The 52,320-nt window shown below is 58.2% G+C and overlaps 1 protein-coding gene across 7 annotated transcripts; it reads left to right on the forward strand.

Moving 5' to 3' along the window:
• Positions 1–534: 534 nt before the first annotated feature.
• Positions 535–44,566, forward strand: ATP13A3 (ATPase 13A3). 7 transcript variants are annotated; one of them, XM_077347954.1, is made up of 34 exons: positions 693–740; positions 781–846; positions 10,086–10,177; positions 11,716–11,889; positions 12,143–12,322; positions 12,604–12,674; positions 12,778–12,858; positions 14,091–14,160; positions 15,242–15,376; positions 16,202–16,274; positions 18,377–18,508; positions 18,696–18,875; positions 21,095–21,252; positions 21,761–21,949; positions 24,551–24,612; positions 25,461–25,611; positions 26,718–26,834; positions 27,822–27,839; positions 27,950–28,103; positions 28,176–28,296; positions 31,958–32,082; positions 33,407–33,585; positions 34,097–34,219; positions 34,835–34,914; positions 36,697–36,739; positions 36,843–36,952; positions 37,631–37,727; positions 38,018–38,090; positions 38,513–38,690; positions 39,274–39,464; positions 40,015–40,103; positions 40,476–40,556; positions 41,268–41,498; positions 42,688–44,566. In XM_077347954.1, exons 3-34 carry the CDS (start codon positions 10,130–10,132, stop codon positions 42,883–42,885), a joined length of 3,912 nt encoding a protein of 1,303 aa, XP_077204069.1. In that variant the 5' UTR covers positions 693–740; positions 781–846; positions 10,086–10,129; the 3' UTR covers positions 42,886–44,566. The 7 variants fall into 7 exon arrangements, 6 of the variants coding, with proteins under 6 accessions (XP_077204068.1, XP_077204067.1, XP_077204069.1 ...); XM_077347956.1 differs by having other exon boundaries at positions 796–846; XM_077347952.1 differs by having other exon boundaries at positions 537–846; positions 41,409–41,498.
• The last annotated feature ends 7,754 nt before the right edge of the window (positions 44,567–52,320 follow it).

A 52,320-nucleotide genomic window follows, 5' to 3' on the forward strand; every position in this document is an offset into this window, starting at 1 on the left:
CGTTTGAGAGACAAGGAGGCTGATTCTGGGAGGATTCACGGGGGGGGGGGGGTGGCAGGGGCCAGGGGATGAGCGCGAGGCTTGCACAGGGCAGGGGGCTGGACTAGATGACCCTGGCCACTCCGTGAACCGGCCCCAAACCCCACTCGCCTTTCCAGCCCCCGAGTCAGGGCCTGGCCTACTAAGCCCCCCCTCCCCTCCCGCCCAGGCGCGTCTCCCATCCTGTCGTGATGCGCAGGGGCCTCCCCACCCGGGGACGGGGCAAGACGCGCGTCACTTTGCGGATCCACTTTGTTCCCCTGCGGCCAGTGCCCCTCCCGCCTGCCCAAGCGCCCTCCTGGGGGGGGTCGGCTCTCTCCCTGCCCATGCCATAGCCCCCCCCTCCCTTCCTTCCTTGGGGGGCCAGGCCGCTCCTCTCCAGAGGGAGGGTCATGTTGCGTGTCCGGCTTCCGCCGGATCAGGGCCCCCGGGGGGTGGGGGGGTCCGGCATGGCCCCTCCCCCTCCGTCGCGCGGCCTCGACGTCACTTCCTGTGGGGCGCGGGCGGGGCGGCGCGGAGCGTGCGGGGACCCCAGGGCAGGGGCCCGCCTCCGCCGCCGCCGCAGGACCCGCAGGGCGGAGGGAGGGAGGGAGGGAGAGGCGAGGAGGGGAGGGCCGCCCCCCCCCCGACCCCGCCCCGCCTTCCCCCTCCCCCCCTCGCGGGGGCCACGTGCGCCCAGAGCGCCGGAGCCGGACTGCCTCGCCCTGCCCTGCCCTGCCCTGCCCTGCCCTGCCCTGCCCTGCCCTGCCCTGCCCTGCCCTGCCCTGCCCTGCCCTGCCCTGCGGGGGCGTCGTTGCCGGCGGACAGGTAGGCTCCTAACAACCTTCTACCTGGGGCCCCCTTGGCGGCCCCTGCCCTGCTGCTGAGCGCCCGGCCTCGCCCCGTCCCGGCCCGCTTCGGGGTCGCCGCTGCCGCCCGCCCTCCCGCCCGCCTGGTCCTCGGGCGAGCCAGAAGCCTCGTGGGCGCGGGGAAAACCCACTTCCTCCCTTACAGGCATCGCAGCAGCAGCAGCAGCGGGGCCCCCAAAGCGCCCCTGGGCCCGTGGCGCTGGATGCTCAGGCCCGCGGATGGGAGGCAGGCAAGCCTGGGCCCGGGGCCGGGAGGAAAGCAGGCCTCGCCCCTTCGGCTCACTCCGTCGTGGAATTGGCGCCCTGACGCGGAGGAGAGGAGAGCTGGCGAAAAGGGCCAAGGGCTTCCCGGAAGTGCTGCCAGCTGCCCTCCTTTGCAGCGGCACTTCTGAGGGCAGCGGCCTCTGCTCTGCCCCACAGTGGCTCAGCGGGGACTCCAGCAGAGGCCATGCCCCTCACCTGGGTGAGCCAGGGACCCTTCTGCATGCCCAGCAGGTGCCCGGCCCTCAGCTTGAGGAGTGTTTGGGTCCTGGCTCACTCAAAGGCCGCCTTTCCCAGCCGTGTTCTCCTGCCACTGTCCCACGCTGCCTGCGTTGGCACCCCCTTGTTCTCTGGGGCCATGCGCCCGTTAAGTGTGGTGGGCTTGTTAGCAGCACTTCACTGGCTGGGTGTTGCGAGGCCTTGCCCGGCTCCCCTCACAGAAGGCAGCATCAGGAGCAGAGGATCTGCTGTGCCCACGGCATGCAGCAAGGGGCCCTCCCAGTCTGGGCTGTGGGCCTGGGGGCAGGCAACGCTGACCAGAGCTACCGGGAATTCTGGGACTGGTGGGCAGGACAAGTGCCGCTGGACTGTGAGACTTCTGGGAGTTGCCCAGTGCCGGCTCGAAGGAAAGAGCACACACTGGGGGGGGGGGGGGTTCACGCAGCCAGAGCTCAATTCAGTGGGACACCAGTCCCTGCCCCCTCCCCCAATATGTGCCAGGCACTGGGGGTTTGTGGAGGCACTTCAGACGGTGGCTGCTCGGCTGCTGTTGGGTGGGCCATGTGCTGTGAATCATGTCCAGACAGGGGCAGGGTGGGGTGGCCTCACTCTTCCTTTGTCATCTAGTTGGGCTGAGTGGTCGGTCCCTCCATAAAGGCAGCACCAGTTTTCTGGGACAGAATGTCGTTCTGCACGGAGGCCAGTGCATGAGGTGCGACCCACTTGCTGGGATCAGGCCAGTCTGGCGGGTGGGTCAGAGTGCCCGGCTTCCACGTCTGTCCTGCTGAGCAGAATGCAGCCTCATGCCTTGAAGTCTGTGAAAACATTACACTCTATCAGGAATGCCCTTTTTCCAAATGTAAATACATTTTGGTAAGATACAATGGTCTTCCTGAAGCTGAAATTCTGGAACAAAAGCCTACATTCTACCAGAAAGCCCAAGATGGGAAGCGATAAGAGGGGCATTGAGCAGAGAGCTTTGTTAGACACTAGCAGGGAGACGTGTAAAATTTCCAGGTATTCATGAAGCCATATGATGTCACGCTTCTTGGAAGGGGGCAGTTAGTGGGGTAAAGCGTCGAGTTTGTCAGCCATTCTGCAACTTGCCGCTTGTCCCCAGAGAAATGCTTAAAAGGGGCTTGTCTGGACTGAGGGCAGCAGGATGCGCTAACGGGGGAGGTGCTGCAGGATGCGCTGCAGTGAGGCTTTGCAGGGAGGTCTCTGCAGCTGAATCGTTGCAACTCGTGCCTTCTTCATGGACTCGCTCATTCCCACTGCTTGGTGTAGTGGTTGGTGCAGTGGTTAGGGGCGCAGCCTTCTAGTCTGGCAAGCTGGGTTTGATTCTGCGTTCCCCCACATGCAGCCAGCTGAGTGATCTTGGGTCAGTCGCAGCACTGATAAAGCTGTTCTGACCGAGCAGGAATGTCAGGGCTCTCTCACAGGGTGTCTGTTGTGGGGAGAGGAAAGGGAAGCAATTGGAAGCCGCTTGGAGACTCCTTCGGGTAGAGAAAAGCAGCAGATAAGAACCACTCCTGCGCTGCTGCTGCATGCGGGAACAGTAGCATGTACACAGGACTTACATGAACTTCATGCACCTGTCTGCTGAGGCTTGCTGAGAGACATGGCAGTAAAATCCTGGATTGGCACCACGAGGCCAATGTCTCGGTCTCATGGCAGCCTGGCACCTGGGATTTGTGGCACCCTGGAATGCATGCCACCCTCCTGGGGTCGCTGAGCATGTTGGAAGAAGGATGCACAAACCGCCTGAGGTAGCTGTCCTCCGGTGGGGGGTGGGGGCCATCGTATTGTCATCCATTGTGAGTGCAGCAGAGTTGGAGCCCGTCTCTGTTCTCCTGAGCTCCATCAGGCTGCAAAGGCTCCTTCCACTCTCCTGGGCTGGGCATAAGCATCTCTGGACAACTGGCGGGGAGTGGGGAGGGGGTGTGCTCCACGTGGCTTGCCATCAACCAGAGTGACTGCCCGTGTCCTGGACAGCCAAAGCGCCATTGCATCCCCTGGATGCAGAACGTGTCTGAGACACCTCCACTGGCCCTTGGCTTCCTCTGGCGCGTAGACTGGCCCCTTTTCGCTCCCACGGACCCGGCTGGCGACGGAGCTCTGCGGATGCACCTTCGCTGTGAGGGTCTGGAGGATGGCTATGTGGAGAGTTTGCAGAGGTCCTTGCGGTCATCAGGGTGGTGACCTGGCCAGGCGTCATGTGTGAACCGTGTGTCATCTCGCATCTGTGTGTGAGGATGGTTTTTGTGTGTGTGTGTGTGTTGGGGGTTGTAGCAGAGGGTTCTGTGAGCATGTTAAATGCGGTGCCAGGTATTATAAGGAAAGGGATCGGGAAGAGTATACGTCTCTCGCACAGCTTCTGTTTGGAAATACAGTTCTGTTCACCCTCTCTCAAAGGGGATGTGGTGGAGCTAGACAAAGTACAGGAGAGAGCAGCCAAAATAATTAAGAGGCCGAGGCACATTTAAAGTCTGAGACTTTGCTCTAGAAAGAGATGACTGGGAGGGGGGGGCACACACCATAGAGGCTTATAGAATTCTACGAGTTGACAGAGAGAACTTTCCTCTTAAGATGCCAGAACTGGAGGACTCCAGGGAAGTTGGTGGGCAGTAGACTGAAGATGGACAAAAGGAAATACTTCTGCACACACACTAATTAAACTCTGGAGGTTGCTGCCACAGGAGACAGTGATGGCCACAGGTGCCTGGAAGGCTTTAAAATGGGACTGGAAAGATGCCCAGAGGAGAGGTCTTTTGGGGGCTCCCAAAGGCAGGCAGGCAGGCAGGAGTGCCCGTGGAGGGCCGTGGCCAGAGGGACCAGCCGGCCCCTGTGTGAGATGGGATGCTGGACCAAGATTCTTGTACAAAGAGAAGAACCCGAGACATTTGGCGGCATTTTAATGGAGTGTGTTTTCAAGAGTGTCACCTTCGGGCTGTGTCCCAAAGGGATATGTGAAATTATTAGGAAGCTGCCATGGAAGGTAGGTGCTCTCGGGTTATGAGATGGCCCTGGGAACGCAGGAGCCTTTTTCTCCCTGGGAGGGGTTTGGAGGGTCCCCTGGGGGGAATCTTTTTGGTAGAGTCATAGCAGTGGGGAGGGAGAGTGTTTGCATTTCTGCTCACACTGGTGGTCCTTTGGGAGGCTAAAGAGTTTTGATGCATCAGATCAATTGGGGATAGAAAGAGGCTGCTGAGAAGTTCCTGTTTCTTTCAAGGCATCCCATCAGGAGGGGGAGATAATATTACAAGGGGGGAGTTAAGTCAACCTGCTGCTCCACAAAGGGAGGAATTGCAAAGCCCCCCCTCCCCTGGACTGTGACACAGGCAATGCGCAGTAACTCTGTGCAGCACATTTCTGCCCTTCTGATGGCACGACAATGCATTTTGTGACTTGAGCTGTAGTCCCTGGCATGGCTCACTCCCTAGAGTGATCTCTTTATTGCCTTTGGGACTATGGATGTCTAGTCTATCTGACACATTTATTTTCTAGCCAGTCTTTTAGCTGCTGAAATTCTTGGGAATGTTGTGTGTCTGTAATTCGACATGAGATCAAGGAACGGGTGGCTCTGCGTAGGGCCCGGTTGCAACTAGGCTGTGTCGCCTGCCGTGCCTTTGGCCTGCTGTCCGGACCAGAGAGACCTGTGCGGGTGTCAGAGCTGGGGTGAATGGGGCAGAACCTGACACTTTGACAGGCGGCTAGGAAAACGGCGCCTGGCGCATGTCTTGTGGGATGGGGTGGGGGTGTCTGCTGTGTATGTGGGGTTGTTTGAAACCGAAACAAAGATCAGGACTGTCCCCAACCCATTGCAACTGGGTCTGGTTGAGAGGAGAAACCATCAAGGGGGGAGAACGAAGGGCAAGACACCATGCCCCCCCCCCCACCCACAGGGCCTGGAATCTCCTGGGAGGCCCAGAAGCTTAGGCCAGTGCTGGCTGGCTTGCCACTGGCCCCCCTCCCCCCCTCCACTGATCTTGCTTGGGGTCAGGAGTCTCCCCCCATGTTTGTGTGTTGCTGCCATTGTTGTTGCCGTTGTCGGCTTCGGAGCACCAAGCCGCCTATTGTGCCAGTGAGGAAGGGTTGGGTCGTCTATGTAGATAACATCGGGGCTTCTGCAGGGGTGTGTGTTGGGGGGCCATTTGTCCACCCTGAATGGAGGGAGCTGCAGCCACATCCCCCCTCCCACCCCCACCCCCTTCAAGCTGGCAATTGTGTGTCTCTGTGTTTAAATGTGCTACACAAGCTGTGCCGAATGCTCTTTTGATTAGGCAGTTTCCTTCTGAGTCTCCTTTTCGCCAAAGGGCTTAGACCAGATCATTCCTTAGCCGGGTTTCCCTGGCAGAGAGGAGGCTGGCCAAGGCTTCCTGGGCACTGCAAGTCCCGGAGATGAAAGCCTCATCTGAGGATGGCTGTAGGGAGCCTGCGGCGGGTAAGATGCTCTCTTGGGGCTAGCCAGAGCCCTTCTCAGAACAGGTGATGTTTACGTGGGGAGCCAGCTAGGTGCACTGGTTAGGAGTGTGGACTAATCCCATGAGCTGGGCATGATTCTGCGCTCCTGGGTGACCTTGGGCTCACCAAAGCACTGATAAAGCTGTTCTGACTGAGCAGGAATATCGGGGCTCTCTCAGCCTCACCCACCTCAAAGAGTGTCTGTTGTGGGGAGAGGAAAGGGGAGGAGATTGGGAGTTATTTTGAGACTCCTTTGGTTAGAGAAAAGCGCCATGTAAGAACCAACTCTTCTTCAGTAATCTCAGGGCTCTCTCAGCCTCTCCTCCCTCACGGGGTGCCTGTTGTGGGGAGAGGAAAGGGAAGGCAAATGGAAGCCACGTTGAGACTCCTTCAGGGAGAGAAAAGCGGCATCTAATAACCAACTGTTCTTCTTCAGTAATCTCAGGGCTCTCTCAGCCTCTCCTCCCTCATGGAGTGTCTGTTGTGGGGAGAGGAAAGGAAAGGGGACTGTAAATCGCTTTGAGACTCCTTCAGGTAGAAGAGACAAGCGGCATCTAAGAACCAACTCTTCTTCTTCTGTTCTGTAATCTCAGGGCTTTCTCAGCCTTGCTTCCCTCGCAGGGTGTCCATTGTGGGGAGAGGAAAGGGAAGGAGAATGGAAGTCGCTTTGAGACTCCTTCAGGGAGAGAAAAGCGGCATCTAAGAACCAACTCTTCTTCTTCTTCTTCAGTAATCTCAGGGCTCTCTCAGCCTCCCCTCCCTCACAGGGTGTCTGTTGTGGGGAGAGGAAAGGGAAGGCAAATGGAAGCCGCTTTGAGCCTCCTTCGGGTAGAGAAAAGCATCCTATAAGAACCAACTCTTCTTCTTCTTCTTCAGTAATCTCAGGGCTCCCTCAGCCTCCCCTCCCTCACAGGGTGTCTGCTGTGGGGAGAGGAAAGGGAAGGCAAATGGAAGCCGCGTTGAGACTCCTTTGAGTAGAGAAAAGCGACATCTAAAAACCAACTCTTCTTCTTCTCCAGTAATCTCAGGGCTCCCTCAGCCTCCCCTCCCTCACGGGGTATCTGTTGTAGGGAGAGGAAAGGGAAGGCGACTGTAAACCGCTTGGAGACTCCTTCAGGGAGAGAAAAGCGGCATCTAAGAACCAACTCTGTGTGTCACGTGCCTCAGGCATGCAGGGCACAGAGGGGGTTCACAGGGACGTGTCCCTGGGTAGAATCAGTTGGTTTGCTGAGCAGAGCGGGGGTCTGCTGCCCTCCCTTCCTTTCTTTTCCTCCTTGGAGATGCAGAGAAGAGACCTTTATGCTGGCCAGCCGGAATTCAGAAGAGCTGCCAAGAGGGGTTGCTTTTGGGATATATTTTTTTTTAAGCCTGCCTTGTGGTTGGCTTTTGCCATCGTCAAAGTGACAGCAAAGCTATCCTTGTTGTTCTTGCTGTTCTGGCAACTCTGCCTTGCAGTGAGATGATGGGCGAGATGTGTGTGTGTGTGTGTGTGTGTGTGTGTGTGCACTTAAAAGTGGTATGTTCCCCCCCCCCGAGGATGGCAGTCGTTTTAGGGGTGGATTACAGCATTATTTATAGATCTCTCATCTGATTAAAGAAATCTTAGTAGGTTAATCGGGGGATCAATTAAGTCTGTATGATTTTGCATGTGACCCAAGTGGATCTCCCTTCCCCCCCAGAGGATACCAGGATGTTCCACAGAAGTGACTCTTTTGTCTGTGGATTTTCAAATTTATATAAATATGAATGTAATTTATTTTGTGTTGCCTAGCCCATGTAATCAAGGGGGAGGTTGGTACTGGCCCAGCTCAGCAAAACTCATTATTTACTATTATATATGTGAAGAAGGGAGCTGTGGTTCCCGAAAGCTCTTTCCCTGCCACAAATATTGTGAGTTCTCCACATGCAGCCACCTGAGTGACCTCGGGGTCTTCACAGAGTTTTTCTATCAACTTTCTCAGCCCCACCTCCCCCACAGGGTGTCTGTTGTGGGGAGAGGAAAGGGAAGGCGATTGGAAGCCCCTTTGAGACACCTTCAGGTAGAGAAAAGCGGCATCTAATAACCAACTCTTCTTCTTCAGTAATATCCGGGCTCTCTCAGCCTCCCCTCCCTCACAGGGTGTCTGTGGTGGGGAGAGGAAAGGGAAGGCAATTGGAAGCTGCTTTGAGACTCCTTCGGGTAGAGAAAAGAGGCATCTAAGAACCAACTCTTCTTCAGTAGTATCAGAGCTGTCTCAGCCTCACCCACCTCACAGGGTGTCTGTTGTGGGGAGCGGAAGGGAAGGCAATTGTAAGCCGCTTTGAGATTCCTTCAGGTAGAGAAAAGCTGCATCTAAAAACCAACTCCTCTTCTTCAGTCATATCAGGGCTGTCTCAGCCTCACCCACCTCACAGGGTGGGTGTTGTGGGGAAAGTAAAGGGAAGGCAACTGTTAGCTGCTTTCAGACTCCTTCGGGTAGAGAAAAGCAGCATCTAAGAACCAACTCTTCTTCTTCAGTAATCTCAGGGCTCTCTCAGCCTCCCCTCCCTCACAGGGTTTCTGTTGTGAGGAGAGGAAAGGGAAGGTGACTGTAAGCCGCTTTGAGCCTCCTTCAGTTAGAGAAAAGTGGCATATAAGAACCAACTCTTCTTCTTCTTCAGTAATCTCAGGGCTCTCTCAGCCTCCCCTCCCACAGGGTGTCTGTTGTGAGGAGAGGAAAAGGAAGGCGACTGGAAGCCGCTTTAAGACACCTCCAGGGAGATAAAAGCGGCATCTAAGAACCAACTCTTCTTCTTCTTCTTCAGTAATACCAGGGCTCTCTCAGCCTCACCCACCTCACAGGGTCTCTGTTGTGGGGAGAGGAAAGGGAAGGCGACTCTAAGCCGCTTGGAGACCCCTTCTGGCAGTGAAAAGTGGGGTGGAAAAACCTACTCTTCTTCTTCTCATGCTTATGCTCATCAAAGGTGGCAGATTGAGGCCTCCATGTGCAGAGGCTGAAGGCTCATGCCGGCTGCTGTGGTCCTTGGGGCCACTTGGTGGGTTTGGGGAGGCTGTCCAGCAGGTCGCTCGGTGATGCTAGGCTGGATGGCCCTCGGTCTTCCCTTTCCGTTCTTTGTGGGGCGAGGAGCCCGCAGGGAGGGAGAGGGCCATGCCGTGGGCTCTGTGGAATGTGTGGGAGCTGGGTGATTTTCTCTCTGTCCGGCTGGACGTGGGACTTTCTTACAAGGGCACCCAGAGCCTTTGATGTGCTTGGGTAATGGCCTCATTTGGCCTAGAGGGGCACTTCCTGCTGCCGTCCCCCGGAAAGCCTTTCATAAATTGAGGGCAGAATATTTGAGGGAGATGCCCCAGTTCGCCTTGGTGACAGTTGGGTGATCTAATCTTCTGTGCAGTGCCGCGTGAGGCTTTGATCCATGTGTAACGCCTGGCTGGAGATCAGTCCGCTGCTGCCCCACATTTGGAGCCAGGGCGATGGCTGCTCCCCCTCCTAGAAATGCCATTTTGAAGTTTAAAGTTGGCCCCCGGCCTCAGCCAGAGGTTCCAAGGAAGGCATCCCGTGGCAGCAGGGCGTGCGTCTGCATGCTCTTCTCTCTGGAGAGGCCCTTGGGGCGGCTTAAGAGGGCCGGGGTCAGGCCTTTGAGGCAGGACAAGGACGCTCTGGGGAGGCGGGGGGGGGGGCGGGTCCCTCCACTGAGCTTGAAACTCAATTGGGCTTAATCCTCTTGCTTTCCATGCTTCATGCGAAGATTGGACGTGGTCTGGGGCAGAGGCCTGTTTTCCTTATTCCTTGACCTGCATGCTGATGGTGGCTTATCTGAAGGGGGGGTTCCTGCCGCAACCCACCCTCCTGTATTAGCCAGAGGGAGTGCAGAAGCGCCGCCCTGCCTTCTTCCCAGCGGTGTGGGGTCTCTGGTGGCATCGGCAGGTGCTCCCTGTGAAGATTCAAAGCTTAGGAGCCAGGGTCTTGGGGCAGGGGGTCCGAATGATGGGGAAGGAGGTTCCACTTCAGTCCTACGAAGCCTTCTCTGATGGGGAGGGCTGTTCGTAGATGGAAGCTGCTGCCTGGGAGAGGGGTGGGGCCCCCTTCGTTGGAAGTTTTTAGGAGGAGATTGGATGCGCCCCTGTCGGGAGTGGGTGATTTTTAAGTCCCCAAGGGGGGTGGGTTTGGACTGTATGGCCCTTTGGGATCTCTTTCAGCCTGGTGTGATTCCGATTCTGACATCTTGGGCCAGCGTCCCCCTGACTGTCTCCTTCCCCTTCCTTTCCCAATGCAGGTCTCCTTGAGTCCGGAGCTGAGAACTCCTGTGTCTCGAGGAACATGGAGAACGAGGAGAAGCTGATCAACAAAGGCGAGGAAGAGGAGATGGTAATGGGGGCTTCTCTCTGCTGAGCTGATGGGCCTGCCTTCCCAGCAGGGCTTGTGGTCATCCTCAGGGCCGGTCTCTGGGTGGAAACAGCAGGGCAATGTCTGGGCACATGTGGAACTGAAGGGATGTGGCACAGAGTGCTCCTTGCTGTGGAGACAGGAGTGGATCGGGCTCCCTTCTGGCAAGCAAGCCACTGGCCTCTCACGCACCAAACCGTGCTATGTAGACGTAGGATCATAGAGTTGGAAGGGAGCTCCAGGGGAATGCAGGAAATTCACAACGGCCTGCCCACCCTCAGTGACCCCAATTTCATGCCCCAGTGATCCCCCCTCCACCAACCATCTCCAGAATCCAGCCTGGCCTGGAGGGAATTCCCCTTCCATCCCACTGTGGCAATCAGTAATTCCCTGGGTCTGCCAGGAAGGGCCACAAGAGACAAACCCTGGCACCTCCCTTCCTGCCCACCCACTCACCGTCTGCTTAAGTTAACGAAATCAGCATTCTGCCAGATGACTCTCTGCTTAAAAACTCCCAAAGGAGAACCTACCACCTCCCGAGGAAGCCTGTTCCACTCAGGAACCACTAACTGTCAGGGACTTCTTCCGGATTCTTAGCTGAAAATTCTTTGGACATGGCAGCCTTTTAAATACTTGAAGATGGTTATCAGATCCCCTCTCAGTCGTCTCCTCTCTAGGCTAAACAGACCAAGCTCCCCCAACCTTTCCTCCTACGTCTTGGTCTCCATGCCCCTCACCATCTTTGTTGCCCTCCTCTGGACACGCTCCAGTTTCTTTCTTCCAATGGCCGTTGTGCTTCTTGGAGACCAGAAAAAGCAGAGAAGCAACAGAACACACTAATGGCTGGATTAATAAGGTCACCTTATTAAGTTTTGGAGTCAGTTGAGCCTTAGCAGCCATTTGGAGTTCCAGCTTGCTTCATTTCTGAAGGAGGCTATTGCCGAAATACGAAAATTGTGTGCATTTTCCAGCCATTTTGGTTTTGCCAGAAATTTTGTATTCATTAGTAAGGTTTTTTGAGAAAAACTCTAAATTTTTGCTATGACCAGCCGGTGCCTGCTTTCACCGGAGTGGCTGTGCTGTGGTGGCTTTGCGACCCAACCCCCGTGGCTCTGCGTGTGCGTGGTTGTGGCAGCAGGAGCTGTTGGCTGACTGGCAGCTCCTGCTCTCTTCCAGCCTCTTGGCCTTGCTGTTCTAGTCCAGGGCCTTCTTCTGGCCAGCGGTTTTCCGTGGCCATGGCCAGTCACAGGCTGTCTGCAAGAGGGAAACAGACCTTCCCTCGGAGAGGGGCCTGGGGACACCAGCTGTTCCTGCACCAGCGTCTCTCTGGAGGCACCTGCCTGGGAGCCCCCCTGGCCTGCCTGGGGTTTGGGTGTCCGGTTTAAGCAGCCCTAAGTTTCAAGGGAGCCCCTGCTGGTGGGCGGGGCCAGGCTGAAGAAGAGCTGCTGGGGCCGGTGGGTTTTCTCTGCCTCTTGTGGGACGCCAGAGTCCCTGATGGGGCTCCCGGACATTTCCCACAGGAGATCTACGGCTACAACCTTTGTCGCTGGAAGCTGGCCTTAGTGGCTGGCGGGGGGCTCTGCACGGGGGGTCTCCTCCTCCTCCTCCTCTACTGGATGCCCGAGTGGCGGGTGAAGGTGACGTGCACCAGGGCCTCGCTCCGAGGCTGCCAAGTGGTACTGCTGAGGACCACGGTAAGCCCCGGCCCTCCTTGGGACCACCCCTTCTTCCCATGGGTGGGCCTCCAGCTCCTGAAGGCTGTGGGGCTGGAGTGTCCTGCCTGGCTCTGGTTGGAGAAAGGCTACCTTGGCCAGTAGCAATTTGGGCTGCTTTTCCTTTCGACCGGGCTCTGGAAGAGGGCAGGGTGGAAAGATAGGGATTGGTTCCTTGTGGCCATCATGCAGCTGTCAACTTGGAAAGCCCTTTTCCTCCCTTTTGTTTGCCCAGGACGAATTCCACAGCTGGTTTTGTGCAAAGGTTCGCGTTGTGCTTTCTGTGGGGTGCAGCCCACTGCAGATGCCGGCATTTGTGGCTGAGAAGCTGACCAACGGTGCCAGTGACCATTTGTGTCTGGAGGCCTCTGCAGAGAGGAAGCGGAAGAGTCTCTCCCAAGGCCACCTGCAGGAGGTACCCCCTGCTTGGCAGAACGGCTCTCTTGGCCTCCACCACGGAGTTGCAGCCGTGTGAACCGTGCAGGGCCGTTAGCGGGGGCTGGCTGCTTTCCACTCGGGGGGGCGGGCAGGCAGGGGGGTCCCTTGGGGAAAGGCAGTGGGGATTCTGCTCTGTAAGGAGTGGGATCCCGGGCAGAGTTGCGCTGGCAGAACGCTGCTGGGACCCGCTGCCGCAGGGCATCTCTTGAGAGCAGCAAGGGCCACCTGGAAAACAAGCGGCCCTTCTCTGCCTTCCAGGTCCGGCATTTCACCCACCACAGCGTGAAATACTTCTGGGACGAGGGGCTGCAGAACTTCAGCCGCATAAAGTAAGGTGCTGCGAGGCTCCCTCGAGGTGCGGGGTTTCATGGAAGCAGTCTCTTCCATGTCTCGGGGCCCCTCTTCTCACCTGGCCGTCTCCTTTTGCTTCAGGGGCCTGGACGAGTCCGTACCCTCGGCCTCCATTCACACCGAGCACAGCGCAGGGCTGACCAAGGGGATACGCGAGTACAGGTACCCCCGCGGGCCATGGTGTGTGTGTCTGTGGGGTGGAGTGGTACACACCCAAGGCAGTGTGTGTGTGTGTGTGTGTGTGTGTGTGTGTGTGTGTGTGTGTGTGTGGAGACCCCCCACCCCCCGGGTGGGCGTGGCTGGGGGAGGTAGAGGCTCTGCTCTGACAAGGAACTTTCCTCATCTGAGTCTGGGTGCCAAAACCCACATCTGAGCGGGGACTCCTCCTGAGAGCTTGCGTTCTCCTTAGGGCCTGGCAGGATAGGAGGGCTGCAGGATAGGAGGGCACCCACCACAACCCCACCCTCTTTTGTACATCAGAAACACCGCCTCCTGCACTTTGTCCCAATCTGTGCCTGCCAGGGCCAGATGAGACCACCTTTATTGGGGCAGCCTGGGCTTCCCAAGGTCTGCTGGGGGCATCCAGCCACTCTCCCTTCCAGGACAGCTTTGCTTCCCAGGCAGCTGCAGCAGCATTTCACCCACCACAGCGGAGCCCCCGGCATAGGCGACTGGAAGCCGCTTTGAGACTCCTTCGGGTAGAGAAAAGCGGCATATAAGAACCAATTCTTCTTCTTCTTCTTCAGTAATATCAGGGCTGCCTCAGCCTCCCATCCCTCACAGGGTGTCTGTTGTGGGGAGAGGAAAGGGAAGGCAACTGGAAGCCGCTTTGAGACTCCTCCTGGTAGAGAAAAGCGGCATATAACTCTTCTTCTGCATGCTGCCCCTGGGCAAAGTTGGGCGTGGTCTCTGTTGGACAGGGACGGAATCTTAGCAGGGAACCCCCCCTGCCCCACTGGCTTGAGTCTGACGCTGCCCCGGTCATCCCTTAGCCCAGGAGGGCCCTTCCTTTTCTCCTACCAAGCTTGGGGCTGAGCTGTGCTGAGTCATGAGGCTGGGTTTTGTGACTTGGGGAACAGTCCCCAGGGCCTCTGGGTTCATTTGAACCCAAATTCTGTATAATGATGGTGGTGGTGGTGTTGTTTCTTTGCTCCCCCCCAGTTCTCCTCCCCATCTTCATTGTGGTCACATGAGCACCGGGCTCCTGGCTCCCCCCTCCCTCACAACGCATCCTTCATCTCATACCTCCTCGCCTTCTCCGCCTGCCACCAGAGCCATGGGGAAGGACAGCACATAAACAAGAAAAAGAATTCTTTCTTGCTGTTTTAGTGTAGAAAGGCGACTCTGCATCAACAGGCCGAGTTTTCAACACTTTTTTATCATGTCTAATGCAGGAGATTATTCTACGGAGTCAACGAAATAGCTGTCAAAGTGCCTTCTGTTTTTAAACTTTTGATTAAAGAGGTAAGAATGAACCATGTTGTTGTTTGGGGGTGGGGGGTGGAGAACTGTGCCACATCTGTGCCCCTTTCTGCTCTGGGGGCAGAGGGTTCCCTTCCTGGCACACAATGAGTTGTCTGCTTTTAAAAAATGTCAGTCATCTAAGGTCCTGCGAGTCTCCAGAGGCAGCCCGGAGAGTAGGATGAAAGTACTGGACCCTTCTGCTTTGGGCTGATCCTGCATTGAACAGGGGGTTAGACTAGATGACCTCTATGAACACCCCAACATTAGGATGCTGTGATTTTTCTGGGTGGGGTTGCACTCCCCCTAAAGGAGCTGGCTTGTAGCTTGGGGTGCTGCTGGACCCAGGCCTCTTCCCGGAGAAGCAGGTGGGAGCTGTGTCCATGAGTGCCTTTCCCCACCGTTGGCTACAGCCCACCTTGGTTAGGAAAGACCTGTCCAATGCAGTTTATGCCCTGGTAACATCTGTATTAGATTACTGCAATGCATTTTTTGTGGGGCTACCCCTGAAGACTGTCCGGAAGTTACACAGCACGCGACAGCCAGAGTCATGTGGAGCATCTCACTTCAGCCGTTGCTGGCTCCTGCCTCATTTTCTCTGGGTTCAGTTCAAGGGCCTGGAAAGCGCTGAGCCGTTTTCAGGCCAGCCTTTCCCCACGCAGGCTGCCCACCTCATCCCAGGCTTTGGCTCCCAGCACCGCCATTGGGGGCTTGAGGCGTGGCGGTCTGAGAAGAGGCCTTCTCAGTTGTGGCACCAAAACGTAGGGACTCCCTGCCCAGGGAGATCTGCTTTTTATTTCTCTCCTGCATGCTCTAATAGCAGTTACTGACGCTCCTCTGGCACTGTTTGTTTTGTATTTTTAAAATATCTTGTCATTTTAAATGCTTTTAATTGTTCCGGTGTTTTTAGTACTCCACACCGAGCCTGACCGGAGAGGGCAGCCTATAAGCAAACAGGCCAATAGAGGACCATGGCCTCAGGGGCCCCGCTTGGGTGGAGAGGCTGCCTGGGGAGGTGTTTCTAAGTGACTCTGAGAGCTTCCTGCAAAGGGTCCCACTTGCGGTGCTTCTTCTCCCCTCCCAGGTGCTCAACCCGTTTTACATCTTCCAGCTGTTCAGTGTGATCCTGTGGAGCACGGACGAGTACTACTACTACGCCCTGGCCATCGTCCTCATGTCCCTGGTGTCCATTGCCAGCTCCCTGTGCACCATCCGTAAGGTAGGGCTGCCGGGGGGCCTGGAGGTTCCGCAGGGGGGCTGGCTGCCCTCTTGCGCCTTGTTGCGTGTGGATCCAGCCCCCCTCCCCCGCTCCCCGTGCAGACCTCCGTGCTGGAGGAGGTCAGCCATGCGCTTGCTTCTTCCCCAGTGTGGCTGCTGCTCTGCTGTAAGGCTGCTGGCACTGGCACAGAGCAGCGGTTCCACTTTCCTGCAGGATTCTGCTCCTGGCCTGGGGGCAGCTGGCATGTCTTTCAGGCAGCCCAGTCCGAGGGGCACCTTTGCATGCTGCTGGCTGCTTAGGGCCTCCTCCTGCCCTCCCGGAGACTCTTGGGCAGCAGCTGCCAGCACAGGAGAAGATGCTGCGGAGGGGGTGGGTGGGTGGGTGGGTGGGGGTGTTGAGCTTTCCTCCAAAGTGTGCTCTCAGCAGCTGCTAGAGCCTTGACTGGACTGACTGGGAGAGAGCAGAGAGAGTTCCTCACCTCCCTCTCTGGGCTCCCTGGCCCCGTCTCCCTGGGAAGGGCCTTGTCCAGGACAAAACCCGGTCCCAAGCCCCACAGCCCCAGGGGTGCCTCTTTCTCCTTCCAGGCCTCCGGGGGGGCTTCCCAGGCAGAGGGAATGGGAGCAGGGCTGGCGGCAGGTGTCTTGGCTCCCCTCAGGCTGTGCCTAGGTCATCAGCCCTCGTTCGCCTGCCCTTGGGCCCCGTGAGTCCGAGAGAGAGCGGTCAATGCTGCTAGTGATGACACAGATGCTTGGGGAGGGGGCTTCTGGGTAGGGGGCCTGCCCTGGCCCTCCTTCCGCCTGAGTCGTTGTCTCCTTCTCTCTGCAGCAGTACAGGATGCTCCACGACATGGTGGCGGCACACAACCTCATGAGGGTGTCGGTCAGCACTGCGGATGGAGGTAGTGGGCTGGAGCGCCTGGGGCTTCCCCGGGGACCCTGGCTCTGAGGGAAGGGGCAGGCTGGGCTTGTTCACACGCTGGATGGGCTCCCATGAGAGGCCCAGCGGGCCCACTGTTCTGGTGGCCCTTCTGCTACTCCCAGGGGGAGCTGCCCTATGGTCTCCTCTGCCCGTGACCCAAAGTCAGAGGACCCAAAGTCCTTCCGCCTCTTCCTACCCAAGGGGGCTGGCTGGCTCCCTTCTGTGCCTCTTCTGGTGTGCCCCCCTCCTGCCCTCCCTCTTTCGGGGAGCACTTCAGACGGCTCTCTTTACCCGAAGTGGACAAATTGCTAGGTTCGGTTAGGGCGACCACTTGCCCCCTTGACCCCTGTCTGTCTTGGCTCCTCAGGGTGGCCAGGGGATAGGAGGCCAGCTCAGGGACATTGTCTCTCCCTGGAGTCCGGGGAATTCCCTGAGCAGCTGAAGAGGGCAGTGGTTCACCCTCTCCTGAAAAGATCTACGCTGGACCCGTGGGACCCCGCCAGCTACTGCCCAGTATCGCATCTGGCGTTCCTGGGCAAGGTGGTTGAAAGGGCCGCGGCAGACCAGCTCCTGGCATTCTTGGAGAAAACTTCGGCACTCGATCCATATCAGTCTGGCTTTCGACCTCGCCACGGGGTGGAGACGGTGTTGGTCGCCCTGTTGGATGACCTCCGTCGCCAGCTAGATAGGGGCGGGGCGGCAGTGCTGGTTCTTCTGGACCTGTCGGCTGCTTTCGACATCGTGGACCACGAGCTGTTGGTCCACCGCCTTTCTGGCACGGGGATACGGGGCACAGCGTTACGCTGGATACGGTCCTTTCTCCAGGACCGGACCCAGAGGGTAGCAGTGGGGGGATGAGCTCTCACACTCCTACAGACTCCCTTGCGGAGTCCCTCAGAGTGCAGTTCTCTCCCCCACACTGTTCAACATCTTCATGCGCCCTCTGGCCCAGCTGGTACGGAGTTTTGGGCTGGGTTGTCACCAGTACGCTGATGACACCCAGCTCTATCTCCTCATGGACGGAGGTCCTGTGGCTGGGACATAGGGGGCAGGACCAGGAAGCGCGCTTACCCACCCTGGCAGGGACGCAACTCACCATCACGTCCCAGGCCAGGAACTTGGGTGTGACCATTGACGCCTCCCTGACTTTGGAGACGCAGGTCAAAAAAGTAGCGGGCCAGGCGTTTTTCTACCTTCGCCAGGCCCGACTACTAGCGCCCTACCTGTCCCCCAAACACTTAGCCACAGTGATCCATGCAACGGTCACCTCCAGAATAGATTTCTGTAACTCGCTCTACGCAGGCCTACCCTTGTCCCTGACCCGGAAACTACAGCTGGTGCAAAATGCAGCTGCCAGGGTCCACACTGGCACATCTTGGAGGGCCCACATCCAGCCAGTGCTGAGGCAGCTGCACTGGTTGCCAATTGCTGCCCGGATCCGGTTCAAGGTTCTGGTTCTAACCTTCAAGGCTTTACGCCAGTTGGGACCCACATACCTGAGGGAGCGCCTATCGCCCTATGCCCCCCGCAGGGCCTTGCGCTCTGCGGGTGAAAATCTGTTGGTCGTTCCCAGCCCTAGGGAAGCACGCCTGGGCTCGACCAGGGCCAGGGCCTTTTCAGTCCTGGCCCCCACCTGGTGGAATGAGCTCCCGGGAGAGCTGCGGGCCCAGCGGGATCTTTCAACGTTTCGCAGGGCCTGCAAGACGGAGCTCTTCCGCCAGGTCTATGGTTGAGGCCGGGGCTGGTAAGATAGATCTACACCCCCCCCCCCCCCCCGGGATTTGGGACCTGAAGTGAACATCATCAGGACCTCCTCTCCACCCGCCAGTAGTGGGAGGGGGGGAAGTTGAGTTGCCTATCTCCGCCATGTCGGTAATGTTTTATGTCTTTTAATGGGGTTTTAATGGGGATTTTAAGACACTGTAACCCGCCACGAGCCGTAAGGGAGTGGCGGGAAACAACAACAACAACAACAACAACAATAAGCCATGTGCAGTGACTTGCAGCCATGGGGGCTGGCTTGTGTAGGGGAGGGCATGCCGGCCTGCGCTGCTTATTCCTCCCTGCCTTCCCAACCTGCAGGCACAGAAGAGATCCTGTCTGTGGACCTGGTGCCAGGGGACGTCATCCTGGTCCCTTTGAACGGGATGATCATGCCGTGCGATGCAGTGCTGGTCAGTGGCACCTGCATCGTCAACGAAAGCATGCTGACAGGTAGGGCTACTGGCTCCCCTTGGCCCGGCCCAGAGCTGGCTGGGAAGGGCCCCTGCTGAGGCAGGCTGCGGTTGACGCTGCATGCGTGGGGAAAGGCCCTCCCCCCCCGCCCCGGGTTCCTAGAAAGCAGCTGCCCTCCTCTGTGTCTCGGCCCGAGTCCTGGCAGCCACTGTTCCTGCTGTCCCAGGCGAAAGTGTTCCCGTCACCAAGACCAACCTGCCCCACCCTGCTGGAGGCCCCAGAGCCATGGAGGCCGAAGCGCCCGGGCCCGAAGGACAAAAGCGGCACACCCTCTTCTGCGGCACCTCCGTCATCCAGACCCGCTTCTACTCGGCAGAGCGGGTCAAGGCTGTGGTGGTTCGGACAGGTCAGTGGGGGGCCCTGCCGGGGAAGGGGGAGGAGGAGTTCTCCGGGAGGGGTGTCCTGGCGGGGGCGAGAGCTCAGGAGGGGGTTGTTGCACGTTTCCCCTCCGTGTCCTGAGAACAACTGCATAGGTGGATTACCAAGAGCGACAGTGACCGCCTTGTGGGTGCTTGTGCTTAGGAGGTCCTTCCTGAAATCCCACCCTCTGACTAGTGGGTCAGGAAACTCCCCCCTCCCCAGCTCCTTCCTGGACACAGCAGCAGAGTGACAAGATTCCAGCTGGACAGCAGCCGTGTTTCCTTGCATCTCGTGGCCCCGGAAAGGCCAGCAGATTCTTTGTCTCTAAAGTGTGGGGCAGCCCCTCGGCATGCTTGCCAGGGGAGAAGAAGTTCACCGCTTGTCTTGGCGGTGGGGTCCTAGCTGGGCCTTGTGATGCCCTGGCAGCACCTCCTAATGCCAGCCGTGCCTCCCCATAGACCAGCTAGGCCAGTTGTTTGTGGCCAAAGGAGCCGAGGAGTCCGTGGCCTTCGGTCAGATGCTCTCTACAGGTGTGAAGTCAGCCGAGGGAAGTTAGGGAGATGGGCCTCCGCCTCGTCCTGCCATTACCAGTGGTCTGGGTGCTTCTCTGGTAGCCATGTGAGCTTTGCATAGAAATGCCACCTGCCTTGCTTTTTTTGGGGGGGGGGGCTAGACCCTAGGTGTCACCTCCCTCCACCCGGTGCTTGCCCGCCCGCCTGTCCTTTCTTGGTGTCATCTTTTAATAACTGAGTCTCTGCAGTGCCGACCAGAAGGAAACAGGGGGTTCCCAACGGTGTCCTTATTGCCAAGAGCTGACTGTGCAATGTGTGGGGTTTCTTTGGCTTTCTCATGGAATCCTAGAGTCGGGAGGGACCTCCTGGGTCATCTAGTCCAGCCTCCTGCCCAATGCAGGAACTCACAACCCTGTCGGTCCTCCACTGTCACCTGCCACCTCCTTCAGCGTTCTGTTGGTTGTGTGTGTTTGGATCGGGCAGTGAGGAAATCGTAGGGCCATGCCAGTCACACTGCCAAGATCTTGTACACACCGAGAAGAAAGCCTGAAGGACTAACAGTTCCCCCTGAAGAGCCCAGTGGCGAAATGCCCCCTTTGTAGGCCATTTCAAAATGAAGTAGGACTTTTAGTTCTCTTTCCCTCTGAGCTTGGAGAGACTGGAGGGACAGCATTCAGCCACTTGCTCATCTTCATTTGAATACAGGTTGGCCTAGCCAGCAAACAGGCATGTGGGTTGGGGGGGGGGGAATTTCTTCCCAGAATTACCTCAGGCATGAAGCTTCCTGTGGAGAGGGGTGGGACTTCTTGTGCCCAGCAGGAGCCGAGATAGTCCAGGTGGAAAGGGGACAGGGAGGTTATATCTCCGGCTGACCACAGGAAGTGAGGAGTCTTTCGCCTGCTGACCATCAAAGAAGGAGGTTGCTCTGATTTGAGAAAGCTGAGCAGACATCTTGGACCATGTGGCTGCCAAGTGAGCTGTGAACTTGCAATAGGAACTTGTAACCTCTTAAGACAGGCACATTCTCTGTATTTAACATCAGATAGGGTATGCTTTAGCAGAGGGAGAGAAGGATTGCTTTTACCCAGTTTCTTTTTACTCTATTGCTTAACTCTGTGCTGTGCTAAAGATATGCTTATAAGCCTTGTTCCTTTAATAATAAGTCCTTTATAAATTTGAAGCTGGCAGTAATTCTTTCACCCGCATAGAGCTCCTCTGTCTTTGAAATGCTAGCCTAGAGCATGGGGAAGACCCAGGGTCAGCGGGGGTGGGGGGGGGGAGCCTGGCAAGCAACTACTATTTTGGGGTATGTGTGGGTACCCTGCAGTACATTGTCCCCATGGTGCTCACGTGCTGGGCAGGGGGGGACTCAGAGGTGAGGTCTCAGAAGTGCAAGGGGCAGCTGGGAGTCCTGGTCCTCTCGCAGCGAGCTACCCAGAGACTGGATCCTTTGGGTCTAGAAGGGTCTCTCCTCTTTGCTAAGGGAGCCCATCCTCCTTCGGTGCCTTTGAAGCTTAATCCTCTTACAGGTGGACTTTCCCAAGCAGCTTTGCACAGCTGTGTGTATGTGTGTTTCTGCCCTATCGCTCCACTGTCTGTTTTCTATCCTGGTCCTGTTTGGGGTGGTGGGAGTGTCTCTGCATGAAAGTCCTGCTCCTCGGTGTTCTCTGAAGGTCTCTTTTGGTCCTTGCAGGTTTCAGCACCTCCAAAGGGCAACTGGTCCGTTCCATCTTGTACCCAAAGCCGACTGACTTCAAGCTCTATAGGGAGGCCTACTTGTTTTTGCTCTTCCTTGTCGCGGTGGCCGGGGTTGGATTTCTGTACACGGTTGTCAACAGCATCCTCCATGAGGTATTCCTTTCTTCCCTGACCCATCTTGGGTCAAGCCCAAGATGCTGTCGATGGCAGCCACTTCTCACGAAGAGTGTTGTCCCATTCCCTCCATGGCCCTGGTGCAGCTCTGCAGGCAGGAGTGCTGGCTGGCTGGTTGCAAAGCCTTTGGAGCCACAGTTCCTAAGGCTCATGGGCACAGGTCAGGGAAGAGCCCATATGCTTAGTGGGCAGAAGGCCCCAGGTTCAGTCCCCGGCATCTCCACGCAGAAGGACCAGGAGCAGGCCACTGTCTGAGACCCTGGAGAGCGACTGCCAGCCAGAGATGACGGTGCTGACCTCGGTGGGCCCAGGGGTCTGATTCAGCGTCAGGCAGCTTTGTGTAAATGGCCCCCCTCCCGTCACGGCCAGAACCGTGGGCCAGCCTCTCCTTAGACCTTGGGCGGGCATTCTGGGTTGAGCCCCGCCTGTGCGCTGCCTCTGCTGCAGCAGCCTGGTCTTCCTCCTCCTCCTCCTCCTCCTCTTCCAGGTCCCTGCGAGCATCATCATCATCGAATCTCTCGACATCATCACCATCACGGTGCCGCCTGCCCTGCCGGCTGCCATGACTGCTGGGATTGTGTATGCGCAGCGGCGGCTGAAGAGGGTGGGCATCTTCTGCATCAGCCCCCAGCGGATCAACATCTGCGGCCAGCTGAATCTCGTCTGCTTTGACAAGGTCCGGCCTGCTGTCCCCAACCCCCCCCCCCCGTCTTTTTCCTGGGATCGAGCAGAGCTGAAAGCAGACCAAAGATGCCTCACGGGCATGGGAAGTGTGGCCATCACATTCTCTCCTCATTGCCCTGCCTGTCCTGCTAGCCTCTGGGGGAAAGGATTCATTAGAACACCTGAAAAGCAGCCAATATGATCCTTTAGGTTTGCTTGCTGTCAGCATGTCTGTTGATCTCAGTGCAGTTAAAGTTCCGGGGAGCAGAGCCAGGGATTTATGGAAAGGCCTGAGGACCATGTGGTGTCTAGACCCCCCAGCCCCACTGCCCAGCCCCCAAAAATGGGTCCCCCCTTGGTGTTGGCTCTATAAAATCCCCCATCTGTATTGTGGGATCGGGGCCTCTGAGCAGCAAGGTCTGTCTTTCCCATCGCCCTCTCTGTGTGGCCACTGTAGCTCTTAATTGTTAATGTCTTCAAGCAAAGGTTGGATACACACTTTTCTTGGATGCTTTAGGATGCTTAGGGCTGATCCTGCGTTGAGCAGGGGGAAGGAGCAGTATGGCCCCTTCCAACTCTATGAGTTTATGAAACCAGCATGCTTCCGAACACTCTAAAACTTTCACCATGACAGGGAGAAGCAGGTAACAAATAAACTAAAAAGCAACAGCTGTGACTATTTTGAACTCAGAAATCTCAACCTTTGGTCACTTTCTCTAAAAACGCCTTCCAGCAGCAGTCCCCCCAGCTGAGCTCTTGACCTGGCCCCCGACTGGCCTGACTCCCCTTGGCTTGGCAACTGGGCTGTCCTGGTGGCCGTGGTTCCGTGGAGGCTGCAGTTTGCTCTTGTGGTTTGAGCTGAGCTTGGCCTCCGAATCCCTGCCCCCCCCCCCCGTAGGATTCTTCTCCAGAGCTTGGCTACGCCTCAGGTTTTGTAGTGCAGCTCCCCTAGGGACCTTTTGGACAGGATGGTTGATCAGCTCCTCTGGGGAAGAGGGACAGCTCCTCTCAGCTGTGGGTGTGGCCTGCCAGAATTGGACTGTAGGCACTTCTTTGAGAAGGCGGGATTGCCTCGCTCACAGGGACAGCATTTGTGGCACCGCAGAGGCCCATCCTGCTCCCTCGTGCAGGAGGCGGGCGAGGGTCCCACACTCATGTCCAGAGTGAAACGGCTTTGAAGGGTATTGCCCACAGGGAAGGAATAGGAGGAGGCAGGCCTGGACCTTGAGGCTTTCCCGTTCAGCGCAAAACTAAGGAACCCCTGAATGGTTGGTGCCTGCTTATCTTTAGAGCTGCCACAGTCAGGAGAGGTTTTTGCAATGGGATCACTGCCCCCCCCCAGTGCATGTGTAGCATTTCATGTCCCCCCACCCCCCCCCCCCCGTGCTTTGAGTTATAACTGACCCCAATACCATTTTAATGAAACTTCCGGCTTAATTTCTACAGTGGGAGGGGCAAACGCTGAGCTGCCATAGAATAATCCATGCTTTGTTAGGGTGAAAATGCACGGGGTTCGAGTGGTGCAGGCCTGAGGGGAAAGTTTGTGCTGTGCTCAATTACCCTTTCAGTCTTGGCTGCAGCCCCAGAGGGAAGAGAGGACATTTCTGGGTGGGCTGAACTGTCATCGGCTGCACCAGTCAAGCTCGGAGCACTCCCATCGTCCTGTTGAATGCCAGGGAGTACGGAAGGGGCTGGCTGTGGCCCGGCACCTAGAAGAGCAGAATCCTAGAGTCGGAAGGGATCTCCAGGGTCATCTAGTCCACCCCCTGCACAAGTCAGGGACTGACCCCTACTAGGCCTCTGTTCCTTGGGAAAGCCCATTGCTTTGCTTCCTCTTGCTGGAGAGCAGCTCTCCCTGGAAGGGAACAAACACACCCCAGCATGGCTGTTGGTCCCCGGCCCCCCCCCCCCTCTGCAGTTCCAGTGTGCCAGATCCGAGGGAGAGGCCTGCCCTGTGCCACCAGCTGCCTCCTGCAAGGGGCAAGAAGAGTCCGAAAGGGCTCTCCTATGGCCAGTGACCAAACTGCCCTCCTGCCAGGCCTGCGGCCATGTCCTCCTTCATGGGATTTGGGGGGGGGGGACAGGTACCTCCCGCGTTCTGGCTTCCCTGCATGTCTTGGTATTTCTGGGTGGCAGCTGTGACCAGGCCGACTGTGGTGGGAAGGGGGCAGGAAGAGAAGCCCCCGCCTCTTGCCTGGGCATATTTTGCCCTGCTGGCACCCAGGGAGGGGATTCTGCTCAGCCTGGCTCTCACACCCTGGCCAAGTGGAGGAGAGAGCAAGCATTGTGTGCCCCACTCCTTGTCTCGGTCTGCCCTTGTCCTGCTGGGCTCTTGAGCACCCCAGGCCATGAGGAGGGCACCTCCGCTCCCCATGCCTTTATTGCTGCCGCAGGGGGAGCCTCCCCCCCCCCCAGCTGTCCTCTTCTTTTTCAAGGGGGGAGGGGAAGATTCAGCACTTGTGGGGTGCTTCTGCCTCCCAGCTTGGGCTCAGTCCTCCTGGCTCTTGGCAGCCCCGGCTGGGCCAGCAGCAGAGTGCAGGGGAGGGTGGGCCCCAGGGACCCGGGAGAGGACTCTTCTTACAAACTCTGCTTTCCTGCCTCCCTCCCCTGGCAGACAGGCACTCTCACGGAGGACGGCCTCGATCTTTGGGGAATCCAGAGAGTGGAAAGCGCTCGGTAAGTGCCTGCCCAGATAGCGGAAGGAGGCAGCCATTGCTCAGAGGCAGCAGGAGGGGGTGGGGGGCTCATGGGGGGGGGAGCAAGGGAATCTGCCGAGCCAAAAGGCTGCAGGTGAGGCTTCTGAGGAAGCCCTGGTGGGCCTAGGGGTGGGTTGGGGGGATTTACCTGAGTGGTGTGACTCTTGATGCGGGGGGGGGGGGAAGCAGGGAGGACCGTTTTCTGGACTGTTGGGCTACAGCATAGACAAGAGAGGTAGCAGGGAGTCCTCGGGATCTCAAGGAAGAACCTTCAGGGAGCCAAGCTATAGCTATTACTGAAGAGCCAGTTGGAGTTACTCTGAGCTGCTCTGAATGTTTTGTGTCTTCTGCTAAAGCAGCATCTCTTCCCCGCTGCTCCCACTCCCAGGTGACTAGGGCAAGGTGGTTCACTGGAGCCTTTTAGCTAAGGCAGTGGTTCTCATCCTGGGGGTTCGGACTCCTCTGGGGGTCAAAGAGGTTGCGGCAGGGTGAGCAGCTTGGCGGGAAGGGGGGGGCGATACCACTGTTTCTGCTCCCCCTGAAGGCGCCCGCCAATTTATATACAATTGATTGATAACCAACTTTTATACAATCATGAACAATGGATCTTCATGCCATTGTTCAGTTTGGGTTTAATTTCTGTAAAAGAACACTTCCACAGGAAAAAAAACCCATAATTTTATGGTTGGGGGTCACCACAACATGGGGAACTGTATGTATCAAGAGGTCATGGAATTTGGAAGGTTGAGAATGTCTGAGGATGTGCTACTCAGCTGAGCCCACGTGCAGGTGCTGTTGCCAGACTGACACTGGCTGTTCTGTGCTCAGCTTCCTGTTGCCGGAAGAAAACGCTTTCAGCAAGCCCTTGGTCAAGTCCCCCTTCATCGCCTGCATGGCTGCTTGTCACTCCCTCACCAAGATCGAAGGCGTGCTCTCGGGCGACCCACTGGATCTGAAGATGTTTGAAGCCACGGGCTGGGTGAGAGGGGAAGGCCCAAAAGGGCTCCACAAACGGAATGCGTTGTGCAAAAACTCCCAGTCCCGACCCCGACTCAGTTTCTAGCCGTTGCAGTTGGGCTGCCTGGGCCTCCTTTTTCAATAGAGCTTCCAATGCTGAACCCGAATCTCAGGCTGCAGATTTTAAAAGCCTACACAGTGGAACCAGGTAAAGCTAGGGCAGGTTGCTGGAGAAGCCCAGGTTTGGCAAAACATCTCTTGAAGAAAGTGAAAAGAAAAGCCGTAGGCGCGAGATCCTCAGCCTCCATTTTGAGGGTGGCCTGGAATGTGCGTTGGGAGGGCTGGAAGGAAGATGTTTGAGGGGTGGAGGAGAAGAGGGCAGGCTGAGAGAGGCAGGCAGGTGAGAGCCATGGATGGTGCCGGGGGCAGGGGGAGGAGGGGGCTCCTGTCCAGCTCCCAGGAGCCCCCCACAGAGCTGAGGGTGACATGCAGTGGGCTGCCCCAGTTGTCCTTGGCCCAGTCTAGGCAAGAAGGTGAGGGGGGGGGCTGTGGGGAGGAGGTGAGCCAGAGTAGCAGCTATGCAGGCAAATAATAGGAACAGCCACAGTGGAAATGATGGAGAATCCCAGAAGACTTGTGAATAGTGCAGTATGGAAACCCTTGGCCCTGGGGCCTATTTGCCTGCTGCATCTTTGGTCGTTGGCTGTAATGAAAGCTGCTTATGTGCCCAGCCCCCAGCTAGCAGGGCCAGCTGGTAGCCAATGGACTCCTGGCAGGGAGAGGGAAGCCCTTCTGCCCCCATGGCTGGCTGGGGCTTTTACCAAACCCTGCTCCTGGCTCAGGCGTGGCTGGTGCAGCTCCCAAGGCAGCAATCCTCCCCCCATCCCCCGGCATATGTCTCTCCGGTGGGGCAGTCTGTGCACCCAAGCAACCTCCAAGCTTCAGGACCCAGCCCCCTTGGGGCGTCCCGGTCTGTATTGTCTCCCTGGCAGGGCTGAGGCCTTTTGCATCATCTGATGCCTGGTGAGGCTGCTGGGGATGGATCTTGGGGCCTTCAGCATGCCAGGCAGATGCTCTCCCCCTGATTCAGGGCCCTTCGTGAGCCTGGCCTGCCCTCTCCATCCACAGATTCTCGAAGAGGCGACAGAGGAGGAAACTGCCCTTCACAACCGCATTATGCCCACTGTAGTCCGGCCGCCCAAACAGCTTCTTCCCGAGGCCCAGCCGGCAGCCAATGAAGACCTGGTAGGGAGGGGCCTTGGCTGATGTACCCACCCCCCTTCGCCTGCTCGTCCCAAGAGGCAGGGTCCCTGGGGGGTGGGGGTTCAGGGGCCTCACTTCCCACTCTTGCCTGCTCCTCTAGCTTGTCCAGCTTGGGGCCTTGGGGGTGGCCAAAAGAGAGGCTGCCCTGCCTTGAAGCCCCCAGTGGGGAGGTGGGTGGGGGGTTGGGAAGAATTATTGGCCACTCAAGCAAGCAACTTAATCTTGTCCAGACATGCAGGGGGAACTAGGGCTTTTGCTGGAGGGTGGGGAGATGATTGGTTACGTCACATGGATTCGGTGGTGTTGACCAATGACAACCGCCATGAGACTGGATTGCATTGGGCTGCAGAAGCCTGTGCCTCACCATTCGGGAATTCTCACAATACAAGACCTCGTGGGCCCTCCCTGAAAGTGAGGAGCAGTTAGCTCAGAGCAGGTCAGAGGAAGTCCTCCTTCGCCCCAAGAGGGACAAACTGCCTGCTCCGGGAAGTGGAGGCGGCTACAAGCAGGGGCAGCTGCCAGAGGGGGTGGGAGAAGCATCTGGAGCAGAGGCCCACCCGGGTCTAGATGGAAGTCTCTGCCTGGGGCAGGGATGCTCTGCAGTCTTAGTGCTAGGGGCGGGGGTGGGGGGGGGCTTCTGAGGATCTGGTCCTGCAAGTGGACCTTTTGGACCCCGTGTGGCACAGAGTGCCAGACTGGGTGGGCCACTCTGGTGTTCTTGCACTTGAGGCTTGAGAGAGCAGTGAGGTCAAAGGGTCCCTGTCCCACAACTTGCTGGGAGGGGGAGGCAGAAAGCTGTCGCATTGTTAGGGAAGAGCGGGCTGTAAAGGCAGCCTGCTAGTGGTGACCTCTGGTAGGGACGCTGCGGGCTTGGGGGAAGTGGGGGGTGGGGCCCCTCGCCCACCCCTGCAGGAGGTGCCGGCTGTGCAGATGAGGGGACGCATCCTCCCTCTCTCTTTCCTTTGGCAGGAACTGTTGGAACTGCCGGTGAGTGCCTCCGCTCTTTCTCATGGTGTTCGGGCTTCCCCCAAGGAGCACACGAACGGGTTGGCTTGACGCTCCTCTTTGCTTGTTCCTCCTGCCTCCTGCTGGCTCAGGCCACTTACGAGATTGGGATCGTGCGGCAGTTCCCGTTTTCCTCTGCGCTGCAGCGTATGTGCGTGGTGGCCAGAGCCCTCGGGCAGAAGAGGATGGATGCCTACGTGAAGGGGGCCCCCGAGGTGGTGGCTGGCTTGTGCAAGCTGGAGACAGGTAAAAGGGGGTGCTGGGGACCCTGGGCCGCTGCTGCAGGTGGGCTAATCTGTTTGTTTCGTTTTTTGCTAGTGCCGGGGGACTTTGAGCGGGTGTTGGAGGAGTACACCAGGCAGGGGCTGCGGGTCATTGCTGTTGCTCACCGGAAGCTGGAGTCCCGGCTGACCTGGCACCGAGTGCAGAGCGTGAGGCGGTAAGTGGCCCTCCCTGCCCAGACCCAGAGCTCCTCTCCCACGGTCTGGGCTTGCTCCCTCCCTCCCTCCCTCCCCACCATTGGAGTAGGGCCAGCCATGGATGGACAGACTGGAACGCCAACTGGGGCAGCCTCCTCAGCTGGGCACAGGGGTCAGAGAGCACCAGCATTGCATGGCCGGGTCAGAGCTAATGTCCAGTGGCCTCCGGGCCTCCAGGAGGGAGGGCTTGCTGGGCCTGCAGGCTTCCCTGGAACCAGAAGGGGGACTGAGCTGCTGGCTGAGGGGAAATCAGCATGGCTTCTTCAGAGGGAAGCCCTTTGGGAGACCCTTGAGAGAGTGAATAAACGATCACTGATAGACAGGCTTTTAGAAAATCTTAGAATGCTAGAGTGGGAAGGGGCCCTACAGGCCATCTAGTCCCACCCCCTGCTCAAGGCAGGATCAGCCTCCAACATCTATTGACTTCCCTCCCCAAAGACTCCTCCCGAGTAAGCTTAGCAGTCCTAGAATCAGAGGGCGTCCTCTTGTGGATTAGGGAGTGGTCAGACAGGAAGCACAGCATAGGAAGTTCTTGTGGAGGAGGGGAGCGAGCAGTGGGGTCCTGCACGTATTAGGGTGTTTCATCTTCTGTCTTGTTGTGCATCCCCACATCACGGCTGCGCATGCGCAGTTCTGCCACTTGGACTTTCCTCGCCAAAAAGCTCCGGAGAGGGCACTTGCCCGCCCACGCATGCACAGGATGGGCCGTGTGACTACAGGGAGGAGCACCCACCTCCCTCCGTTCCCTTTTTTTGCTGCCCTCATTAGTGGACATCCTAGTCTTGAGCTCCGTTCTTCGTCTCTTGGTCTGTTCTTGGCCTTGATGGCCTCTGAGGGCTGACGTCCATGACCGCTGCTTCATGCGCCTTGGGGAGGCTCACGCTGTGGGCGCCGGCACAGTTCGCCAGAGGTTTACGGCAAAGGCTCGCTTCGATAGAGATGCCAGGTTGAAGGCTTCATTGTGGGAGAATGCCCTCTCTGCAGAATCCCCTACCAAGACATCTCCTGAGCCGACTCTTCTAGGGCCACCCCAAAGGTCTCTTCAGTTCTGAGGTCAGGCCCATCCTTGGCTTGGCTTGTGGTATCTAATTCTGCCCCAAAGCCCCCTAAGAGACCTCTTTCATTGGTGTCTGAGGCCCCATAGCAGTCATCTTCTGTGGTCGCTCTGCCAGAGCAACGTTCAGTGTCTGAACCGCCCTCGAAATCGTGGAAGTCTAAACATCAGGACAAGGACCGTTCCCCATGGTCATCCTCTGCTACCCACAGTGACCTGCCTACGGTTCTGACTCAGCCTCACAGAACCCCTCCGGGCCCTGAGTCCTTTCTTCAGGATTGTGCGCTAGACTTCAAGGAGGGCGGTTCCAAGTTTTTCCCAGGGCAGCATCGAGTTCCACCTGCCTGGAGACCCGCTGGTTGTGCCCCTGCAAGTTACTCCTCAACGTATGCCAGCCACCCTATAGAGGAGGGGGAAATTGAGCCCTCCTTGGATTTCCCAGATGGCCCCTTAGTGGTTGGTTCGGTCAGGGTGTCAGTGTTGTAGCTATGGAGACAGTTCAGCCACAGAACAGCCCTGAGGCAGCTTCTGAACTGTCCCCTGGCAATGTGGTGGCCGGATCCTGCATCCACCTCTCCAGGGGAGGATTACAGGATGCGTGGGGAACAGCTTTTGTGTATGGCAAAAACTTTGGAGCTGGACATCTCAACTTCACATAGCAGGCCCAAGAACAAGATCCTCAGCCGTTTATATTGCAGTACCTCCCCCCACCCCCTGCTATAGCTCTGCCTGTTGTACGGGAGTTTGAGGACTTGACTGTCCCCATTTGGATTAAACCGGCTTCCGTTTAGCTGGTTCCAAAGAGAATAGAGTCCTTGTATTGCGTCAGGCAAGATTCTTCCAAGCACGTCCCGGTTCACCCTTCTGCTGACTCTCCCAACATTGACGACCTGCAGCTTAAGAGGAAGCCGGGGCAGCGTCCTTCTCCTGCGGACAGGGAGGGCAGGAGGCTTGACACCCTTGGCAGAAAGAGAGATTCATCTTCCTCACTGAGTTCCAGGATAGCCGTTTACCCGGCAGTTTTCGGGGTCTGCCGGCTTTGCCTTTGGGAGAGCCTTTCAGAATACATTGACTTGCTGCCCGAAGGACAGAAGGGCCTGATGCGGATGATCCAGAATGAAGCCATTCGGATTTCTAAGCAGGGGATCAGCGGGGGTAGCCATGCAGCAGGTGTTGTGGCCAGATCTGTGGCCTCTGTGGTTGACCTTTGCCGGCACTCTTGGCTCCCCTTGGAGACTCAAATGGAGGTTGAGGATATGCCGTTGGAGAAGGCATCCCTGTTCACACGGTCCACCAAGGGGCGTCTTGTCTCTGAAGAAGTCAGCCAAATGCCTGACGCTTTCCCTCCCCTGCCGTCCCATCAGTTTCCTTACAACGGCTTTAATCAGCAACAGCCTTCCTACCCGACTCCGTCCTGTGACTCCCAGGAGCATCCTCAACCCAGGGCCCTTCCCATGGGACTAACTCAGTTCCATGACCAGCCCAGGGTCAGTGGCCCAAGCAGCAGTCCTTTGGGCGGGGTCATTCTACCCAGACCCAGAAATTCGGTCTCGTTCATTCCAGTGCTCCGGACCGACTGGCGTTATTTAAAGATGCCTGGCTCCAGATTGCCCGTGACTCTTTGGTGCGTTCTATTATTTCTGAAGGTTGTAGGTTGGAGTTGAAGTTCAGCCTTCTTGTTCGAAAGGGCTTCTGCCCTTCCCTGAATTGACCGTGCTGCTTCGGGAACTGTTGGCGAAGGGAGCAGTGGAACCTGACTCTGGCGGTCCTGAGTCGAGGGGTTTCTTCTCTAGATTTGTCCTAGTAGATATGAAGGATGGGGGTGGCACCCTGTCCTTGATCTGTGTAATCCCAATAAATGTTTACATCTTTCTAAGTTCAGAAAGGCCTTGGCCTCTTTGCCGCAGGGAAGTGGGTGGGCTGCTGTGCGAAGCAGGATGTTGGCATGGAAAGACCCTCGTTGGTCAGAGCCAGGAGCGCTGCATTGACGTTCCCGTAGCTACTGGTTGGCTCCTTGATTGGCGCCGGATTTGAGTCCAGGAGCACCTCAGAGGCAGCCAGGTGTTCAGGGCAGGAGCTCTTGAGAGGGGGCGGTCTCACTGTCAGATACAGGAGCCCTTTGGCTCTCGACAGCATTCCCTCCCTCTGACCTCCAGGTCCAGTTGGGTTCTGAGGTGCCCTTCTCCTTTGGATTACAGACAATGCTATACATCCTTGCTGTGGCCAGCCCTCCCCCCACCCTCCAGAGGCCTCCAGGGGGAAGGGGGGAGCCTCTTATGTGGCTCCTTGAACCCAGACCGTGCTGTGAGGCTTCCTGTTCACCCACTTAGTGCTTCCGCAGTCTCCTCAGAGTCGCAGAGCCCTAGAGCTGGAGGGGTGTAGGCAGGGCCACTTGGGATTTAGCCGTCCTGAATATGGGGGATGCCCCCCCCCCCGCAAACCTGGCTAGTTCCCCTCCCTGATTGTGTTGTTGTCGGGTAAATCACCCAGACCTGGACACTGGTCGTTTTCGTGATGGTGATTCTTCTCTCTCCCCCCCCCCCCTCTCTTTCGCCATTCCTTTGCAGAGATGCCATTGAGGCCAACATGAGTTTCTTGGGCTTGATTATAATGCAGAATAAACTCAAGCGAGAAACGCCAGCTGTGCTGGAGGTCTTGCACAAGGCCAGCATCCGCACCGTCATGGTGACAGGTGAGCAGGCGAGTGGCTGCTTCTGGGGCGGTTTCAGCAACCAGCTCATGCGGAGGTTGGAGCAGGAGGGACGTTGGGGAGGGAGGGAGCCCAGACTGGCCTCCCACAAGGCGGTAGTGGCCAGAGACAGGCTCTGGGAAGCTGCTTTGGGCCTGACACAGACGTCATGAGAAGATCCCGTTAAGCTGCCTTGTGCTGAATGAGATCCTCAGTCTGCGGCAGGCGGGACTCAGCCTGGCTGCAGCTCCCCAGAGCTCTTTCCTGCCCCCTCCCGCCTGGTCCTTCACCTGCTGGAGGGGCTGCTGGGGATTGAAAGGGGACCTTCTGCTGCTGGGCCACCCCTCCCCCAGTGCTCCATCTTGCTTCCCACAGAGCCCCCACAAGGTCAAAGTCCCTTCCTCCCCCCCTTCCCAGGGTGCTCTGCTGGCTCCAAGCATGGCTGGTGGAGCACATTGGCTGGTGGCAGGCAATGGGACATGCCCGAGCATGGTTTGGCAGGCAGCAGGGTCCCTGCTTGGCCCTCAGCAGGGCTTGGGTGGCCCCTTATTGGCCAAGGGGATTCAGGAGGCCTTCTGCAAGCACTGCAGGTCTGCCCTCTCTCCTTTGCGGCTGAAAGGCGGGTTTGACTTAGAATCATTGAATCATAGAATCATAGTGTTGGAAGGGGCCATACAGAATAATAAAATCATAGAATCATAGAATCATAGAGTTGGAAGGGGCCATACAGAATAGAATCATAGAATCACAGAGTTGGAAGGGGCCATACAGGCCATCTAGTCCGGCCCCCTGCTCAACGCAGGATCAGCCCAAAGCATCCTAAAGACTTACTCCCTCTTGGCTTGTGCTCGGGTCCCTGTGGCTGAAGGGCATCCCCCAAATGCTGCGTTGCCCGGATAGCAGCCCAGGTGTGCTCCAGGTGGTGTTGGGTCTTCTGGCTGGGGCCTGCTGCATAGTGTAGAAGTTGGGAAGTCTACGTTCCTTCCTGAGGAGCAAGTTGAACCCAGGGTGTCAAATCCCAAGTTAAAAAGTAAGGTTAACATTGAGAAACCTTTGGTCTGTAAACACCAAAATGAAATGTTAGCTAATGCAAAGCCGCCAGCTTGGTGCCCCACATATTGCAGATGTTGAAGCCCTATTTGAGAGGGGGGCCGTGGCTCAGGAGGAGCCTCTGCTTGGCCAGAGGGGTCACGCTCTGGCGGTGATGGAGGCTCAGGGAAGAGGTGATGGCAGACCTGGAGAGGCCCTGCCAAACGGGCCTGAGGGGGCAGGGGCAGCAGCGGTGGAAGGAAGGCCAGCCCCAGCTCCCACCCCGCTTGCTCCCCAGGGGACAACCTGTTGACGGCCATCTCTGTGGCGAGGGACTGTGGAATGATCCAGCCCCCGGACAAGGTGATCGTGGCCGAAGCGCTGGGCCCAAGGGACGGGCAGCCCGCCAAGATCAACTGGCACTACGCGGACATGCTAAGCAAGAGCACCGATCCCTCACCAGCCATCCACCTGGAGGTAGACAGCCCTGGCTCCTGCTCTCGTGCTTCGGAGGTGCCCTCTGAGGGCTCCCGTGTAGGGAGGGGGGAATGGGCAGAGTCCCAGTGGGTCCTGAGTGAAGCGCAACGGGAGGGGGCCAGACCCAGCGGCTGTGGGGACTCAGAGGTGGTACAGCCAGAGGTGGTTAGGGCAGGGAGATCCAGCCTCAGAACCGGCTCCTCTCCGTTTAGGTGGGGAAGCCCCCCGAGCAGAGGTTGGGGTGCAGCAGCCTGGGGGAAGTGCCCCGGTCCTGTTCCCCAGGTTTGCAGTCCTGGGAGCTGTTCTCCCCCCCCCCCCCGGGATAAGTAGCTGTCTCTGTCCAGGCCAGGGGCTAGCCTGCATGGGCTGTGCTGGGTGGTGTCAGGTGGGGAGCCACTGCCTGCCCAAGCACCATGGGTTTGGACTTCCACCGGGCCGGCAAAGGAGAGCTTTGGCCCCCAGCAGCAGACGGCTAGCTGAGTCGGCAATTTCTCCACTCTCTTTGTGGCAGGAGATCCCCATCAAACTGGCCCCAGAAGCCCTCGAGGAGCTCCCCGTGGCCAGGTACCATTTTGCGATGAGCGGGAAGTCCTTCGCTGTCATCCAGGAGCACTTCCAGGATCTGACCCCAAAGGTCTGTATGTGGTGGGGCATCTGGGCAGTCTTTGGTGCGAAAGGTTTCCCACGACTTCTGTGCTCAGCGTGTCCAGCAGGAGGCGCTTGGTAGGCATGGCCAAAGTCCAGAAATGTCTGAACCGCAAGAGTGGGAAGAGGCGGTCTGCAGGCCATCTCGTCCACCCCCTGCCCGGTGCAGGATCAGCCTCGAGCATCCATGGAATCCGATATTTGCAGCCTTAAAGATGTTGTAGCTGGAGGACAGGCCTTCATTTTGAGAGCAGACCAAGGCTCCCACCACCTGCCTCCTGCAGGGTCTGGCCTTTCCTGGTGGAGAGCTTCAGAAGGCTTCAGAAGGCTGAGTGCTGCAGGAGGGGCCTTCTTTGCAACTGAATGGCGGTTTTTTTAGGTCACATCCTGCCTCCTTCCCCTCTGGGGACCCAAAGCAGCTGACGTTGCTTTCCACTCATCGGCTTTATCCTCACAACACCCCCGTGGGGCAAGCTAGGCTGCGAGCAAAGCTTTCGTGGCAGAGTGGGGATTTGAACCGGCATTTCCTGGGTCCTTGTCGGACACTTTAATCTCCCCATCCCACTGGCTCTCCTGTCTAAGCGTTCCAATCTTGCCTCCGCAGCTCGTCCTGCACGGCACGGTGTTTGCACGCATGGCGCCGGATCAGAAGACCCAGCTGGTGGAAGCACTCCAGAATGTCGAGTGAGTGCTGTGCCCTGGGGCCCTGGCTGCCCCCACCCCCTGCGCCCCCTGGGCCGAGCTCACAGGCGCGGCAAGTCACGAGGGTGGGCTGAGGAGACAGCAGTGGTCTGTGGGTCTGTGGCCTGGCTTCTGCTGACCGTGATTGGAGTCGGGCCCTGCAGCCCCCTGCCCTCCCAGACAACCTTGTGGGCCCCAGTCCTGGCTTGGCTGTTGCAGGAGGTGCCAGGAGCTCTTCAGTTCAAGGGACAAAGAAAATGCTGCCTTCCCTGTGAAGTAACCATGTGGTGGGCTCACAGTCACAGGAGGAAGCAGTGACCCCCCCCCCCGCCCCCCGTCCAGCGCAGGGGGATGGAGGAGAGGTCCCTCTCTGGTGGTCAGCTCCAGAGCCGAAGGGGGCCTCCACAGGCAGAGGCAGCAGACCCTCAGTGTCACAACGTCTGTGCCCCCTTGGTCAGCCTTTTGGGACCACTGCCACTGGGGTGCTGGACGAGAGGGACGCTGCCCGGCCTGGCCCAACCCCTGAGCCTTTCCTCCGCTGCTGGCTCCTGCAGAGGGTTCTTGTGGGAGGCCAGGTAGCTAAGGGTCGGACGGCTGCTTGGGCTGGTGCTCCATGCAGGGAATGCAGGGCAGCTCGTGGGGGGCGGGGCGGGGAACTCTTTGGCTGGCTGGGTGGGCCTTGGAGAGGAAGGGTCCTCCGCAGAGCGTGGCCTCAAGGCATCGGTGTGTGTTTGTGTGGAGGAAGCCGGAGGGATCTCTGGAGCCAGCCTGCAGGAGGGGCATGCACCTGTCCCCCACCTGTGACGGCTCTCTGGCCCTGTTGCTGCTGCTGCCCTCCAGCCTCCCAGGGGTTTCTGCACCCACCTCACAGATTGCTGCCTTGGACCCTGGCCTTTGGGGCATGGTTGTTTTGGGAGACGCCTGGGCCACTGCTGCTCAGGGTGGTGTAGTGTGTCCCCCCCCCCCCCAGCTTCAGAGTGTGTGAAAGGCCTTGGGCCGTTGTTGGTGCAGACCTTTCAGCACCAAGAGGCGGTGCTGTCCACCTCTCCAGCTGCTGCCCTTGAAGTTTGCAGAGGGCCTGCAGAGGCAGCCCCGCCCCATGCGATGAGGGGAGGGTGGGTCACACCTTTGGCACCCAGCGGTGGCTGCTCCTCTTGGCAAAACCTGCTTCCTGCCAAGGAGTCTTGGGGGCCAGCAGGCAGGTGGACATCTGAGCCCACTTCTGCCATTGCCTCTGGGGGCCGGGGGGCCCTAGGGGATCTGCGGCTCCAGCATTCTGCCCGCTCCCACACTCAGATCACCCAGGAGGAGGGGAGGGGGAGTGTGCAGCTAAACCCTTCTGTGGTCAGCTGCATCTTCAGCAAATCCAACTCAGGGACAGCCCCTCCCCCCCCCCCCCGGTCCACTTCCTTTCTTCTCTACCAAGCTGCCGGACATGCAGGAAGAGATGAGGCAGGAGCTGTCTTTGCTGGGCCTGGCTGGGGCAGGCAGGCCTTCTTTGGGGGGGGGGGCTCTTTTCTTCCACTATGAGCCAGCTTCCAGGAACACTGTGGCAGTTGCTGGCTGTGCATGCCGCTTGGGATCAGGACCTCCAGCTTGGCTGCCTCTGCCTGCATCCCTGGAGCGGGGGGGGGGGTGGCTTCCCCTTCCAGCCGTGGACCATCTCCTTAGATCCCCAGTTGGGTGCTGGGCAATTGTGCTGAGCAGGCTCCTTGCAAGGTGGGCTGGGGGGAGGCTCTGGAGTGGATTTCCTGCAGGGGCCTCACAGGGTATCTCCTTTGGCAGCTACTACGTGGGCATGTGCGGCGACGGGGCCAACGACTGTGGGGTAAGTCCCCTTCTGCCGGGGCCCCAGGGTTTGGGGGGCCGGGCGAGGGCTGAGGAAGCCGCTCTCATGGTGGCTGTCTCTGCTTCCCCCGGCCCTCCGGCAGGCACTGAAGAGGGCTCACGCGGGCATTTCCTTGTCTGAACTGGAGGCTTCCGTGGCCTCCCCCTTCACCTCCCGGACCCCCAGCATCTCCTGCGTGCCGGACCTCATCAGGTAAAGCTGCTCCCAATGCCTGCGGTTTCCGGGAGGACACGGCTTCATTGGGACGCTGCCCGTTTTCAAGCCCCGGAAACGCCTGGCGCAATGTGGAGGGCATAGCAGGGAGATGCCCCCCTCCAGCACAAAGACCAGTGAACAACCAGCCGGAGGGGGGGGGGTGGAGTCCAGTCTGCTCCTGGGGCAGTCCCCTCCTGAGCTGTGGGCCAAGCTCCAAGAGCCCCCTGGCCTGCCTGTGGCCAGGAGGAGGGGGCCCTTGCTCTGCCGTCTGCCTGCCTGCCCACCCAGCACCCTCTGCTTGGTTGCCAGCCATTGAGCCCAAGGTCTGGTGGCACAGCCAGGATCCGACTCCTGCCCAGAAAGCGGTTGGGGAGTGGGGCTGCCTTGTGAGCAAGGGAAGCAGAGGAGGGGGTCTGCCTCTGACACTAGAGATTGGGGGGGGGGTCTCCCAGAGCATGTACACAGCCAGGACAGCCGCCAGCCCGGCTGAGGGTCTTCGAGGCTAAATCCTGCAGGCCGTCCGTGCTCATGTGGTGCTTGGGGTGGGAGTGCCGCTTGTGTCCCTGGAGGAGGGCCTGTCCAGGGGCCCTGAATGGGAGGCCTGCCCAGGGGTTGGCCCAGGGGCCTTCTTGCTGCCTGCTGGCCAGCCCAACTGGGCTCCTGTCGCCTCCCCAGGGAAGGCCGTGCAGCTTTGGTCACCTCCTTCTGCGTGTTCAAGTTCATGGCTCTGTACAGCATCATCCAGTATGTCTCGGTCACCCTGCTGTACTCGGTGAGAATCTGTCGACCAGGCCCCTGGGCAGGGGGTTGTGTGTGTGTGTGTGTGTGCCTCCGCAGCTCCCCGTAGAGCTCTCCCTTCGAGCCCCTGTGGGAGGTTCTTCAGGGCCTGGTCTGCTCCCCCCCCCCCCCCCGCGTAGCAGTGCAGGCTGCGACGGAGGCCCCGAGGCTGTGTGTGTGTGTGTGGGGGGGGGGGGGGGTTCAGGCACACGGACCAGTGTGGCTTCCTGGATCCGGCCCCAGGGCCCCTTTTCCTGTGCTGCAATGCCCCCCCCCTCTTTGCAGACGCTGAGCAACCTGGGAGATCTCCAGTTCCTGTTCATTGACCTGGCCCTCATCCTGCTGCTGGTCTTCACCAGTGAGTACTGTCCTGGGCCTGCCTGCCTACCGGCCTGGGCCTTGTCTCCAGGTTGTCCCCAGTGCTGCTCCTCTGCCTCTCCAGCTCCAGCGAGGGGCAAAGTGGGACTGTGCCTGGCGGATCCCAGGCGGGCAGTGGGGCTCAGGATCCAGGGCTACAGAGGCTCCCAAGACGTTGGTGGGGGGGGAGGGGGCTGGTCCCCTCTTGGAAGATGGGAGGAGGACCGTGCCCTTTGCATGTTTCCATTTCGAGGGGGGGGGTGATCAGACGCACAGCCTTGGGCAGGGGATCGGAGCACTGGGCTGGGACCTCCCACTCCTCCCCAGGCTGGGCCGGTCCCTGCCATGGGTTGTTTGGGAGCAGCGCTTGGGCCTCTGTGTGACCCCTGGCTTGCCTGCCCCCCCCCTCCCCTCTTTCCGCAGTGAGCCTGAACCCGGCATGGCATGAGCTGGTGGCACAAAGGCCCCCCGCTGGCCTCATCTCTGGGCCGCTTCTGTTCTCCGTCCTCACCCAGATCCTTATCTCCCTCGGCTTCCAGACCCTCGGCTTCCTCTGGGTCCGACAGCAGTCGTGGTACGAGCCGTGGACCCCTCAGTCCAAGTAAGTTTTTGTGGTACGTCCTGCGGACTGTGTGTGTGTGTTTGTGGGGGGGTCGTTTCTCTGGAGTGGGCCCTGTGGCCTGGCCTTGGCTCCTCTCCCCACACGTCCCTGGGGCTGGGGCTTCCTCAGGGCCCTGCCTGCTCTCTTCGGGGTTCCCTCTCTCCCTGCAGACACGTGCGCTCGTGTGTGTGTGTCAGGCGGGGGGGGGGGGATGTGGGCTCTAGGAGAGCTTCCTGCTGATGGGAGAGTTGGCTCTGAGGCAATGGGACCTGGGTTTGAATCGCCTCTGACAGTGGAGCTTGCTGGGTGCCTGGGCGAGGTGCCCACACCTTCTCCAGCTTTTCCCGTGGGTCTCCCAGAAGGGTCTCCCTCACAGGATGGCAACGCAGGCGCGGAAGGGCTAGGAAAGGAGAAGCTGAGGGTGCCCCAGGCTCTCTGGGGCGCGGCTTGCAAAGAGGCTGGGCTCCAGGCCTCCCCCCCATCAGCTGCCCGGGCAAGACCTAGGAGGCCAGACTGGGCGTGGGGGGGGGGGGGCTGCCCCTGAGGTCTCCTGCCTCACACTCGGCCACGGCTTGCCTTGCAGCGCTTGTGGCTCGCCCAGAGCCCCTGAAGTTGCCAACACCTCTGGCCGTGGGAACGAGACTCTTCTCGATGAGCACAACATCCGGAACTACGAGAACACCACCCTCTTCTTCCTCTCCTGCTTCCAGTACCTCGCCGTTGCCGTTGCCTTCTCCAAAGGGAAGCCCTTCCGGCAGCCCAGCCACAAAAATTGTACGCAGCTTGCTTGGCGGGGGAGATTGTGGTGTGGGCAGGCCTGCTGGTGCTCAGGGGGCTGAAGGGGGCTGAAGGACTTGCAGGGTTTGTGTGTGTGTGTGTGTATGGGGGGGGGGGAGCCTGTTCAGAGATGCTTCTGCCCCTGGGGAAGCCGGGCTGGCTCTCTGGCTGCTCTTTGCCAGCTCGTGGGACAAGGGAAGGCTTGGCCACGGCTCCTGTGGGGGAAACAAGGGTCTGGGGAACAGAGCGGTCAGTCCCAGGAAAGCCAGTGCAGAAATGGCTCTGTGGAGGGCCAGGCAGAGAAGGGCCTAAGCTGTGGGCAGTGGGGGGTCGGGGGGGGTGACAGAGGGAGATACAGCCAGTAAGGCTGAACCGGGGGATAATTGGCCCTCGGTGGGTTGGTTGTACCTGGGCCGCCCTCTTGCCCAAAGGCGTTGGGCCGATCGTGGCCCCGCACGCCGGCAGATCTTTCTTGGGGCCCCAGAAGGAAACTGCTGAGAGGAAGCCCATCAGCAGGGGCAGAGTCAAGCTGCCGCATTCTCCTCAGATCCCTTTGTCCTCGCGGTGCTGGTTCTCTACGCCTTCACCCTCTTCATCATGCTGCACCCGGTCGGGGCCATCGACTGGGCCCTCGAGGTACAATGGCGTGGACCCCCTGCCCCCTGCTTTGGGAGGAAGGGGCACGGAATGACTCAGGAAGTTCCCGGGTGGGCTGCCATGCCCACCATGGATCTCACAGGCTCCCGGGGGGGGGGGGTGTCCCCTTCCTCAGAAATGGAGACATTTCCCATCTTGATGTCCAAGCCCAACGAGCCGGGGGTGATGTCCACCCAGGCTCGTGTTGGTGGGTGTGGGGCGTATGTGCCGACATCCTACCCAGCTCTGCCGTTGGCAGACCCAGGGGCCTTCTGGGCCTGTGGGGCATTTGGGGAGGCGGTACCAGTGGCTGGAGCCAGCCCTACTGCCGCTCTGCTCATCTGTGTTCGTGGGGGGGGTGTTCTTTTGCAGCTGGTGTGCGTGCCCTTCCGGTGGCGGGTGACGATGCTGATCATGGTGCTCCTCAATGGGGCGGTCACCATCTTGGTGGAGGTGAGTCATCATGGGGGGGGGAGGGAGCTGCCTCACCTAGCTTCACCTTGTCATTGTGCGGAGAGAGTCCTTATTTCGGTGTTGCCCGCTGCTTCGGAGGCCTGGGGACAGAGGCCCTTCCCCGTTCCGAGTCAGTTCTGCAGCAGGAGTTCTGCAGCAAGGAAGTCAGTTTAGCCATGTCAGCTAAGCAGATTTCTGCTCTTTAGCACAACTATTCTTCAGCTTTTATTATATGTGGAATTTTGTTCTGTTTTTCTGAGTTTTGGGCAGTGGGGGGAGAGAGCCTATAGCCTGCCACTCCCCTAGCCTAGAAGGGTGGAGGTCTTAAGAGCAAATGCCACAGGTTTGCTGAAGGTGACTTCTGGGCACTGTGGAATCTTCTGCCCTTCTGCTTAGGCACCTGCACAGCGCTGGCCTTGTTTGTGCTCTGCCCGGAAGCTGCGTCTGGGGAGTGGGGGGGCTCTCCACCCCAGGTTCCAGAGGGTTCCAGCATGGCAGGAGGGGGGAGGCTGTTGGTGACAATGCTTTCATGAATGCCGCGGAGAGTAGAAGAATGTGCAACAAGATTCCTAAGCAGGCCGAACACCGATGCTTTTGCTGTGCTCACCAGAGAGTCTTGAGGTTTACTGCAGGTTGTTCCCCGCTTTTTCTCTTGGCTTGATTTAACCAAGTGAAAATGCTTGCGCTACACCTCCCCTCATGTGCACACAGGCGCTGCCTGTGTGCTGTCTCCTATGGCTCGCCCAGGCCTCCCTGCGGTGTCCTCCTGGGGTGTTCTTGCTTGTGAAGTGCTGGTTAACCAGAAATGATCACGGTCTTCTTGATTCTCCTGCTCCCTGCGGCTCCCCACAGAACGCCCTCCTTGACATGGTCCTCTGGAAAGTTCTCTTCCGTCGGGACAAGCAAGGGGACCTCCGCCTACCCTCCTCCCACCCACCACAGGTTGGAACGCCGGGCAAGCATGTGATGCATGATGTCACGGGAGGCCTCGCAGGTCCTGGGTGGGGTGGGGTGGGTGGTGACACTGGCCCCCTCCTTTCTAGACCCTGGTCAACTCAGCATGGTGCTGCCCCCCCCCCCCCCAGAAAAGATCCCACCCAAGTTGGACTGGATGCGCTGTGGGGAAGGGAGGGGGTGCTTTGCCCAGGAGAGTGTAACGCATGTGCAACAGCCCTGTGAGGTAGGTAAGATGGAAGGGAGAGAGCAGCTCACTTCTTAGTCTTGCAGCTGCTGATCAGCAGCTTGGGCAGGCTTCTGTTGGGGATGGTTTTGGGTTTTCTGCATTTAATGATGGGGGGGGGGGCACAGGATGGCTTCTAAGACCCTTTTGGCCTTTGGAAAGCTACGTACACATTGAACCTTCCCCAAAGCGAGGCCCTCAGGAGCCTTCTGCAGCTGAGTTTTCCTCTCATGATGCCACCCCCCTGGATCCAGCGGCCACAGGCTGGCCACGCTTGCAGCAAAAAGAAGGTGGCTGGCTGAGACCACCAAAAGGCAGGCCCCCTGGATAGAGGAGGCCAGACGCCGTGGCCAGGGCCGCATGAGTGCTCAGACCCCGTGATGCTCCAGCCGCTGCTTTGTGAAGGGATGGCGTTCCAAGTCCCCCTTGTCCCAGGCCACCTTTTGCCACCTTTCGTGTGCCCTGTGGATTTCAAGGGCCCTGCCACCATATAATTTTTGATATAACTTTAAATACCTCAAAAATGTATTTTATTTTTCCGTTTTAGGTAAAATTTAATGTTTTGGGTTTGTCCTAAACACTTATTTTTTTCTGTTGTGAGAAAAAAATTAAAACATTTTCTTTGAACCTAAACGTTCATTTTTCTCTTCCAAATTTTAAAAAGAATGAAAATGTTTTCACGGGCCCCTCAAGGTACTGTGGGCCTTAGGCCCGGTGGCTAGTGGGTCAGTGGGCACTGCCTCCTCCTCCCCGTCTTGGACTCGCCCCAACCTGTTCCTTCCTTCCCAGGCTACTGGAGCAGCATGGGGTCAGCCCCAAAGCCTCCCCCCTCCCCCCCCCCAGAATCCCAGACAGAGGAAATGGCTTAGAGCGGCCCAACGGCATCCTGAGTTCTGCCGTTCCCTTGGGGCCACTGCATCTCCATCCACACTCTCTCTGCCCTCTCCGCAGGACGCGCTGGATCGCCGACCGAGGTGCCACCTTCCTGCTCTGCTGGGCATTCGAAAGGAGCCCCCCCAGGCCAAGTACATGCACCTGGCCCAGGAGCTGCGGGTGGACCCCGACTGGCCGCCCAAGCCCAGCACCACCACCGAAGCCAAAGCCCCGGCCCACCAGAATGGCTCCTGCCACATCGTCACCCTCACGTAGCACTGGGCAGCCCCCCCACCCCCACCCCCACCCCCACCCCATTCAGGGACCCGGCAGCCTGTGGAGGGGGCCGGCATGGGACTCTCGCCTCCCTTCCTGGCTAGCTTCCTCTGCCCCGTCAGCCTGCTCTGTGTTCCAGCTGCCTGTGTGAGGCCTGCACCTCTGCAAGGAGGGCAGAGCTTGCTTGGGCGGGAAACAGGCCGCTGCCATGTGGATAGGCCATCTGGGCAGGGCACAAATGCTGACCCCCCCCCCTCTCTCGGCCACTAAGAGGGTCCTCTGCTCCTCTTTCGCTTTGCCACCAGCCTGCTTTGAGCCAGTGCTTTTTTGCGTGGACAGCTACGGCAGTGGAGCCAAGTGGGTCCTGTGGAGCCGTGGAGCATCTCCCCTTCGGGCTGGGCCTGGCACTTTGGCTTCTGCCTTGTGCCCAGCAGGAGGGGGGCCCTCTGGTTTTGCCTTCACCCCGGCTGGCCGGGCTGTCCTCCTCCCCAGGCAGAGAGGGACACCCCCTGCCCATTGGCTGGAGGGGGGGCAGCCCTCTGCTGACCCACTGCCTGCACTCTGGTGGGGGAATACCCAGGACCCCCAGCGCCCCTTTAGACCTGTCCCCAATGGCTGTGCAGAGCCAGAGGGGGGTGGCTGCTTCCATGGCTGTTTGGTCTCTTCTCCTTTAACGGGAGGGGGAGGGGAGGGGAGGGGGAGAGGCAAGGCCATTCTGGGTCTGGCACTGCCAGCCTTGGCAGGCCCGCCCATGACCCACGCCTGGCGCACGTGAGGCCCTACAGCTGACCTGGCCAGCAACGGCCAAAGGGGGGTCACAGCTTGCTCTCATGGGGCCGAGCGGCAGAGCCTCCTTTTTCAGGGGGCTGGACTTGTCTGAGGACAGCTGGCAGTGCTGGGGGGGAGCCAAGATGCCTTGGGGGCAGTTGGCTTTAACACTTGGGCAACTTGATTTTGAAGGGGTTGGGTAGACCGCGTTGTCCCTATGCACCTGTGACCTGGGAACTGTGACTCCTGCCACTTTGTCGAGTGGCGTGAGAAGGGGAGGGGCTTGGGTCCCACCAGCCCTTCCGTGGCTCCTCCCCCTCCTTTCCTGTTGGCCTCTCCTTGCTTTTTTCTAGCCGCTTGAAGACACGAGTGGCATGGAGGATCCTGGGGCTTCCAACATCTTGGAAATATTACGTTGGGGGAAGGGAGTACCTCCACCCCGCCCTGCTTTCTGGCAACTTTCCTGCTTTCTGCAGCTTCTGTCCTTGAAATTCCTGGACTAATTTGTTCACCGGGGGAAGGGGTGGCATCTTAACCGCCCACACACCATGCTGGGAAGCTCCACTTGGGCATCTGGGTCTATAATTTAATTTTTAAAGACTGGGGTTCTTTTTTGTAAACATTCCTTGAAACTCATGAATTCAGGGAAGGCGAGTGGTGGGGCCAAAACGCCCTGGCCAGGTGGCTGGCTGCAGAAAAGCCCCGCTTTGCCCTGGCTGCAGAGCCCATCCTTAAACGATTGGCTTGCGATGCGGGCCCAGTGCCTCTGGGGCCCTCAGGAGCATCGGAGGACCGTAAGCGGGGACGGACTGTTGCGGGCCTGCCTAGAACCAGAGCCCCCGTTCTTCAAGGACATGTTAACTTTTTTTAAAAAGCATTCTTAAAATAAACAACCAGGTCTTTTCATTCAGAACGTCCCCTTCTCTCTGCTTTCTCTCCCGGACTATCCGTGCTGAAGCTGGGGCTCTCAAGACCTCTCCCCCTGACCGGCCTGTGCCTGTGGCTGGGGTGGGGGGGGGATATGCTCAGCCCCCCTCCCAAATCATGCAGATGGGCACCATGGGCTCTGGAGCCGTGTGTTTCCGGTAAGCCAGGGGGGACCCCTGTGGACACAGTGGGGAAGGGGTCTGCTGCTCAGAAAGTGGCAAAGGTACTTAAGCTGGAATTGTTGTTAGCCGCATAAGAAGAGCCCTGCTGGATCCGACCAGTCATCCGGTTGCTCTCCTCCGTCTCAGGCCCTTTCAAAGCAGCTTGTTCCTGTGGCCATCACTACATCCTCTAGCAGCAAGTACTGCACTTGGGCCACTCTCTACGTCCTTTGTCCTTTTGCCCCTCCTGTACCTACTACCCATCAGGGGCCCAGGAGGCCTTGTCTTCGGAGCGGGGGACAAAAATGTCTCATTGGATCAGCCTTTTCCCAGCAAAAGCCCCAGCAGCCTTTCCTCAGAGGGCAGGGGCTCCAACCCCCCCCCCCCCGCCCCGAACATTTTCCAGCCCCGCAAATGCGCCAGGTGTTTGTTAATTTATTTTGGGAGTGGTTGGGGGGTGTATGAAGACTGTGCTGACCGCGAGAGCTGATCTTCTGTGCAGTTGTGCTGCAGGAGTTGAAGGGCGCTTCCCCCTCGCCCCTGCCCCGTTTCCCTGTTAATCCTGTCCTGCCCATTGCAGGTCTTGAAAGAACTCCCCGAGTGCAGGGGTAGTCAGCCTGTGGTCCTCCAGAGGTCCATGGACTACAATTCCCATGAGCCCCTGCCAGCGTTTGCTGGCAGGTGCTCATGGGAATTGTAGTCCATGAGGCTCTGGAGGACCACAGGTTGACCACCCCTGCCTTAGAGCTCTGAATTCTAAAAATCAGTCTCCTCCCTTTGGCGTCTCAGATGTGCTCATTTTCATGCGGGATCAACCAGTTTTTCAAACGGTTGGGTGACTAACGCAATCCCACAAGCAGCTCTGCTTGACAAGGGCCACTTGGGTGTCCAAGGCCCCTTGCAAGAAAAGCATCCCTTGGCTGCTGCATAATGGTAAAGGTAAAGGTAAAGGTATCCCCTGTGCAAGCACCGAGTCATGTCTGACCCTTGGGGTGACGCCCTCCAGCGTTTTCATGGCAGACTCAATACGGGGTGGTTTGCCAGTGCCTTCCCCAGTCATTACCGTTTACCCCCCAGCAAGCTGGGTACTCATTTTACCGACCTCGGAAGGATGGAAGGCTGAGTCGACCTTGAGCCGGCTGCTGGGATCGAACTCCCAACCTCATGGGCAGACAGCTTCAAACAGCATTTCTGCTGCCTTACCACGCTGCGCCACAAGAGGCTCTTTTTGCATAATGGTACTGGGCTGTAAAGAAGGCATGTGGTGTAATAATTGTACATTGTAAATAGCCTTGTAAAATCAGTTTTTATGCTATAAACTATTTGAAATAAAAATCCAATGAGGTTGCCCCTTTTCTATGTCCTCAGCTGCCCCCTCATTTCTGCCCAGGCAAGAACTGCCTCCCCTGCCACAATTTAGTTCCACAAGTCCAAATCTGAAGCCATGGGGGGGGGGGGGGGAACAGCAAGATGCTGCTTAAGGGGGAGTGGAGAGGTCATGTCAGGTCGGCAGGGAAGGAGGACAAAATAGCTGCCGTAGGTGAGGACAAGGGTAGCCGTGTGGGAAGCCTCAGGATGGGCAGTCTTGTTCTAAGGTCTGACGTGTTTAAAAGCAAATTAAATGGTCGTTGGAAGCAAGCAGTCACGAGTGGTATATAAATCAACTACAAACCAGCTTGGTGTAGTGATTAGGAGCAGGGGCTTCCGGTTTGATTCCCCGCTCCTTCTCCACATGCAGCCTACTTGGGCTCGCCACAGCACTGAAAAAGCTGTTCTGACTGAGCAGTTCTGTCAGTGCTCTCTTTAGCCACATCTACCTCACAGGTTTCTGTTGTGGGGAGAGGAAAGGGAAGGCGAGTGTCAGCTACTTTGAGGCTCTCTCACTGCGGTCGCGACAATGGTGGGCCAGGCGCAGCGTGGTCCGGTGATGATGGCTGCAGTGGAGCTACCGGACTGTGCACACAGGGTGGCAACAGCGGGCCTGGCATGGTCCTGGGGAGCGGCGGTCGCCACAGAGGGGCTCCCAGCATGGCCTGAGTCCTCAGCAATGGCCGGATGGGCCAGACGTGGTTCAGGGTGAGCTCTTGGGCAGTGTCGTCAAGAACGCTCCCGTTGTGATTTTTCTTGGTTGGATTTCTTTCTTTTCTTCCCTCCCTGCCACTCCCTTGCCTTAGCCCTTTCCCCCACATGGCCCCCCCCCCGGCTCAGCTCCCGCCTGTGGGGAGGCAGGGGGAGCCCTTCAGCAAAGCCGCCTTTGCAGGGGCTGGAACTGCATCCTGCCTCTTGACATCCCCACAGACCTCCTGCGCTGGCTGCATCTAACTCCTTGGCCTGCAGCCCAGCCGGCACGTGGCCTGACCCTTGGCTGCCCAGCCGATTGAGCTCTGCCTGCCGGCTGTCTGGTGCAGCGCAGGAATCAGAGTGCAAGCCAAGCTCCCCTTCGAGGCTCTGCCTGCAGCTAATTTTAGGAGCTATGGCTGGATTGCTGCCTGCCAAGGCCTGGCTGCCTTGTGAAGCAGGAGAGCCATGACAGTGGGCCCCCCGGAGGGATGCCAGGGAAGGGGGCTCCCAAGGGCCCAGATGGCCCACCTCGGGTCCACAGAGAGTGGCGGGCTAGAAATTGAATAAATGAATGAATGTCCCTTTTCAGATGGCGCAGAAAACCAAGACGGCATGTTCCCAAGTGCTGGAAACAGCTCTCTGTGCAATGTCTCCTGACTCGAGAGACTGTAGACAGAGACTCTCTTTACCATAGAGTTAGTGAGACAGACAGGGACACTGACCACTCACCTTTGATCTCACTGACCTGTCCCTAGAGGGTAGTTTCCTGTTTCCCCAGCCTCCTTCCTCTTTCTCCTCCATCTCTCCAGCCTGCAACATGATGGAAGCATCTCTCTCCATCCAGCTATTTAGATTAGAATAGGAACCTTAAGTATTAAGTTCTTTATTAAATAGTTGTTATATTAGTTAAGTACCACATTTGTCTTTCTTTGCTGTTTTCTGCCCAATTGCCATATCAAGGCACTCTGCTAACTATCTGAATATTAACGCTTTACCAATGCTTAACACCCTTCCTCCTGATGAAGGATCCTCTACGCTCAACGGGAGGGAAGGAGGGGGCCAGGCAGAGGATTCTCTGTGTCAGATCCCAAGCCCTGGGATCTGTCACCTTCTGGATGCCAAAGTCCATAACCACTTCACCAAAACTGCCACTCCTGACAGCTGTGACCTGGGTCTGGGGTCCGAGCCACAGGATCCCGAGAGGATCCCGAGAGGACTGCCTGTAACGGAGAGGGAGATGGTGGAGTCAGGAGGCTCCCCTGGGCTGCTGTCCTCCACCTCTCTGAGCAGGGGTCTGCTTGCCTCAAGGCAGGGGCTGGAGGAGAAGCAGGAAGGCCCATGGGGGTTAATGGGGGGGGGATGGGATTGGATGGGATGTTAGGATTTTCACCTAATGCAGTCAAGAGTTGCTGGCTAGAGTCAAGTGGGGAAGGGTCTACAAACAAGGTTTGAAGCTGCTTGGAGAGGCATGGAGAGCCATGTCCTCCACTGCTGGGATGGGGAGCCAGCATGGCCTGAATTGTGCACACAGGTAGCCACGTGCACCTCTGCCTCGCCAGGTGGGATTCTGTTGGCTTCAGAGAAGGTGGGTCCAGTCAAGGGAGCCCCTGCCTGCCTATGTAGTGGGAGCCAGCTTGGCATAGTGGTTAGGAGAGCAGACTTCTCTAATCTGGCGAGACCCCACATGCAGCCAGCTGGGTGACCTTGGGCTCCCCACGGCACTCATGGAGCTGTTCTAACTGAGCAGTGATATCAGGGCTCTCTCAGCCTCACCCACCCCACAGGGTGTCTCTTGTGGGGAGAGGAAGGGAAGGCGATTGGAAGCCACTTAGGGACTCCTTTGGGTAGAGAAAATGGCATCTAAGAACCACCTCTTCTTTTTCTTCTGTCTCCCCTGCATCCCCCATGGACCAGTTTCCTCGCAAAAGGAGGATGGTGGCTGGCCGACCGGCTGTGAGCCTCCTTTGAGGAAAACCAAGGGTAGCCTCGCTGAAGCCGGGGGTCTCAGGAGGGCCTGTGCCAGCTGACCCCGTGGGGAGCCTGTTGGGAAACTCGGCTCCATGCCAAGGCCGGCTTGGAAAGGGCTGGGGGAGCCGCTGCGGTGGTGACCGGCGGGGAGGCGGCTGGCGGGGAACGGGTGCAACTTCCACACTGGTTTGTGGGTCTCTTTGCGTAACCTTGAGCCAGCCAAGAGCTCTTCTTCACTGCCCTGGAAGGACGGGGAGGGGGGAGGGGGGAGGGTCCCTCGTGGCCTTCGTGGGACATTGGTGGGGAGCACATTTCCCTGCCACCCCCTCCAGCCGCTCTCGCCACAGTCCTCTTCTTCAGCCCCAGTCCCCCCTCCAGATTCCTCTGGAGCCATGAATGGTCAAGGAACTTGGGGAGGGGGGGAGTCTGCTGGCAGCCAGGGGCTGAGCTGACCCTGGCCCCAGAGGCCGGCTAGCAGGAATCAGAGGGGGCAGCTGGCACAGAATGCCCGTCCTGGTCTCCAGCCAGGCAAACCGATGTGTCTGACTGTGTTGAGCAGAGCCAGGGGCCCCATTTCACCTTCACGGCTGGTTCTGTTTGTGTGTGTGGGAGGGGGGGGTCTAGGCTTGGGTGCCCCAGAGAGCCCTCAAAGGTGAGCTGCTGAATTCCCCTCCCTTTTCCTTCTTAGTGGGTGTGGAATTGGGCTAGTTATATTGAATTTTGCCACCATTCTTGTCTTAACTTTTGTATTGTTTTATGTTTTATTGTGCTTTTATTGTTTTAGGGGATTGGTTTTTATGTGACCCGCCTCGAGCCTCCGGGGGGAGGCGGGATATAAATTAAAGAATAATAATAATAATCATAGAATCATAGAATTATAGAGTTGGAAGGGGCCACACAGGCCATCTAGTCCAAACCCCTGTTCAACGCAGGATTAGCCCTAAGCATCCTAAAGCATCCAAGAAAAGTGTGTATCCAACCTTTGCTTGAAGACTGCCAGTGAGGGGGAGCTCACCACCTCCTTAGGCAGCCTATTCCACTGCTGAACTACTCTGACTGTGAAAATTTTTTTCCTGATATCTAGCCTATATCGAAGTTTAAACCCATTACTGCGTGTCTGTGCTAACCCTAACCCGCAGCGCAGCGTGTGAGCACCGTGGGGACACCTTACTGTAGGGTGCCCCCCTCCCGGGTGGGAGCTGCTTCGCCCGCTGCCTCCCTTGCTCTGTGCTGGGGCGTCTGAGAGGGGGAAGCACTACATGGATAGAGACCCAAAGCCAGCGTTCAAATGATAAAAGATTCATTAAAAGAACAAGGTTTATGAGCATACTTTTAGCACGGCACAGAGTTAAGCAAAAGAAGCCGAAATAAAATGGGTCCAATGTAAGCCTCCTGTGCTAAAACTCCCCCCATCTGATGTTAAAAACAGAGCAGGCTGCTCACTGGAGAAGTGAAGCAATCCCTTTCCTCCTTCCTCTTCAGTGGCTCAGAGTGGCTCATAGTGGCCTTAGACCTCCTCTGGCTGAGGATCCCCCAGGCAAAGCCCCCCCTCCCCTCCCAGGGGATTAAAGTCACCTTTTGAATCCAACCCACTGCAGGGAGAAGAGGCTCTTCTCCCCGCCCTTACCTGTTTCCAGAAGGGGAAGGGGCTGAGGGGATCTCTTTGTTCCCTGGCTCAAGCAATTAGCATTTGAAGGAAGGCGAAAAATGGTTCATTATGGAACTTGCCCCCCCCCCCCAAAGGCTGTGTTGCAGCAAGGACATCCGCACAGGAGAGGGCAGGACCCCAGGAGGCTCAGGGTTAGGGTCCCATTGTATGGGGTGAGACCAAAGTCTTGGGGGGGGGATCTTTGGTGGGCAACGCTCTGTGAGATGTGAGCGGGGGTGGGTGGGGACGACACAGGAGGACCAGGTCTGTTTCAGCCCCCCCCCCCATTTCTCAGCATGCTCAGAGGCTCTGCTCCAGAGGTGAGGGGGCCGTGTCTGGCAGGAGAGCCCCGGGTTTGCATGCAGCAGTTCTTGGGCAGTCCCTTCATATCCCTCGCAGAAAAGAGGGAAGCAGAAGATCTCTGCTGCTCTCGCTCAGAGTACAGATCACCTGCTGGGTGACTGGGCTCCCCTGAGGCGCTCCTTGTCCCCCCCCCTCCGATGGAGGCTTCATTGGCCCCTCAGCAATAGGGGGGGCAGGGGCAGGGCAGGCCACAGGCCAGGCACGTTCTGAGCCAGGGCAGACCCAGGCGGCCCAGCGGGATCGGCTTCCCATCTTGCTCAGCTGGCCGGCCGCTAGGGGGAGGAGGAGGGCCCGGAGGGCTACAAGCTCCTGCGCTGCCAGGGGTCTTCTCCAGGCCCCCTCGGCTGATGGGTGGGTGGATGAATGGCAGTGCAGGTTTGCCCCCAGCCACTGGTCAGGCCCGCCTTAGGGTCCACAGATGAGAGTGGGCGGGGGATGCCAGGCCAGGAGTTTGGACGTCTCCCTTTGCTGCTGTGGCCACTGACTGACAGGATGGGATTTTGGGGGAAGCACCTTCCTTGCTGCCCTTGGCGGGTGCCAAGGACCTCTGTGGGTGGGGGCCCTTCTCCGAAGGCCCTGCTGCTGTGGGGAGTGAACATGGCTTCCTGCTTCCTCAGGCAACGTGATGCAGAACAGGCCTGGCCCGAGGAATGTTCAGCCCATCCTAAAGTGTCTCCAGATGTTCTCCTTGGAGCCAGCTGTGTTTCCTGCCGCAGTCCGCTCTGGAGAGGGGGCATGTGCAGGGCCAGGGTGGGGCGGGTTCAGTTCCATCTACGGCTTCAGTCCCACCCTCAGAGGTGCTGCCAGCCCATTCCCACATGCAGGATCTCAGCGGGGAGGGGGGAGAGGTCTCCCTGTGGCATGCCAATCAAACACCCCTGAGGGTTGGAAGGCAGCTGCTCTGGGACGGCTGTTGGCTCACGTGCTTTTCCTATTTGGATTTTCATGGCAAAAAAAGGAGCAGCCCTCCCCCCCCCCCAAATCTCAAGGAAATGGCCCCACAGCAAGAGCCCATTAACCATGCTGAGCCCAAGCACCAGACTGCACCCAGATTCATTTGCCAGCAGCGCCAAATCCTCGGGGGGGGGGGGGAGGTGCCCTGCGCCCCCTGAGAGATGGAGGGCAAATTGGAGGGGGGGGCTCATAACTGAGGCTGTTCAAACCAGACAGAAGCCACAGGTTTTCTGCCCCAAGCTGTGACATGTGGCTGGACATTGCCCTACCAGCTTTAAGGACCTTGCAGCCTGTGGTGGGTCTTGGAAGCGCAAATGTACAAAACCAGCCGCTGCTGCCTTCAGTCATGCTGCAGTCATTGTGTGGAAACCCTCCTTCCACCCCAGTGCTTTGATTCCTGTTTCCTGTCTGTGCCTCCAGGCATAGTTTTGAGGCTCCGCACCAGCCAGTGTTGTCTGCAGCCTGGAAGAGTGTGGATGCTCACAGCTCCAGCGGCTGGCCTCGCAGCTGTGCAAGAACCTGGGAACTAGACATCTCGTCTCTGGGTTCCCCACCCTTAGAGATCAAAGGGGTAGTTAGTGAGAA

Source organism: Paroedura picta, chromosome 8, assembly GCF_049243985.1.
Source record: "Paroedura picta isolate Pp20150507F chromosome 8, Ppicta_v3.0, whole genome shotgun sequence".
In the NCBI taxonomy this organism is placed as follows: domain Eukaryota; kingdom Metazoa; phylum Chordata; class Lepidosauria; order Squamata; family Gekkonidae; genus Paroedura; species Paroedura picta.

Coding starts and splice junctions, on each gene's coding strand:
- ATP13A3 (XM_077347958.1), top strand. CDS start 1,107: ATGGGAGGCAGGCAAGCCTGGGCCCGGGGCCGGGAGGAAAGCAGGCCT. Junction 34,220..34,834: donor TCCAGGATCTGACCCCAAAG/GTCTGTATGTGG, acceptor TTGCCTCCGCAG/CTCGTCCTGCACGGCACGGT. Junction 40,557..41,267: donor CGGTCACCATCTTGGTGGAG/GTGAGTCATCAT, acceptor ATGTGCACACAG/GCGCTGCCTGTGTGCTGTCT.